At 41.5% G+C, this 64021-nt stretch overlaps 1 protein-coding gene and 3 pseudogenes across 1 annotated transcript; all 4 read right to left on the bottom strand.

Moving 5' to 3' along the window:
• Positions 1-29592: 29592 nt before the first annotated feature.
• Positions 29593-30522, bottom strand: LOC129560172 (olfactory receptor 4X2-like). The gene has a single exon (XM_055432104.2). It carries the CDS (start codon positions 30520-30522, stop codon positions 29593-29595), a length of 930 nt encoding a protein of 309 aa, XP_055288079.1.
• Positions 30523-37366: 6844 nt separating this feature from the next.
• Positions 37367-39540, bottom strand: LOC129560052 (olfactory receptor 4X2-like; annotated as a pseudogene).
• Positions 39541-46521: 6981 nt separating this feature from the next.
• Positions 46522-47470, bottom strand: LOC148775306 (olfactory receptor 4B1-like; annotated as a pseudogene).
• An 11149-nt stretch (positions 47471-58619) lies between these two features.
• On the bottom strand, positions 58620-62008 carry LOC129560051 (olfactory receptor 4B1-like; annotated as a pseudogene).
• Between the last annotated feature and the right edge of the window lie 2013 nt (positions 62009-64021).

Below are 64021 nucleotides of genomic sequence, written 5' to 3'. Positions count from 1 at the left end.
GCTGATTGCAGCCGTGAAATTAAAAGAAACTTACTGCTTAGAAGGAAAGTTATGACCAACCTAGATAGTATATTAAAAAGCAGAGACATTACTTTGCCAACAAAGGTCCGTCTAGTCAAGGCTATGGTTTTTCCCGTGGTCATGTATGGATGTGAGAGCTGGACTGTGAAGAAAGCTGATCGCAGAAGAATTGATGCTTTTGAACTGTGGTGTTGGAGAAGACTCTTGAGAGTCCCTTGGACTGCAAGGAGAAACAACCAGTCCATTCTAAAGGAGATCGATCCTGGGTGTTCATTGGAAGGACTGATGCTAAAGCTGAAACTCCAATACTTTGGCCACCTCATGCGACGAGCTGACTCACTGGAAAAGACTCTGATGCTGGGAAGGATTGGGGGCGGGAGGAGAAGGACGCGACAGAGAATGAGATGGCTGGATGGCATCACCGACTTGATGACCATGAGTTTGAGTGAACTCTGGGAGTTGATGATGAACAGGGAGGCCTGGCATGCTGTGATTCATGGGGTTGCAAAGAGTCGGTCACAACTGAGCGACTGAACTGAACTGAACCACACTGCAGACTTCCCTGGTGGCTCATATAGTAAAGAATTTGCCTGCAATGTGGGAGACCCAGATTTGATCCCTGGGTTGGAAAGATTCCCTGGAGAAGGGAATGGCTACCTACTCCAGTATTCTTGCCTGGAAAATCCATGGACATAGGAGCCTGGCGGGCTACAGTCCATGGGTTTGCAAAGGGTCAAACACAAATGCGTGATTAATACTTTCACTTCACTTTCACCATGCCCAACCATAGTTCTCAGCATTGCTGCTGCTGCTGCTAAGTCGCTTCAGTCATGTCCGACTCTGTGCGACTCTATGGACAGCAGCCCACCAGGCTCCTCCATCCACAGGATTCTCAAGGCAAGAACACTAGATTTAGACTAATTAGCAAAATAAGTTGATGGCTGCTACAATAACATCATAGCTGGTGTCTCCATCATCTTCCTCACCCAGACACCTGCTCAGTGGTCCACACGTCAATCACAATGATATTTATTAAACTTAATCATTCAGTCATGTCATTACCCAGTTTAAAATTCTTCAAAGACTCTTCTTTATATTCAAGATAGCATCTAAGCATTTTAGTCTCATTACAAGTCCCTGGACCCTGCAAACCCATCCACGTTATCCTTCAGCTATCCTCCCTATTCACTACTGTGGACCACCATAACGTTCTGACCAAGGCATGCTCATTCATACCTCATTGCTTTCCACGTGTTATTCCAGCACTCCACCTACTGCCCCATCCTACATACCCATTCCCAATTCTACTGACTGACTCTTAAACATCCTTTACATTTTCCACAAGGATATGTAATAATCTCTTCCCTCACCTTAGTCTAGATTATAAGAACTTCCACTGTACACCTATATCATCTCCATACTTGATTTTTGCACACTATGTTGTATTGGTTTTCCTCTACCCTCCTACCCTACTTTAGGAGTAGCTTGAAAGCAGGAATTTTTTGTGCTAGATATCTTCATTGCCATACCTGGAGTAATGTTAAATGAATATCTGTTGAATGACTAAAGATCTAAAATCAAAAATTATAGGAAACTTACAATATCTGGATCTAAGAAGGTTGATAGCTTCCTATTAGAATTTTTATTGCATTCTAACATGGCAGGGTCATGGCAGGGTGACAGAACCAATAGAATTCTTAACAGATCATCTGATCCATATTTCTGTATCATCTGGTCTTTCTAACATGGCAGGGTCATGGCAGGGTGACAGAACCAATAGAATTCTTAACAGATCATCTGATCCATATTTCTGTATCATCTGGTCTTTCTTCCTCCAACTTTGATGATATGTGTGTTAAATGCCTAAATAGGATTTTTAAAAGTTTCTGCTGAGAGGAAAAAAAAATGCAGTGAGAAGTTATCTATGATTTAATAATATCTTCTTTGACTTGGAAATCTCCCACAGTCCTGAGTGACCCAAGTTCCAAAACTAGATAAGGGATTTCATCTAACTATGGGCTACAGTGGACTTCTTAAATTATCACTTCCTATTTTTTCTGCTTAAAATCCTATTAAGAGTGTTTGTGACAATTTGATACACACATCTTTGGTTTTGACCTAGACATACAAAGTAAGCAGCCCAAGTCACAGAAGCTAGGTTGTGGGATACTGAACACAGCCCCCATATGCTCTTACCCTCAGCCTATATCCCCTCCTACAAAGAGAATACATCTTTGTATTCTCAGAACCCAGAATACAAAGCCCATGGAGAGGACAGAGGAACAGAAGAAAGACAAAGCTGCTCGCTCAATATAACTCTTAGTACTGACATCAAAAAGGAAAATTCTCAATTTTCTAGTGCATTTTGCTTTCACTCTTTCTTCCATATATGGGTTTTTGTTCACTTCTCACTTATACTTTTGAAATTATACCATATATTTAACATATAATCTTAATATCATAATTTAAACATTTCCCATATCATTGTAAACTCTTTAAACATTATTTTTAACAATTGCATATTATTCTTTCAAGTGGATGCATCAAATAATAAGTCATTGTTTCTAATACCATGAAAACCTCAACATGCATTAATTTATTTCTGGGTCCCTAGGATAATTTCTCAAATGAATGCACAATGTGAAAGCATGAACGTGTGATTCACTCAGTCATGTTTGACTCTTTGCAACCTCATGGACTGTTCCAGGCTCCTTTGTCCATGGAATTCTTGCCCGGAATTCTCCTGGCAAGAATACTGCAGTGGGCTGCCATTCCCTTCTCCAGAAGATCTTCCCAGCCCAGGGATTGAACCTACATTTCCTACACTGCAGGCAGATTCTTTACCATCTGAGCTATTAGGGAAGCCCCAAATATACAATAGAGAATTATAAATCTTATAAAGAATTTTGATATCTCTAACCAAAAGGGTACTACTCCCAATTTACACAGTAAATAATCTATTAGGTTATTTCTTTCTTTCACCCAGGCCAGTAATGGATATCACAATTTATTTATTTATTTATTTTTGCTAAATTTTATCTTTCTTTATTTCTTTTTGCTTGACCATTGCTGATGGTAAGCAACTTCCTGTGTTTTTCTATCCAATGTATTATCTCTTTGGAAATTGTTAAAGCTGTAAAGAGCAATCTGGAGTGAACTGAGAAGTAACTTAGTAGATTGAATTTCCCAATCTTAGTCTCTTAGGTGAAAACTCTTAAAAATTTCTTGCCAAGCCAGTTTTGGAATTGGTTGAGAAAATTTTATGTCCATATAATTGGCCTATATGAACATATAACTCATCATTTTGTTATGCACCATATCATTTTATCATTACAATCAAACTGAAAAGCAATTTTATTTTCTGCTTCATAGATGATGAAATTAAATATAAGTGAAATCTCTTCTCAAATCCCAAGGCTGCTACTGATGCTGCTGCTGCTAAGTCACTTCAGTCGTGTCCGATGCTGTGTGACCCCAAAGATGGAAGCCCACCAGGCTCCCCCATCCCTGGGATTCTCTAGACAAGAACACTGGAGTGGGTTGCCATTTCCTTCTCCAATGTGTGAAAGTGAAAAGTGAAAGTGAAGTCGCTCAGTCATGTCCGACCCTTAGCGACCCCACAGACTGCAGCCTACCAGGCTCCTCTGTCCATGGGATTTTCTAGGCAAGAGTACCAGAGTGGCTTGCCATTGCCTTCTCCGATCCCAAGGCTGCTGGTGCTGCTGCTGCTAAGTCTCTTCAGTCGTGTCCGACTCTGTGTGACCCCATAGACGGAAGCCCACCAGGCTCCCCCGTCCCTGGGATTCTCCAGGCAAGAACACTGGAGTAGGTTGCCATTTCCTTCTCCAATGTGTTGAAAGTGAAAGTGAAGTCGCTCAGTCGTGTCCGACCCTTAGCGACCCCATGGACTACAGCCTACCAGGCTCCTCCATCCATGGGATTTTCTAGGCAATAGTACTGAGTGGCTTGCCATTGCCTTCTCCGGATCCCAAGGAGAGCAAGTGGTAAAACAGAATTTGACCACAGCTGTATCTAATTGTCAAATTCACACACTCTTCATTGCATCATTCTGTTGGGTTAGAAAACTGCCCAAATTTCATAATTCTTTGTTTCCTAAGCAGCACCGTTTGGTGTGAATAGTGTCTGACCGAGTCAGGAGGGCTGAGTTCTTGTCCTAAATCAGCCAGGAGGTAACTGTGAGACTTCTGGAAATTCACTTCACCTTCCTGAGCCATAATATTCTCACTTGTAAAGTGACGGAAACTGAAGGTAAAGAAAGTGTTGTCAAGACATAGAAAATAAACATATGGAAAAGAAGGGGGTAAAGGGGGGATGGGAAAAATTGGAAGATTGGAATTGACATATATAGACTACTGTGTGTAAAATACATAACTAATGAGAACCTACTGTAGATCACGCCGTGGGGGATGGGGGGAAGGTACAATTAGTTTGTAGGACGTGTATTAAGTTAATGTTAAAAATGCATTCCAATATACACTGAGTGGAGACAAATACTGTTTGATTCCACATATATGAGATAGCCATGCTTCCTTGATGACTCGGATGGTAGAGAATCTGCCTTTAATGTGAGAGACCCAGGTTAGATACTGGGCTGGGAAGATCCCCTGGGGAAGGGAATCGAAACCACTCCAGTATCCTTGCCTGGGAAATGTCATGGACAGAGGAAGGAGTCTGGCAGGCTACAGTCCATGGGGTGCAAAGAGTTGAACACAACTGAGTGACTAACAGACACACATATGAGACACCTAAAATAGTCAGGTGTATACACTAGTAGTCAGAAAGTACATTGGTAGATGCCAGGGGCTGGGGGCAGGAGGAGGGGAAGGAAAGGGGAATTAGTGTTTAACAGAGACAGCGTTTCAGTTTAGGAAAGGGAAAAATTCAGGAAATGGATGATGGTGAGAGCTGCACAACAATGTGAATGTTCTTAGTGCCACTGAACCATAGAGTTAAATATGGTTAAAATAGCACGTTTTATATTATGTAACTTTCACCACAAATTAAAAAAAATAAAGAGTCATCAGCTATAACTAACTGTGGTGGTGTGTGGTGTTTAGTCACTCAGTCCTGTCTGACTCTTTGCCACCCCATGGACTGTGGCCCTTCAGGCTCCTCTGTTCATGGGACTTCTCAGGCAATAACTAACTGAGGCTGTTAGAAAACTGAACTTTTCCCTTGTGTTTTTTGAGCCATTGTTTTCAGTTTATAATCTCAGCACAATTTGAGACCTGAGTTTGAATCCCAGTGTTGGTACTTAATAATGATATGACTTCGAGCAGATTTTTAACCTCTTTATGCCTTGATTTCCTCTTCCTTGTATCTAAAGGGATAAAAATCTGCTTTCTTTTTTTTTTTTCCCCCTACCCTGGTTATTATCACAGAAATGAACCTCAAGGATCTCTCTAGTGCAGTTTACTCCAAGACCCTGGATACCAATCCACTGATTTTGGACCGTGCAAATCCAAAGTTAGTTACTTCAGCAGTTACAAGTCTGAAAGAAGGACTTGAAATATTCTACATGCACTTTGAAGGATGAGCAATAGGAAATTATAAGGGAAATGTTATATTCAAATTATTTGTAAGCCATGTAAAGCGGGAGTTCATTCACAGCTCCCGAGATTCACAGTAGGTTTGAAAGGGCTACCCACAATTACTAAACCCAAAAATACATTCTCTTGGAAGAAATGGACCTAGCTACAATTTAGCAATGAGAGAATTTATCTTACAAGTTCCACTCTCCTTGCAGACGTATCAACTCAAGGCACAGGGAGAAACTAACAGACTGGGCCTGGCACTCCAAACACGTGTTGTAGTCTTCTGGTTATACTGCAGGTCATGGGGAGACACATTATAGGGAACCCGTCAACTCAGGAAAACTATAACCTGTGATTGAGGTTTCAAGAAAATTTTGCCTCAATAGAAAGCCTCACTTATCCAGCCTAAGTTTAGTATCAAAGAACAGTCTGTTTCTGTGAGGGAAAAAAAAAATTTTTTTTTTCAAATTTACACACAAGAGGGAGAAGTCTTAGTAAAAGGATAGAGGGAAGAGAGGCATTTTCTACAAACAGGAGTTTCTGGGAAGGAGGAGTCAGAGAAAGAATCAAGGAATAGAGATCATTTTTGGTTTTTTTTTTTTTTTTGTTATTGTTTACAGAGACTAAGAACAAGCATGTATTGATGTTTAATTGTCACTGGTTAGAAGGAAATGGCAACCCAATCCAGTAATCTTGCCTGGAGAATTCCATGAACAGAGGAGCCTGGCAGGCTACAGTCCATGGGGTTGGAAAGAGTCAGGCATGACTGAGAAACTATCACTCACTCTGCAGTAAACTTTTTACATGCATCATCTCACTCAACGTCCACAATAATCCTTAAGATTCATGTGCCATCTTTATAAGGAAGAGTCCACGTCAAAGACAACTGGCATGCTCAAACTTACTTCTCATGACCAGCAAGTAGCCCAGTCTGGATTTTAATTGAAGCTATCTATTTGAATACACATCAAGGGTTGGAAATAGAATGACCCTGCAGTATTAAATGGTCAATTGTGATCAACTGGAAATAGCAATAGATTCTGCCAAAATGAGCAGATGCTCCCTCTGGGTAAAAAGGAGATTTACAGGCTAAAACATCATTAAACAAGAAGATTAATAGCTGGGGCCCAGAACTTAAAAACATATTACTTTGAGGAATTCAACCAGGTCCAAACACCAGCCTGTCCTCTTTTAAAAACCGGGAGAGAGAAGTATCAGCCTTTTTATGCTTTGTTATAAAAAAGACCGAGACATAGAGTCAAAAAGAACAGAATTTTAAAAGCTCAAAATTTAAAATTCAGGGCTTCCCTGGTGGCTCAATGGTGGAGAATCTGCCTGCCAATGCAGGCAGATTGGGTTGGGTTGGCAGATTGGGTTGGGTTCGATCTCCAACCCAGGAAGATCTCACGTGCCGCAGAGTGGCTATGCCCGTGCACCCCAACTATTGGGCCTGTGCTCTGGAGCCCAGGAACTGCAACTACTAAGCCTACACCCTGGAGCCTGTGCTCCGATACAGGAGAGGCCACTGCAATGGTAGGCCTGCTCACAGCAGCTAGGGATTAGCCTGTGCAGCAACAAAGACTCAGAACAGCCAAAAATAAAAAAATTATTAAAAAAAAAAAAAAAGCACATTGATTCCTTTAAAACAAACAAACAAACAAAAAAAACCTCTGGCATTCTAATGGACATTACTGAGCCAATGAATATTTTTATTCAAAAAGGAAAAAAAAATAATTACAGTATTAAGTCAGCAAAGGAGCAGTTTAGTGTATTCTAAAATCCCTGACAGTGATTGTAGCAACCACAATCCCTTTTGGATCAGCTTTCGTACCAACGGTGTTCCACATCTTAGTGGATGAACACTAACACTTCCTAGAATTCATCAAATCAAATTGAAATAGAGCTGAGACATGGGAAGAACCTTAGATTTTCTATTTATTTACTCATTCATTCATTCAACAGGTAGTATTTTAGGTATTGGGCTAATTGATCGGGAAGCAGCAGAGAAAATCAGCTTGATTCCTCTTCTCATAGATAGCGTGGTATTCAGTGCTATGACAGACATTTGCCCAAAAATTGTATGAGCATGAGGATGAGTCTCACCCCAAGCTGTAGGCAAAGAGTGGGAAAACTAATTTACTCACAAGTGCTAAACTTAGTTCCCTCAGCACTAAGCACTCTCAGCTTCTCACTGCACAGATAATACTCAACTCTCACGTGAGAACCTTGCCACTGTCATCCTATGGCCCCTGGATGACACCCCCACAAGTCTCCCCTCCATTTCTCTATTTTCCACAGTTCCTCCACCCATCCAGCTCTCCAAGTCACAGGATTCCTTTATTTCAAGTTCTGCAATGGCCTCCTCTATAACTAAGCTCCAATCTCTGACATCCAAGTTGTTGATTCAGTCAGTCAGTCAGTCAGTTCAGTCGCTCAGTCGTGTCCGACTCTCCACGACCCCATGAATCACAGCACGCCAGGCCTCCCTGTCCATCACCAACTCCCGGAGTACACTCAAACTCATGTCCACAGAGTCGGTGATGCCATCCAGCCATCTCATTCTCTGTCGTCCCCTTCTCCTCCCGCCCCCAACCTTTCCCAGCATCAGAGTCTTTTCCAGTGAGTCAGCTCGTCTCATGAGGTGGCCAAAGTATTGGAGTTTCAGCTTTAGCATCAGTCCCTCCAAAGAACACCCAGGATTGATCTCCTTTAGAATGGACTGGTTGGATCTCCTTGCAGTATAAGGGACTCTCAAAAGTCTTCTCCAACACCACAGTTCAAAAGCATCGATTCTTCGGCGATCAGCTTTCTTCACAGTCCAACTCTCACATCCATACATGACCACGGGAAAAACCATAGCCTTGACTAGACGGACCTTGGTCGGCAAAGTAATGTCTCTGCTTTTTAATATACTATCAAGGTTGGTCATAACTTTCCTTCCAAGGAGCAAGCATCTTTTAATTTCATGGCTGCAATCAGCATCTGCAGTGATTTTGGAGCCCAAAAAAATAAAGTCTGACACTGTTTCCACTGTTTTTCCATCTATTTCCCATGAAGTGATGGGACCAGATGCCATGATCTTTGTTTTCTGAATGTTGAGCTTCAAGCCAACCTTTTCACTCTCCTCTTTCACTTTCATCAAGAGGCTTTTGAGTTCCTCTTCACTTTCTGCCATAAGGGTAGTGTCATCTGCATATCTGAGGTTATTGATATTTCTCCCAGCAATCTTGATTCCAGCTTGTGCTTCTTCCAGCCCAGCGTTCCTCATGATGTACTCTGCATATAAGTTAAATAAGCAAGGTGACAATATACAACCTTGACGTACACCTTTTCCTATTTGGAACCAGTCTGTTGTTCCATGACCGGTTCTAACTGTTGCTTCCTGACCAGCATACAGGTTTCTCAAGAGGCAGGTCAGGTGGTTTGGGATTCCCATCTCTTTCAGAATGTTCCACAGTTTATTGTGATCCACACAGTCAAAGGCTTTCGCATAGTCAATGAAGCAGAAATAGATGTTTTTCTGAAACTCTCTTGCTTTCTCCATGATCCAGCGGATGTTGGCAATTTGATCTCTGGTGCCTCTGCCTTTTCTAAAACCTGCTTGAACATCTGGGAGTTCACGGTTTACATACTGCTGAAGCCTGGCTTGGAGAATTTTGAGCATGACTTTACTAGCGTGTGAGATGAGTGCAATTGTGCGGTAGTTTGAGCATTCTTTGGCATTGCCTTTCTTTGGGATTGGAATGAAGACTGACCTCTTCCAGTCCTGTGGCCACTGCTGAGTTTTCCAAATCTGCTGGCATATTGAGTGCAGCACTTTCACAGCATCATCTTTCAAAACTTGAAATAGCTCAACTGGAATTCCATCACCTCCACTAGCTTTGTTCGTAGTGATGCTTTCTAAGGCCCACTTGACTTCACATTCCAAGATGTCTGGCTCTAGGTCAGTGATCACGTTATCGTGACTATCTTGGTCGTGAAGATCTTTTTTGTACAGTTCTTCTGTGTATTCCTGCCACCTCTTCTTAATATCTTCTGCTTCTGTTAGGTCCATACCATTTCTGTCCTTTATCGAGCCCATCTTTGCATGAAAAGTTCCCTTGGAATCTCTAATTTTCTTGAAGAGGTCTCTTGTTTTTCCTATTCTGTTGTTTTCCTCTATTTCTTTGCATTGATCACTGAGGAAGGCTTTCTTATCTCTCCTTGCTATTCTTTGGAACTCTGCATTCAGATGCTTATATCTTTCCTTTTCTCCTTTGCTTTTTGCCTCTCTTCTTTTTACAGCTATTTGTAAGGCCTCCTCAGACAGCCATTTTGCTTTTTTGCATTTCTTTTCCATGGGGATGGTCTTGGTCCCTGTCTCCTGTACAATGTCACGAACCTCCGTCCAGAGTTCATCAGACACTCTATCAATCAGATCTAGTCCCTTAAATCTATTTCTCACTTCCACTGCATAATCATAAGGGATTTGATTGAGGTCATATCTGAATGGTCTAGTGGTTTTCCCTACTTTCTTCAATTTAAGTCTGAACTTCGCAATAAGGAGTTCATGATCTGAGCCACAGTCAGCTCCTGGTCTTGTTTTTGCTAACTGTATACAGCTTCTCCATCTTTGGTTGCAAAGAATATAATCAATCTGATTTCGGTGTTGACCATCTGGTGATGTCCATGTGTAGAGTCTTCTCTTGTGTTGTTGGAAGAGGGTGTTTGCTATGACCAGTGCATTCTCTTGACAAAACTCTATTAGCCTTTGCCCTGCTTCATTCCGTGTTCCAAGGCCAAATTTGCCAGTTACTCCAGGTGTTTCTTGACTTCCTACTTTTGCATTCCAGTCCCCTAGAATGAAAAGGACATCTTTTTTGGGTGTTAGTTCTAAAAGGTCTTGTAGGTCTTCATAGAACCGATTAACTTCGGCTTCTTCAGCAGTACTGGTTGGGGCATAGGCCTGGATTACTGTAATATTGAATGGTTTGCCTTGGAAACGAACAGAAATCATCCTGTCATTTTTAAGATTGCATCCAAATACTGCATTTCGGACTCTTTTGTTGACCATGATGGCTACTCCATTTCTTCTAAGGGATTCCTGCCCACAGTAGTAGATATAACGGTCATCCGAGTTAAATTCACCCATTCCAGTCCATTTTAATTCACTGATTCCTAGAATGTCGACGTTCACTCTTGCCATCTCCTGTTTGACCACTTCCAATTTGCCTTGATTCATGGACCTAACATTCCAGGTTCCTATGCAATATTGCTCTTTACAGCACTGGACCTTGTTTCTATCATTGGTCACAACCACAACTGGGTATTGGTTTTGCTTTTGCTCCATCCCTTTATTCCTTCTATAGTTATTTCTCCACTGAGCTCCAGTAGCATACTGGGCACCTACCGACCTGGGGAATTCCTCATTCAGTATCCTATCATTTTGCCCTTTGTTACTGTTCATGGGGTTCTCAAGGCAAGTATACTGAAGTGGTTTGCCATTCCCTTCTCCAGGGGACCACATTCGGCTGTGGTCCATGTGATTAGATCAGCTAGTTTCCTGTGATTATGATTTCAGTTTGTCTGCCCTCTGGTGCCCCCTAGCAATACCTACCGTCTTATTTGGGTTTCTCTTACCTTGGTCGTGGAAAATCTCTTCACAGCCGCTCCAGCAAAGTGCAGCCGCTGTACCTTACCTTGGACGAGGGGTATCTCCTCAAGGCCACCCCTCCTCACCTTGAACGCGGAGTAGCTCCTCTCGGCTCTCCAAACACTGATCGTAATTGACACTCCCAGCCTCATCCATAATTGTGAGAGTCATAAACAAAGAAAGTCAAAAGAACTTTTATTTTTACAGAATGCTGCAGAATTCCAGAAGAAGGTGATATGGAATTGCCAGGTAAACTCACTGATTCTCACAGATAATGGTAGCTGAAAATATATTTTAAAGAGAAGCTGCGTCTCTTTCAGAAAGAGCTTGAGAAATTTTTATTATCTGTCTTCTTGCATCCTGATAATGAGGTGCTGGCAGAGGAGAGGTAGAGAAATCATGCAAAAGAAATTTATAACAATTCTAAATGGGGGTGGGACTCACTACACTGTTCTACATCTGGTTCTGAGGACAAGTTCTTAATATTACTAGATCCTCAGATTCTGAAACAGCCATTAAACCATGAAGTCCCAGTTCTTCCACTCAGCCAGTTTGAGCCTCAGTTTCTTCATTTTAAAAATAGGGATGCCAATAATTATTCTCTACCTGTACTGGATAAGATCAGATGAAAAAAAAAAAGAAGGATGAACATATTGTAGACACTGCAAAGCTTTAGGAAAAGAAGTTATTGATTTCTATTACTTAGATATTATTTTGTGTTCTCAATTCAAACCCTAAAAGCAGGCATACAATAAGATTCTGAAAACTTTAATCAAAATTTAGAAAAGTGAACTTAGGTTCATTACAAACTATCAAATGAGTTATGTCATTGTCTGTTTCCATTGGAAATAATAGGAACTTTGAATTTACTAGAAAAGATATCAACAATGAAGAAAAATTATTGTACAGCAAGGTTGAAGAACTTGAATAATGTCTAGTTTATTTTCTTACTTGGATATTTCTCTAGAAAAAGTCTTGAAGATTAGAAATTTCTGAAATATGAGTTGAAATTTTGGATTCTGCCTGTAAGAGTGGGTCCCAGCATCTCTCTTGAGGCAATCACCACAGCACTGAACTCACTTAAAGCTGGTCGAGCCCTGCTGGCTCACTGGAGTCAGAGTGGGGAAGCGAGAGATGGCCACTCCATGCCTTAGATGACGCCAGTCCTAAAGTCCTGATGTCTGACCTCTTGGATGAAACCACTAAATGTATAACACCCACCAGAATGGGAACATCTTAATCTCATTTTCCGAAACAGGAACAATTGAAAGGTACTGACTCCCTCCTCCCAGTCAGCTGGAAGAAGCTGTCAATGAAACAGGAATTTAAAGACTGCAGTCCTGTGAGACCCTGTCTCAGAGGCTACCATGTCTACTGAGTGTGGACCAGGACCAGCATGTGGAAATACAGAGAAGTGGACAAAGATGGTCACAAGTTGTGAACATGTGGCCCCAGGTTTCCCAGCCTTCCATGGTCACTCTCTGTTATTAATACTATACACTCTATCTTGGATTCCTGCAGAAAATGATTCTGAGGCATCTGGGTTTCTGCTCCAGATTTCTCCCTTTAGGCAAATTATTTGACATTTAACCTTCTGTGCTTCAGTTTCCTCACCTGAAAAATGGGGCTAAAATAGTGTTTACTTGGGTACTAACAGCACAGTGACTATAGTCAATACATTTATATACTTGAAACTTGCTAAAAGAGCAGGTTTTTTTTTTAATTGGAGGCTAATTACTTTACAATATTATATTGGTTGGTTTTGCCATACATTGACATGAATCCGCCCCGGGTGTACATGTGTTCCCCTTCCTGAACCCCCCTCCAACCTCCCTCCTCCCCGTATCCTCCCTCCAGGTCATCCCCATGCACCAGCCCCGAGCATCTTGTATCATGCATCAAACCTGGACTGGTGATTCATTTCACATATGATAATACATGTGTTTCAATGCCATTCTCCCAAATCATCCCACCCTCACCCTCTCCCACAGAGTCTGAAAGACTGTTCTATACACTGTGTCTCTTTTGCTGTCTCATATAAAGAGTTATCATTACCATCTTTCTAAATTCCATATATATGCATTAGTATACTGTATTGGTGTTTTTCTTTCTGGCTTACTTCACTCTGTATAATAAGCTCCAGTTTCATCCACCTCATTAGAACTGATTCAAATGCATTCTTTTTAATGGCTGAGTAATACTCCATTGTGTATGTGTACCAAAGCTTTCTTATCCATTCTTCTGCAGATGGACATCTAGGTTGCTTCCATGTCCTCGCTATTATAAACAGTGTTGCCATGAACATTGGAGTACATGTGTCTCTTTCAATTCTGGTTTCCTCGGTGTGTATGCCCAGGAGTGCGATTGCTGGATCATATGGCAGTTCTATTTCCAGTTTTTTAAGGACTCCACACTGTTCTCCATAGTAGCTATACTAGTTTGCATTCCCACCAACAGTGTAAGAGGGTTCCCTTTTCTCCACAGCCTCTCCAGCATTTATTGCTCGTAGACTTTTGGATAGCAGCCATTCTGACTGGTGTGAAATGGTACCTCATTGTGGTTTTGATTTGCATTTCTCTGATTATGAAGGATGTTTAGCATTTTTTCATGTGTTTGTCAGCCCATCTGTATGTCTTCTTTGGAGAAAGCAAAAATAAACAAATGGACCTAATTAAAATTAAAAGCTTCTGCAGAGCAAAGGAGACTATAAACAACGTGAAAAGACAGCCTTCAGAATGGGAGAAAATAATAGCAAATGAAACAACAAACAAAAAATTAATCTCCAAAATATACAAGCAACTCATGCAGCTCAATTCCAGAAAAATAAACGACCCAATCAAAAAATGGGCCAAAGAACTAAAGAGAGGAGATTTTATTTTATTTTATTTTTTATTGGAGGCTAATTATTTTACAATATTATATTGGCTGGTTTTGCCATACATTGACATGAATCCGCCCCGGGTGTACTTGAGTCCCCCCTCCCGAACCCCCCTCCCACCTCACCACACATCAAAAAAAATGGTAAGGAAATGGAAGTGTGTATATATATATATATATAATCACATTGTACACCTTAAACTCACATATGCTACATGTCAATAATATCTTGATAAAGCTGCAAAAAATATGCCTACCTCATAGGCCTTTATGAGGATAAAATGAGAGTTTATATAAAATGCTGAGAACAATGTCTGGCACATAGTAGTTGCTATGTAAGTATTTGCTATCACTGCTACTATTATTAACACCATCATCATTATTACCTTCAGTGTTGCTATTCCCTAACCATGTGCACAGGCTTCCCTAGTGACTCAGCAGTAAAGAATCTCCCTGCCAGTGCAGGGGACACAGGTTTGATCCCTGGGTCAGGAAGATCCTCTGGAGAAGGAAATGGCAACCCACTCCACTCTTTTTGCCTGGGAAATCCCAGGGACAAAGGAGCCTAGTGGGCTACAGTCCATGGGGTCACAAACAGTTGGACATGACTGAGCAACTAAACAATAATAACAGCAACCATGTGCATCTAACCACTTCTGTGCCACTACAGCAACTTTAGCATATGGATACTTGATTGAATTATGTGACCCAAAGATGGCATAAAGAAAGTTTAGTAATATAAATGACCTAGAAGGGGTGAAACAGGGACAGGGGAAGGGAGGCTCAAGAGGGAGGGATCTATACTTATGGCTGATTCACGTTGTTCCATTGCAGAAACCAGCAGAGAATTGTAAAGAAAGTATCCTCCAATTAAAAATAAGTAGAACAAAATAAAGGAAATCCTGAGTGCTAATATCAGGCATCAGTTCTCTCAGCGGCCACCAACCACACCACGTCCACCCTAGGGAGTCTCTAGATCAGGCTGCCCCCATCTCTTGAGGCTGCTTCTTCAGGCCCCATCACATCTGCTGATCTTCTCTTCCCTCTATCCAGAGCCCCACATGTCTACCTCCAGATCTTAGGAGAGAGAGAAAAATCAGTTAGCATCCGTACAACTTCTTCACTCAAAATAATCACCCTTTTCTTTTACTACTTTATAATTTATTCTGTTACTAATATGTTTTATTAGGTATGAATAAACTAAACAGTGCAGCTTAGATACTCTCTGCTTCAACTTCTCTTTAGAGATTCAGGGACCTTGACTTTATAAAAGTCAAATGATAATTAAAATCTTTTTCTTAAAAAACAGTAGTACTCACTCCAAATATTAATTTTGCCATCGTCTTTAGTATGTTGAAAGACTTAAGGCTCAATTTTTATAGTGTGAAAATCTTCTTTTTTTTATTTCAGAAGTGGTACAAAAATTTATTAAACATTTATAGAAAGAAAGCTTCAGAAAATGCTGTGGAAGCTCTGAACATGGATTTAAAGAAGGTATCTTTCCTTCTTGTATTCTGTCAAGAGTTCAATTGATTAATTAGATAGCTGTCACAGCAGAAATTTATCTTAAATCGGAACTGCTCTTATCTGCCAATTATTTGATTAACATTAAAGTCACAAGCCTGCATTTCACTTGAATTATTTTTGCTTTGTTAATTTTCTGGAGGGGAGAAAACTAGTCAAAACAAACAAAAAAATTGTGTAAAGAGACAATTCATTGAAACTCCAAGTTCTATTTATTCCTGTCATTTATCAAGAATTCAGATTGGGCTGGCATTAATTTTACACCTCAAAACTCTAATTATCAGACTGTATCTTGACTAGTGGGCTTCCCTGGTGGCTCAGAGGTTAAAGCATCTGCCTCCAATGCGGGAGACTCGGGTTCGATCCCTTGGTCGGGAAGATCCCCTGGAGAAGGAAACGGTAACCCACTCCAGTATTCTTGCCTGGAGAATCCCATGGACGGAGAAGCCTGGTAGGCTGCAGTCCACGGGGTCGCATAGAGTCGGACACGACTGAGCGACGGAACGGAACGGATCTTGACTAATACAATAAACAATGTGAGATTTAGTTCTTATTCTCAATATGTAGTACTTTTATATATTTTAAACTCGTGTGTTGATTGCTAGTTTCTGCTACTAATGGATTTCCTTTACAAAATCTTGAGTATCTCAGTATTTTTTACAGTTATACTAAAGAACTTTCTGAAGTTCTTGCAGTAGTCAGGATTGAGGAATTCTATAGATTTGGTTTCTAGAAGGTTGACAAAACAATAAGGGTTAACAAACTCTCACTCCTCCATGGCACCAAAATTCACAGAAATTAACCCTCAAATGTCTAAAATGTTTCCTGGAAGGTGATATTATTCTTACTGAGAAATGCCAAGTTAAATAATGGCTGAAGTCCCATCTATGGTTCTATCAATATTACTTCCATGGAGGCAACAGGAATCTAAGAGGCAACACAATTCAGAGCTGACAAGTTCAAAAACAAAACATTTAGTAAGACTGCCATAGGTTATCTGCCTGGAGTTGTCTAGAATTGTGTTCAAGTGTAGATGTTGCTTTTTGGTAATTCTGAAGTGTAATTTAGCAGATAGAAGTGGAAAGGCATAAAGTGAAGCAGAAACAAATTCTAGCTCTAAATGTCATAGGTTATTTGTTGTTCTACTTCAGATTTCTCCTGAAAATCTTCTAAAATGTTCCCTTCTCCTCCCCTAGTGGCCATAGACTACCTGAGGCCCTCTTCTTTCTGTGACTTTTTCAGCATCGCCCCTCTCAAACAATGGCCTTTAGGGCTTGGCTCTAAGCTTAGCTGCTATCACACGGTGCCACCTGCTTCACTCATTTGTCTCTTTCCTCCTCCCGTTGGTCATTTTTTTACCCAGAGAGTGCATTAGGGAGCTGTAAAAATGAAGCTATAAGCAATCCATTACTTTTTCTTGAAATAGTGGGATATGAAATCTGGTAGGGACATTTGAAAGTTTATAAATCTAACTTCTCATTTTAAAGAAAAGAGACACACAGCTCAGAAAAGGTAATGAAAGTGTGAGGAAATGGTGGGAACTGAGAGCTAGGATCTATCTAGGAAAATCGACAGCCTTGTCAACATCACCAAACCACTCTGACCTTCATCCCATCTGTTCATCCTTCCATCCAAGAGGAACTGACACATGCGAGCTGGACATTGTACACAATGGGGTTTCAGGTTAAGGAGGGTCAGATAGGAAAAAAATACACAAGGCTTCTGCCGCCACAGCATGGTCAATCTAGTAGGCATAATGGCTCATTTGGGGGGATATAATTTGGGGTCAAGGCTATGGTTTTTCCAGTGGTCATGTATGGATGTGAGAGTTGGATTGTGAAGAAAGCTGATCGCCAAAGAATTCATGCTTTTGAACTGTGGTGCTGGAGAAGACTTTTGAGAGTCCCTTGGACTGCAAGGAGATCCAACCAGTCCATTCTAGAGGAGATCAATCCTGGCTGTTCATTGGAAGGACTGATGCTAAAGCTGAAACTGCAATACTTTGGCCACCTCATGCGATGAGTTGACTCACAGGAAAAGACTCTGATGCTGGGAAGGATTAGGGGCGGGAGGAGAAGGGAATGACAGAGAATGAGATGGCTGGATGGCATCACCGACTCGATGGACATGAGCTTGAGTGAACTCCGGGAGTTGGTGATGGACAGGGAGGCCTGGCGTGCTGTGATTCATGGGGTCGCAAAGAGTCGGACACGACTGAGCGACTGAACTGAACTGAACTGAATTTGGGATCAGGAAGATTTTTCAGGATTGCAACAATATAACCCAGGGGCACCCTTGAGTTAAACCCTGTTAATAGTAAGAATTGGGCTTTCTATTATTTGCGCATTCAATTTTGCAAAGCTTTTGTTATCCATTAACATGTTTGTTTATCAGAATTTAGTGTGTTAATAGAAGGCAGGACAGATGCGATTATCTGCAGTCATTTATTTTGTAAAACACTGTTTCCTTCAGTTCAGTTTATTTCAGTCACTCAGTCGTGTCCGACTCTTTGCGACCCCATGAATCACAGCATGCCAGGCCTCCCTGTCCATCACCAACTCCCAGAGTTCACTCAGACTCATGTCCATCGAGTTGGTGATGCCATCCAGCCATCTCATTCTCTGTCGTCCCCGTCTCCTCCCGTCCCCAATCCCTCCCAGCATCAGAGTCTTTTCCAGTGAGTCAACTCGTCGCATGAGGTGGCCAAAGTACTGGAGCTTCAGCTTTAGCATCAGTCCCTCCAATGAACACCCAGGATTGATCTCCTTTAGAATGGCCTGGTTGGATCTCCTTGCAGTCCAAGGGACTCTCAAGAGCCTTCTCCAGCATCACAGTTCAAAAGCATTGATTCTTCGGCGATCAGCTTTCTTCACAGTCCAACTCTCACATCCATACATGACCACGGGAAAAACCATAGCCTTTACTAGACGAACCTTGGTTGGCAAAGTAATGTCTCTGCTTTCTAATAGACTATCAAGGTTGGTCATAACTTTCCTTCCAAGGAGTAAGCGTCTTTTAATTCCATGGCTGTAATCAGCATCTGCAGTGATTTTGGAGCCCAAAAAATTAAAGTATGACACGGTTTCCACTGTTTCCCCATCTATTTGCCATGAAGTGATGGGACCAGATGCCATGATTTTTGTTTTCTGAATGTTGAGCTTCAAGCCAACCTTTTCACTCTCCTCTTTCATTTTCATCAAAAGGTTTTTTAATTCCTCTTCACTTTCTGCCATAAGGGTGGTGTCATCTGCATATCTGAAGTTATTGATATTTCTCCCAGCAATCTTGATTCCAGCCTGTGCTTTTTCCAGCCCAGCGTTCCTCATGATGTACTCTGCATATAAGTTAAATAAGCAGGGTGACACTACACAACCTTGACGTACTCCTTTTCCTATTTGTAACCAGTCCGTTATTCCATGTCCAGTTCTAACTGTTGCTTCCTAACCTGCATACAGGTTTCTCAAGAGGCAGGTCAGGTGGTCTGGTATTCTCTTTCAGAATTCTCTGGTAATCTCTTTCAGAATTTTCCACAGTTTATTGTGATCCACACAGTCAAAGGCTTTGGCATAGTCAATGAAGCAGAAATAGATGTTTTTCTGGAACTCTCTTGCTTTTTACATGATCCAGCAGATGTTGGCAATTTGAACTCTGGTTCCTCTGCCTTTTCTAAAACCAGCTTGAACATCTGGAAGTTCATGGTTCACGTATTGCTGAAGCTTGACTTGGAGAATTTTGAGTATGATTTTACTAACGTGTGAGATGAGTGCAATGGTGTGGTAGTTTGAGCATTCTTTGGCATTGCCTTTCTTTGGGATTGGGATGAAGACTAACCTTTTCCAGTCCTGTGGCCACTGCTGAGTTTTCCAAATTTGCTGTTTCCTTAGCAATCATTAATTCAGCTCAGAGGTCTAAGGTTCTTCATTTCAGAAGTTCTCCCAAGTAAGGGTGTTCCTCCACCACTAATGCGGTAGTTGTGCAGTGTTCACCCTCTGGGCACCAGGTGGCTAGTGGCATTTTTAGAGGTGTACAGAGGGTTAGAGAGATGGTGATCAGTGCTGAGCTGAGGGGCAGCACAGCAAGAGTTCTTCCCAGGACAGCTCCCAGTCCCATGAATAGAGCTCCTCAGAATGGTCCATTCATCCAGTCCTTCTTAGGTGCCCCATCCCTACCTCTTCCATTCCTCATTTTAGCAAATAAATTCATTAGCGACTCTATTATCTGTATTAATTGACATGGTCTAGAAATGCTGTTTTAGTACAAAACAGCCCAAAACTCAGTGGCCTAATCTCAGTAAAAATTTATTTCTCATTCACACTAAGTCCAATGCAGATTTGCAAATTTTAGGGGCAGCTCTCCACCAAGCTGTGACTCCCAGAAACAGGTCCATGCAATCTGTGATGCCTCTGGTCTCCTGGGGCTTCAAGACCATCTACTGGGTCATCTGAACCCAGTTAGCCCAGTCATCAAAGATAAATTGAGTATCACTGGGGACATTTTATGGACCAAGCCTAAAAGGGTACATCATTTCCACCTGTTAGTAACAAGACCCCATATGGATGTAAGGGGGCCAAGAAAGTCAGCTTGTATGCCCAGAAGAAAAAGGTGAAGCAATTTGGGAAACATATTCCTTTGTTTGGACAACAATTCCTCATTTGCGGCCCTCTATCCCTTCCCTTCAGAAAACTAAGATCATGGCAGCTGGTCCCATCACTTCTTGGCAAATAGATGGGAAAACAATGGAAACAGTGATAGACTTTATTTTCTTGGGCTCCAGAATCACTGTAGATGGTGACTGTAGCCAAGAAATTTAAAGACGCTTGCTCCCTGGAGGAAACGATATGACCAACCCAGACAGCATATTAAAAAGAAGAGACACTACTTTAACAACAAAAGTCTGTATAGTCAAAGCTATGGTTTTTGCAGTAGTTATGTATGGATGTGAGAGCTGGACTATAAAGAAAACTGAGCACAGAGGAATTGATGCTTTTGAACTGTGGTGTTTTAGAAGACTCTTGAGAGTCCCTTGGACTGCAGGCAGATAAAACCAGTCAGTCCTAAAGGAAATCAGTCCTGAATAATCATTGGAAGGACTGATGCTGAAGCTGAAACTCCAATACTTTGGCCACCTGATGCAAAGAACTGACTCACTGGAAAAATCCGGATGCTGGGAAAGACTGAAGATGGGAAGAGAAGGGAATGACAGAGAATGAGATGGTTGCATGGCATCACTGATCAATGGACATGAGTTTGAGCAAGCTCTGGTAGTTGGTGATGGACAGGTAAGCCTGGTGTGCTGCAGTCCATGGGGTCTGAAAGAGTCAGACACGACTGAGTGGCTAATCTGAATTTAACTGATCCCTATCCTTTTCCCATCAGAGTTTATTTGTTACTAAATTCAAGAAACTTTTGAAATTCAATAGACCTTGATAAACTAAGTAAAACCAGAGTCCAAATTGTTGTCTCACACACAAAAAAATTTTAACTTTCATATTAGCTGCATTCGATGTCATGAATGTTTGTCAAGTACAAACTGTTGTCAATACAGTAGATTCCATGCTCTGGACCAGGATCCACTGTTTATGGGTCTATGATCTTGGGCCAATAACCTAACTTCTCTGTGCTTCAGTCACTCATCTTTGAAATGGAGATTTTTTTTTTTTTTAATTCTTATTGGAGTATAGGTGATTTACAATGTTGCGTTAGTTTCAGGTACAACAAAAGTTAATCAGTTATACAAATACACATATCCATTCCTTTTTAGATTCTTTTCCTATATAGGTTATTACATAGTATTGAGTAGCATTCCCTTTTCTATAAAGTAGGTATGTATTAGTTTATATTTATTTTTTGATTTAATTGGAGGCTAATTACTTTACAATATCATAGTGGTTTATTAGTTTAAAATAAGATTTTTTAAAAAGAGAGAGATTGACATTAGGAAGCTGGACTTCAAAACTTCTCTTCGGATACAACCATCAATAAACCTGGAAAGCTCCAGTAGTTCTCCCATGAGCCCATCAGCAATGGAAGGATGTTGGTGGTTATCATTGGTTCATTGTCAAAGGTAGTATGGTAGACAGTGGGAACAAAGAAAGTAAAATTCCACAGTACTTTGTTTGAACCTTTCTTTTATCAACAATCTTTTTTTTATTTCAATAACAAAAAAAAAATGTTAAATGATATTTGTTAATAGCAGAAGAGGACCTCCTTGGTAGTCCAATGGTTAAGAATCCAGCTGCCAATGCAGGGGTCATGGGTTCGATCCCTGGTCCAGGAAGATCCCACATGCCACAGAGCAATTAAGCCCATTCAATACAACTAGTGAAGCCCATGGAACCTAGAGCCTGTGCTCAGCAACAAGAAGCCACAGCAATGAGAAGCCTGCTCATCCCAACTAGAGAAAGCCTGCACATAGCAACAAAGACCCAGCACAGCCAAATATATATATATAAGAACAGTAAAGACGATCTTCCCTTATGTGTTATAAGGACTTAGATAAGCTCCAGTTTCCACATCTCCCAAGGATATGAGATACTGATAAAGTGTTGACTGAAGACTGGTAGGAAGAATTGAAATGCCTTTGGCATGTACTCACTGAGGTTGGCACAAAGTGGTTGCACTTAGCTGAGCCCAATTCAGGTAGAGCTGAAAGAACAGTAAGTAATACTAATGCCAGAGCCAGGAATGAGGAAATAATTACCCTCTCCTGGGACATTCTACCCAGGCTTAATAAGTGCCTTCATTTCCAAGAAACTCCCAGCAGAAAATATATGTATTTATTTTGCAGAAAAGCTATTCTTTTACCCCTTGCTAAAATTCTGAAAATTGTTTGACCAGATGATCACATTTAGCCACAGAAGAGGAAAAATAACCCTGGAAATAATGAGCCAGGTCCTTTCATTGAAAGAGAATGCTAGAACCAAAAATAATATAATCATTGGGTATAACCTCCAAAAAGGCTGTAATAGCCAATAAATAATCTAAGCATCATTTCACATACACACACAAGTCTACCATATTTTGTTTTTACTTAGTTTGATGATGGGTGTAAAGCACGCTTCTTGCTTCTGTCTGGTTTTTGTAATACTCCAAAAAAGAAAAAATAGCTCAACGAAGACATTATGATGTTCTGATGTAAGATGCTTGAAATTGCATAGTTGGTATTTAGGCCATCAAATGAAAACTGCTTTGGGAGGCAGCATTATCTTAAGAAAACCTTGGCACTGGAGACGTATCCTGTGAAACTGATTTTCAGTTCTTCCATTCTTTAGCTAAACGACATTGGGCGAGTTACTTGACCCTTCAGAAACTCAGTTTCTTCATATTTCAGATGGAGAAAACAACACATGTCATGTAGGGTGGCCAAGTAAAACAATGTGCAAGTATTTAGCCCAGTTCTTGTCATTCAGTTCAGTTCAGTTCAGTTTAGTCGCTCAGTCCTGTCCGACTCTCTGCGACCCCATGATTCGCAGCACGCCAGGCCTCCCTGTCCATCACCAACTCCCGGAGTTCACTCAAACTCATGTCCACAGAGTCGGTGATGCCATCCAGCCATCTCATTCTCTGTGGTCCCCGTCTCCTCCTGCTCCCAATCCCTCCCAATATCAGAGTCTTTTTCAGTGAGTCAACTCTTCGCATGAGGTGGCCAAAGTATTGAAGTTTCAGCTTTAGCATCAGTCCTTCCAATGAACACCCAGGATTGATCTCCTTTAGAATGGACTGGTTGGATCTCCTTGCAGTCCAAGGGACTCTCAAGAGTCTTCTCCAGCACCATAATTCAAAAGCATCAATTCTTCAGCGATCAGCTTTCTTCACATTCCAACTCTCACATCCATACATGACCACTGGAAAAACCATAGCCTTGACTAGACGGACCTTGGTTGGCAAAATAATGTCTCTGCTTTTTAATATGCTATCTAGGTTGGTCAGAACTTTCCTTCCAAGAGTAAGTGTCTTTTAATTTCATGGCTGCAATCAGCATCCACAGTGATATTGGAGCCCAGAAAAATGAAGTCTGATACTTTTTCCACTGTTTCCCCATCTATTTCCCATGAAGTGATGGGACCAGATGCCATGATCTTTGTTTTCTGAATGTTGAGCTTCAAGCCAACCTTTTCACTCTCCTTTTTCACTTTCATCAAGAGGCTTCTTAGTCCTCTTCACTTGCTGCCATAAGGGTGGTGTCATCTCCATATCTGAAGTTATTGATATTTCTCCCAGCAATCTTGATTCCAGCTTCTACTTCTTCCAGCCCAGCGTTCCTCATGATGTACTCTGTATATAGGTGCTTAATAAATATCAAGTATTGGTATATCTCAATGATTGCATGTTAAAGTCAAGTAGGGGATTAGTTTACAAGGCCCCTGCCATGGGATTTATTTCCAAGGTTCTCTTTTACTTCTATTTATTTCAAAACATTTTTTATTAAATTTCAGCTACAGAGAATCATAAAACAGGATACCTAAAGGGCAAGTTGGTCTAGTTCTATACAGTTCACAAGATGAAAAAAATAATAGTGATAAAGTATTATGAAGATGACTGAACACTACAAGTCCCATGGCACAGTCTGCAATCATAATAGAAAGACTCAATAGTGACATGATCCTAAGAGATGAGGCAATTTCAGAGCAGTCTGAGTCAACACTGCATGTTCAGGAGAGTTCACCATGATTTGACACTCTATGTTTTCTGAGGCATGCCTTCACTCTCATTGAGGAAGTTCTTGCCCTGATTCTCTGGACTTGGACTTTAGAAGGAACAAGGACTTACTATAGAGCACAGAGATGCTCAATGTTATGGGGCAGCCTGGATAGGAATGGAGTTTGGAGGAGAATGGATAAATATATATGTATGGCTGCCTCCCTTTGGTGTCCACCGGAAACTATCATAGCAGTGTTAAGTCAGTTATATTCCAGTATAAAATAAAGTGCTTTAAAATCCTTAAAAAAAAAAAAAAGATTTAGTTTTAAAAATGAAATATTGGCTTTGCTTCCCCTGCTCAGAATTCAGGTCATTTCTTAAAGCCTGTTACGCCATAACCAAGCTGCCAAATCTGGCTATGAACAAATTAAGAAAGACGTGCAGACGTAATATTTTAGAGTGTTTTTTAAAGTTTCTTAAAGGATTTGACTATCTTGTATAAACATAAATCTTACATGTAAAGCTTAGTTTTCAAAAAGAAATAAGGTAGATAATCAGTTACTTTAATTGAAATACCACAAGGATCTGTTTGGCTGCATCTTGTCCTCTCCTGCTCTACTTCTTCACTAATCCCTGAGGTGCTTGAAGAACTCTGGATTCTGACTCATGGTTCACAAACAGCTGGTTCAGAAAAAACCACAGGGGCTTTGGAAGTTTCCTCAACTTTGCAGTTTCCTCAACTGCAAAGTGAGTATTGTCCCACCTGGGGCAGTGCCCTTCAGGTCTGCTGCTGCTGCTGCTAAGTCGCTTCAGTCATGTCCGACTCTGTGTGACCCCATGGACTGCAGCCTACCAGGTTCCTCTGTCCATGGGATTTTCCAGGCAAGAGTACTGGAGTGGGTTGCCATTGCCTTCTTGCCCTTCAGATCTAATTTTAGGAAACTGATTAGGGGATACTCAATCATATTAGTCTTTGACTTCTATTTCCCATTTTCTGAAATGTGTGTCAGTTTCAAAAATGCTACCTTTTTCAGCATTTGAAAAATTCTTCTTGGCCAACATAAGGCGTTTTGATCCTATATATTAGCTAACTCTTTCAACTCAGTGATCAGCTTTTACTTTCATGAGAACTAGAGGCTGAGCTAGAGGAGCACCATGTTTCCCTGGTTTTTTAACTCACCATTTCCAGATCTGGTATCTCAGGCCCTGGTTTCTGTGGACCCAGGAATACATGTGAACACTGTAAGGCAGTTCAGGCTGTATTTTTAAGAAACACTTTTCATTTACGTTGAAGTGATTCCATAGAAAAACACTTGACAATAACCGAGATTATGAAACCTCAGTTTTGGAATTCAGAGACTTAGATGTGTTTGTTTTCTGTGATCTTTAAAGAGAAGCAGAGGAAAATACAGAGAGAGCAATAGCTTAGAAATCAGACAATCCTGGGTTTGAATTCAGCCTTTGGGGGATAAACTCTATGACCTGGATCAAGGCACTGATCTCCCAAAGCCTCAGCCTCTTTATCTATAAAGCGGGAGACTCACACCGACATCACCAGAGCATTTTAGGATGAAATGGAGATAAAATATATGAAATATCTTGGACAATAGTAAAATACATACACAATAGATGCTCTTTTCATATATTTATATAACGTATATGTGTGCTAAGTGACTTCAGTCATGTCTGACTCTGTGACCCTATGGACCATAGCCTGTCAGGATCCTCGGTCCTTTGGATTCTCCAGCCAATGTATGTTGTTCTCAGAAAAAATTAAGCAGTGATTATTGATTCGTCTCAAGTAGTATAATACTGGTTTATTAATTAGATAGTTGAGGTGAAAATACAGATGTAACAACCACTGTTCACTTACAATCTGAAGCACTACTGACTTCTGGAAATTTAATAGACCATATATTTATTAAGTTTTACTATATATCATTAAGAGCAAGATATAAAAATGAGTAAGATTCATGCCATATACCCAAAAGTTAAAGTCTAGGGGCAGAGACAGGGTTGGAGGGGTAAGAAAAATAAACACTGAAATTTAGGTAGCAAAGGCTTGAAAATATTCTAGCTAAGTGTTGTGGGAATTCAAAGTATTGTACATTTTTCTCTCTCTTTTATCCTTCTGGGACCCCTAAAATGCGAATGTTGGTATGCTTGATGTTGTCACAGAGTTCTGAAAATTATTCTCATTTTTCTAAATTTGTCTTTGTTTTTACTGTTTTGATTGAGTGTTTCCTATTATTTTATCTACCATATCACTTATACATTCTTCTGAATCATCTAATCTGCTGTTAATTCCCTTTAGTGTAGTTTTCATTTAATTTATTGTATTCTTCAGCTGTGACTGGTTCTTTTTTATACTTCCTTATGCTGGAGAACACTCTTGAGAGTCCCTTAGACTGCAAGGAGATCCAACCAGTCCATTCTAAAGGAGATCAATCCTGGGTGTTCATTGGAAGGACTGATACTAAAGCTGAAACTCCAATACTTTGGCCACCTCATGAGACGAGTTGATTCACTGGAAAAGAGTCTGATGCTGGGAGGGATTGGGGGTGGGAGGAGAAGGGGACGACAGTGAATGAGATGGTTGGATGGCATCACCGACTCGATGGACATGAGTTTGAGTGAACTCTGGGAGTTGGTGATGGACAGGGAGGCCTGGCGTGCTGTGATTCATGAGGTTGCAAAGAGTCAGACACGACTAAGCGACTGAACTGAACTGAATCTTTGATAAAAATTCTCATTGTGTTCAACTGTTCTTTACCCAAGTTCAGTTGCGATTGATTCAAACTCTTTATCAGGTAAATTATTTCTCTGTTTCACTCAGATTTTTTATGGATTATTTTCTTGTTCTTTCATTTGAAACCTATCCCTTTGTCTTCTCATTTTGTTTAACTTTCTGTATGAAATTAAGTGAACCTGTCACCTATGTAGGTCATGAAGGCATGTCCTTTTGAGGAAGCATTCCTGTGCAGTCTGTATGTGCCCCATGGCTTGGGGGAGAGCTTTCCCTATGTGCAGTGGCCATCACCGCCCTATTGGAGATGGACTCTGGCCCAAGGAGGTGAAGTAGGAGCCCTGAGAGCATCGGGTTCCTCCCAGGTTTGATGGCAGTCTCCACCCTGGTTTGGGACCTGGCTGGGGTATGAGGTCTTGCAGCTGAACTTCCCAGGTTAGTGGTAAAGAACCCACAGGCCAATTCAACAGATAAGAGACATGGTTTCGATCCCTGGGTCAGGAAGATTCCCTTGGAGAAGGGCATGGCAACCCACTCTAGTATTCTTGCTTGGAGAATCCCATGGACAGAGAAGCCAATGGGCTACAGTCCATGGGATCACAAGGAATTGGCCACAACTGGAATGACTTAGCATGCACACACGTGTGTACCTTAGTCACAGGATGGACTGGGGTCTGAGCAGTGGGTACTACACCACTGAGCTTGTCCCACTCCCTCCCAAGTGTGCACAGGGGATGCACGCCCCAGTGGTGGAGGTCTCTATCCTACAACTTCCCTCTCTCCCTTCAGAGAGTGTGCACAGTGACAGATGTCCTGGCGGGGGCTATCTCCACTCAGGAGCTAGTCTTGCTCCCTCTCGAGTATGTGCCCCATAGCATGTACTGGCAGTGCTTGCCTCCACCCCAGTCAGACTTGGGACCAGGGTCCAAACTGACTTCGTTCTCTCAAAGTGTGCACCCCTTCATTAGCAATGGCAGCACCTGCCTTAGTGGGGAGAAGCACCAGAGCAAGAGGAGCTGGAACAGGAGCCCGGTGTGGACCTGGGGACAATGGGATGATCCTCGTAAGCCAGCAGGAGCAACCAGCAGCTTTTAATCCACTGCCTTCATGCTGTGACTGGAAGAAAGCAAATATGTGTGTGTGATGTTTTCAAGAGCAGAGACTCTCACAGTCCTCCAGTAATTCTCACTGGTTTTCCAGTTAAGAGGCTTGTCTTACCAGTATCAGAACCAAAGGGCTGGGGTACCTAAGGTGTAGGTCTAAATTCTCACTCCTGGGAGGATTCCTGACCCTATAACACTCTCTCCTCTCTTGTGTGCCCCCTGGGAAATATGGGTCCTGACAAGACTGCTTCTCCTCCTTTACTAGCAGACTCCATGTGGATCTTTCTTCACAGCTTTGGTTGTAGAAGAATTCTGCTAGTAACCCAGGTTGACTGCAGTGAAAATCACTATATATGTACTTGTAGTTTTCATATGGTCATGAAGGGGAGTGAGTCAGCATCCTTCTACTCTACCATCTTGATCTCTTTCCTTGCAAACTATTCTTTAGTGGGGGCTTAACTGATGTTTTATTATTAAAGTGAGATTATATATTTTTGATAGGAATACTACAGTAATTATTCTGTGTGCCTCTCAGTCTAAATATCATAAATGTGTCTAATTACTAAAAAGAGTGCCTTCCAGTATTCTTGATTGTAAAGTCATATTTATCCTTTTTCAATTAATAAACATCTTGTGGGGAGATGAACTGAGACTATATAGAATCTTATTTCTCATCAAGAAAAAAATTTAATTATTGTTGAGTTACAAACATTCTGAGAATTTATTTAGCATCATGCATCAAAAGTTATTACAATTTTTAACAAGTAAGTTTTCTATAGCAAATAACTTTAAAAATCAGTATCATTAAAGATTTCTGTTCAGAAAACTTAGAACATTGTTATTTATATTATAAAACTTCAGAAACAATTTAAGCATCTAACAGAAAAATGCTATGGTTTTTCCAGTGGTCATGTATGGATGTGACAGTTGGACTGTGAAGAAAGCTGATCGCCGAAGAATTGATGCTTTTGAACTGTGGTGCTGGAGAAGACTCTTGAGAGTTCCTTTGGACTGCAAGGAGATCCAACCAGTCCATTCCAAAGGAGATCAATCCTGGGTGTTCATTGGAAGGACTGATGCTAAAGCTGAAACTGCAATACTTTGGCCACCTCATGCGACGAGTTGACTCACTGGAAAAGACTCTGATGCTGGGAAGGATTGGGGGCGGGCAGAGAAGGGGACGACAGAGAGTTAGATGGCTGGATGGCATCACCGACTCGATGGACATGAGTTTGAGTGAACTCCAGGAGTTGGTGATGGACAGGGAGGCCTGGCGTGCTGTGATTCATGGGGTTGCAAAGAGTCAGACATGACTGAGTGACTGACTAACTGAACTGAACTGAAGAGACAATATATGGTAAGTGATTATAGTGAAGTTGATGAAGAGTAACTCTAAAATTAGCAAGTCCTGAGAACTGTCCTTCATCTCATTCTGCCCCTTGAGTTTGGACAGAACATCACTTAAATCCAAGGATCAAAACCAAGACTCAACCTCTATCTCTCTTCTACTTTCATTGTCCTGATCCACAGCCTCTTCATGGCCTTCTTCACTTCAGCATTTCTCAGGGAGTAGATGACAGGGTTGAGGAGTGGGGTGATCACTGTGTAGAACACAGCCACCATCTTGTCCACAGGCAAGGTGGTAGAAGGTCTCAGATAGATGAAGATGCAGGGTGCAAAGAATAAGGTGACCACAGTGATGTGGGACCCACAGGTGGACAGGGCCTTGGGCCGACCCTCGGGGGTTTGAGTCCTCACATGGAGCAAGATGGCCACATATGAGGCTAAGAGGAAAATGAAGCTGATCACAGACAGGGTCCCCCCATTCGCAATAATCAGAAGACCAATGAGGAAGGTGTCAGAGCAGGCAAGATTGAGCAGAGGAAACACGTCACAGAAATAGTGGTCGATCACATTGGGGCCACAGAAAGGCAAATGGAAGATGAGAAGGATTTGGGATAAGGAATGCACAAAGGCTCCCACCCATGCGATTCCCACCAGGAAGACACACACCTGCCAGTTCATGATGGTGGTGTAGCTGAGGGGCTTGAATATAGCCACGTAGCGGTCATAGGCCATCACAGTGAGCAGGAAAATCTCAGTGCCAGCAAAGAAGTGGAGAAAGAAAACTTGTGACATGCAGCCCCACAGAGATATGGCTTTCCTTTCAGCCAGCAGATCTGAGATGAGTTTGGGTGTTGTAGTCGAGGCATAACAGATCTCCACAAAGGACAGGTAGCTGAGGAAGAAGTACATGGGGGAGCCAAGGCTTCTGCTGGTCATGACAGTGAGGACAATGAGGAAATTCCCCAGCAAAATGGCTGTGTACAGGAGCAGAAATATTACAAAGCAGACTTTCTGCACATCCTGATTGGGAGAAAGTCCCAGGAAAATAAATTCCGTCACATTGTTTATGCTAGCCATGAAGTCACCATCAGGAAGCAATATTTTGGGTAGGGTGATCTGGAATGACACAATATAAAAGACTCCTACATAAGTGGGAAATTTACATAACAATCCCTCACATATCTGAGAAGCTTGTGAGCTAGATATTGAATGATGTAGGACTTAGGTAGAAGAGAAGAGAACCCCAAGAAAACAAAAGAGGAAGTGCAAACTATAAAAATTCAACTGAGCCTGGAGTGAAGTGGAGAATGGCAGCCATAGAGCTGGAGATAGAACCTAGTACCAGTTCATAAAATACTATCATGGACATTGGGGTTTTGCTCAACAGAAAATGGGGAATCAGGAATGCTAGTCAGCTGGAAAGTAAAATCACTTTGTGTGTAGAGGTTGGACCAGGGGACTAGAGGTTGGACTAGGAGAAACCTATTAGGACACTGATTGCCTCACTGGATGATGCAGGGCAGCAAGCATACTGTTGTTGTCTCCATGATAACTGTCTATCTACTGCCTCTGACGCTTTTGACTTCCTTCATCCTACTTCCTTTTGATCTGTTTCCTTTTTGGTTTGTAGAATAGGATTCTCACTTTCCCATATGCCCCTCAAAGCCTTCTGAAGAAATTCCCCTTGACACTCAGCACTCCCTCTGATTTCTGCTTCTCCTCCTAATTATATCCATCTACACTTGCTCCCTAGGTGACCTAGTTCCTTTCAAAAGGTCCAGTTCAATCCTCTCACAATTCTCTTTACAAGTGCCTTCACTTCCCCCAATCATAAATCCCTCAGTGACAATAAAAGTACAAACCACGTCCCTCCACTCAAACTGCTCCCTTATCCTACGACACATCCTTATCGGATGTCCAACCTTAAAATACCTCAAACTGTCACCAATATTGTGTTCACTGGCTGATTAGTAGACTGTCTTCATCCATGTTAATCTGTCCAAGGTGACAGAGATCAATGTGTTCCAGTACAGTCCCTCCTACAGTTAAAGACTCCAGAGCATCTGAGACTAGGATTTATATGACATCCATTCTTGTCACAAAGCTTCCTTCCTTGAGCAATGTGGATGGGCTCAGGTAATTAAGGACTGCCATGAGTCACCACCATGAAGAAATCACAGATAGAGTTTATGACTGCAGAGACCAACAGAAGGCAGAGACCAGCACTAAAATCTCAGATTGGCTTGGGAATTTTACCAAGGCACTTGTAGAATAAAGCACTGCTGGCAGTCTTGACTCCTGAGTTTACATCCTAGTTTCCTCAGGTGATATTTTAGTGATATCTAAAAAGTTATTTAACCTCTCAGAGACTCAATATCATGGAGATAAAACCTACCTCCCAGGAGATGCTTATGAGAGCATTATGTAAATTTCCATGGGCATCTGGCAATATTCCCTTTGCTTTTAAAGTGGAATCATAATCAACACATTGTCCAAAACCAAAACTCACCACAGGGTTTCTGTGACTTTGCTGTCTCACCACAATTCTTTTTTTCTGTTCTGACCACAGAGGGCAAATAATGCCCTGAGAACATCCACCAGATCATGCAAGTTTTCCAATTATTCAATCTGAAAACATTAAGGTCAAGCTCTCAACCAGAGCTCACATATCTCAGAAGTCACCAGATGGAGAATCTGCTTCCCTGGCAGTGTTAGGCTTGGGAATGCTGAAGCTAAGTCTGTAGGTCTATCTGACCTGATTAAAAACAAGAGCACAGTAGACTTGCCTCCCACATGTTCCATAAAGAAATAAGACTTCTGGCCACTGCACCTAAGTTCACGTTGCTGAGACACACCAGGGGGGAAGGCATGGTGATCAAATGAGAGAAGATTGGTCCCCAGAGATCCGTGCTTTTCCCCTTCCTCATCAGGTACCTGCCTCATGGGAAACAGGACCTGAATACTAACATCTCAAACTTCTTTGCAGGTAACAGAACTTCAGAAATCAATGGGAAATGATAAATTAATTTCACCCAGTGTTCACAGCGGAGAAGATAATGGCAAGCCACTCCAGTACTCTTGCCTAGAAAATCCCATGGATGGAGGAGCCTGGTAGGCTGCAGTCCGTGGGGTCGCTAAGGGTCGGACTGAGCGACTTCACTTTCAATTTTCACTTTCACACATTGGAGAAGGAAATGGCAACCCACGCCAGTGTTCTTGCCTGGAGAATCCAAGGGATGGGGAAGCCTGGTGGGCTTCCGTCTATGGGGTCACACAGAGTCGGAAACGACTGAAGTGACTTAGCAGCAGCAGCAGCAACAGTGTTCACAGGCCACTTAGGCTATAAGGTTCTATGCTGTTGAGAGGTCAGTTATATCTAGCTCTTGCATGTCATAAATTCAGTCATGTGGCTTTACATGAAATGAAACCATTTCAAGGATGGATCCAAGGAATTATGGACCACAAGTGTTTCAGAAAACTGAGCTAGCTCTTCTCCTGGCCTTTGGTGTGCATGAAGGTATAGAACAGTGGTTCTCAACTGTGGGTAGTTTTGCCCCTAAGAGGATATCTGGCAACATCTGAAGACCTTTCTTTGTCCCAATCTGGGTGTGAAGGACATGCTACTGGCATCTATTGGACAGAGGCCAGAGATGCTAAGAAATATCCTACAACACACAGGACAGCCCCCCACAGCAAAAGTTATCTGAGCCAAAAAAAACAGTACTACTGCTATTGAGATAATCTGCCCAAGAGGAAGCAAAATTTGTCCAAATCAATATTTATTAAAACTGGATTTTGGTTACATGTGATTTTATTAATCTGCTTTTACCACATCTGAATATGTACTAAGCTTTCTGTAGTGAAAATCTTTGCAAATGCCATAATGGCACTTTGTAAGACCAATGTACACCAGTGCTACTCATTAATGTCATTAATCTAGCCTAGATGAAAGTTGAAACAAGAGGCCATTTTTTAACTGACAAAGGGAAAATTATGCTGAGATACTTAACATTGTTTTTAATATTTTAATGTAATTGCTTTTGAGAGTGCAAACCCTGAATTAACCATTGCCCTTTATATTGAAATAGATACTAGGCAGAAGATTAGCAAATAAAGATTAGCTTTTATTACATAAAAGCTCCAAATATTTAAATAATAGTAATATTAAATGTGCATATATTTTGACAAATTTTAACTGTTTATATTGGATTTATGCATATTTTATTGTAGTAAATAATATACTACACTAGACTAATACATACATGTATGCATTCATGACATACTTTCTCTTAATGTTTTCAACATTTATATGCTACGTGGTTCATCTGCAAGTTTTTTCAAATTCTCACAAATCTCTGAATTTTTTTCAATATATTTATTAGAATAATCTTCATGAAAGTGGCCCTACACAGTTCAATCCATGTTGCTTGTGTCAACCATATAAGCGTATTTAGCATAAAAACTAATAGAGGTGTTATGTCAGATAAAACATTCATTGAAAAGCTACATTTTGACAAATACCGTGTCTGAACAACAAAAGTGTAAGCAACAGAGGCCAAAGAAGAAGCCTCAAAACAGAACGGCTGACTTGCTTCAAATATCTGAAAATGGATAGTGACTGCAGTATCATGGTGGGATAAGCCACCTTCACTTTCGTTCCCCCATTTTGCAGTAAATATTCATCATCCACCTGTGAATATAAGCACATCTATGGAAGATGTGGGATACAGCTCCATATACCAAGGAACTCACCAAGAATGTCATCCACAGGTGTATGGGGCAAGAGGCAGACAGATGTCAAGACCAGTTGTGGGACCTACAGAAGACTGTGAAGGAGTTCTGGCCCCTCTTGGCCTTGTTTTGGGAAGGACCTGTGGAACACTGACTGGGAATATCACCTACATGCAAAGGAATCTTTGTGAAGTTTCTCAAGAAGTTCCACACTCCATTGAAACAATATATATGCGTGTCTGTGTGTGTTTATATGTAAACACATGCATATATATATGCATATACATATATATATATGATTTTGAATGCATTAGGGTGTGAAGAATGAACATCTTGACTTTGCCGCATCTTAAATCCCCCAAGATGGCACAGCGTAAGGGTAGCCTAAGTTGCCGTAATTTCCTGTGAGGGAAAGAAGACCTGGTGAGTGAACATGTGGCTTCACCAGCTCTGCAGGACACTGCTCAAGAGGCTTGTTTCTCTCTCACAACTTCCAGAGTGTTAACTGGGAATTTCATGACTAGTGGGGAACCAGATAGGTACAGAGAAATTTTGGATTCCTAGATTTATTAAAGAGATTATGTTCCTACTCATTGAATTATAGACTCCAACAGGAAGAATTCAAAATCCCTTTTAAGGAAGTTCAATGAGCTACAAAAAGAAATAGCAAGACAGTTCAATGAGAAAATTAACTAGCATTATAGATCATACAAAAGAATCAAACAAATTCTGGAGCTAAATTTCTGAAGAATTCAATGGATAGAAAATACAATAGAGATCATCATCAGCAGAGCAAACTGAAGAAAAGAATTAGTAGACAGAGAAGAGAAACATTGAAATAACAATACTGAATAGAAAATTATTAATGAAAAAGAATGAAGAAATCCTATGTGATCTTTGGGAGAACATCTAAAGAATATCAAAATCACTGTCATTCCAGAGGAGAAGAGACAGAGAAGGGATCAGACAGTTTATTTTAAAAAATTATAGCAGACTCTCCAAACACAGGGAGAGATTTGGGCAATCAAGTCATGAAGGTAAAAGGTTACTCATTGTATTAATTAAAAATGATCTTCTCAAGACACATTATAATAAAACTGTAAAAGTCAAACACAAAGAGAATCTTTAAAGCAGAAAAGGGGAGAAGTTTGAAACCTGCAAAGAAACTTCCACTAGATTAAAAGGAAATTTCTCAGCAGAAACTTTACAGACCTGGAGAAACTGAAATGATATTTGCAAATTATAGAAAGAAAGAAATTGCTGACACAAAATACTCTATCAAGAAAATCTATCATTCAGAATTAAAGCAGAAAAAAAGACATTCAGAGAAACTGTTAAGGAACTTCAATACCATTAGACCTACATTTAGGCTTCTCAGGTGGTAAAGAATCTCAGTGGTAAAGAAATCCACCTGCCCAGAAGGAGATGCAAGTTCAATCCCTGGTTCAGGAATATCCCCTGGAGAAGGAAATGGCAACCCAGTCCAGTATTCTTGCCTGGGAAATTCCATGTGCAGAGGAGCCTGATGGGCTACAGTCCTTGGGGTTGCAAGTGTCGGACACAACTTAATGTCTAAACAACAGACCCACCCGACAAGAAGTGCTGAAATTTCTTTACGCTAAAATAAAGAAACATAGACTAGTAACATGAAAATACATGGAAACTACTGTTGTTCAGTCACTAAATCATGTCTGATGCTAAGTGAAACCATGGACTGCAGCAGGCCAAGCTTCATCATCCTTCACTAACTCCCAGAATTTGCTCAAACTCATGCTCATTGAGTTGGTAATGTCATCCAACCATCTCATCCTCTGTCACTCACTTTTCCTCCTTCCCTCAATCTTTCCCAGAATCAGGGCCTTTTCCAATGAGGCAGCTCTTCACATTATGTAGCCAAAGTATTGGAGCTCCAGCTTTAGCATCAGGCCTTCCAATGAATATTCAGGATTGATTTCCTTTAGGGTTGACTGGTTTGACCCCCTTGCAGTCCAAGGGACTCTCAAGACTCTTCTCCAGCACAATTCAAAAACATCAGTTCTTTGGTGCTTAACCTTCTTTATGGTCCAACTCTCACATCCATACATGACTACTGGAAAAACCATACCTTTGATTATATGGACTACTGTGGGCAAAGTGATGTCTCTACTTTTTAATATGCTTTCTAGGTTTGTCATAGGTTTTCTTCCAAGGAGCAAGCATCCTGTAATTTCATGGCGGCAGTCACTGTCTGCAATGATTTTAGAGCCCAAGAAAATAAAATCTGCCACTGTTTCCTATACCACACATTGAACTGAAAAAAGAAAATGTATAGTCAAATTCTGAAAATGTAATGCTACAATAGTTGGTATGCTAACTACTTAACTGTAGTATAAAAGTTAAAAAAATGAGTATCAAAATAGCCAAACAACTATAATTTATGAAAGAATATACAACATAAGAAAAGGCATATTGTAACATTAAAGACATGTAGGGGATATAAGAGGGTAGAATTATGAAACAGAATTAAGTTGCTATCAGTATCAGTATAAAGCAGATTGTGTCACTATGTTTTAGGTAAGCCTCATTGTAACTACAAGCCCAACCAACAGTAGATTCACAAAGGATAAAGGCAAGGAAATCAGAGCATAAAACCAAGCAAGGTCACCAATTCACAAATGTAGGCAACAAAAAGGATGAACTATCAATACGAAACCAACAGAAAACAGTCAAATCTGAATAGTAAGTCTTTACATTTTAGTGATTCCTGTGTGCTTCCCTGGTGGCTCAGAGGTTAAAGCGTCTGCCCCCAATGCGGGAGACCCGGGTTCGATCCCTGGGTCGGGAAGCTCCCCTGGAGAAGGAAACGGTAACCCACTCCAGTATTCTTGCCTGGAGAATCCCATGGAGGGAGAAGCCTGGTAGGCTACAGTCCACGGGGTCGCAAAGAGTCGGACACGACTGAGCGACGGAACGAACGAACGATAAGGGTAAATGAATTGAATTCTCCAATCAAAAGGTACAGAGTTGCTGGCTGTATTTTAACAAAATAAGAGGAATTTCCTGACTGTCCTTTAGTTAGGGCTCCTAGTTTTCCTTCCAAGGATGTGAGTTCAGTCCCTGGTCCAGGAATTAAGATCCTACAAGTGGATTTCCACAAGATTAATATATGTAACTATGTGTGGTGATGGATATTAATTCCAAGACTCAATCTCTATTTCTCTTCTAGTTTCACTGTCCTGATCCACAGCCTCTTCATGGCCTTCCTCACTTCAGCATTTCTCAGGGAGTAGATGACAGGGTTGAGGAGTTGGGTGATCACCGTGTAGAACACAGCCACCATCTTGTCCACAGGTAAGGTGGTAGAAGGTCTCAGATAGATGAAGATGCAGGGTGCAAAGAACAAGGTGACCACAGTGATGTGGGACCCACAGGTGGACAGGGCCTTGCACCGACCCTCAGAACTTCGAGTCCACACATGGAGCAATATGACCACATAGGAGGCTAAGTGGACGATGAAGCTGATCCCAGACAGCGTCCCCCAATTGGCAATGATCAGAAGACCAATGAGGAAGGTGTCAGAGCAGGAAAGATTGAGCAGAGGAAACACGTCACAGAAATAGTGGTTGATCACATTGGGGCCACAGAAAGGCAAATGGAAGATGAGAAGGATTTGGGCCAAGGAATGAACAAATCCCCATATCCATACTGCTCTCACCAGGAAGGCACACTATCGGGGTCCAGCCCCGAAATGACCCAGGGTATCCTCGGGATGAACGGCGTCGGCGTCAGAGAGAGAGAGAGAAAGAGAGAGAGAGACAGGGGCTGATGATTCCTTGGTTTATGCTGGAAACCAATAAAACCCCAGCACGGGGCTTGCTCTGTTTACGTAGGCCGCAGGCGCCCTCTCGAATCACTTGAGGCACCCCACCAGGGCACCCCCTCGAGTGGGTCTTAGAAGCCCAGGCAGATAAGTAAACTCAGAGGGCCCAGTGCTCCAAGGATCTCAACCAGAAAAAGGAGAATAGAGAAAAGGATGGAAAAAGAGAAAGAACGACACGGGGAGACCAAGCTTCAGTGAGCAAGGCCCAAAACTTTATTTTCCAGTGCTGCTTTTATACCCTAAGTTATGCGCATAAGAAACAGAGAAAGGGAGGTATAGATTCACACCAAAATCACGTGGGGTCAGCAGTCTTGACCCTTATCAGGATCAGGGCTTATTTTTGTGTGATAAAAGTTTTAGGTGATTTACATCATCTTCTGGCCAGGGGGCCTGCTAAGAGTTTTATGGCCCTCTCTCCTGACAATAGGTTAGTTAGCAAGTAAAAGACTTTTCTTTTAAGGTGACTTTCCTAAAGTTAGGTGGTAGACACATAACAAAGTTACATTCCTATAAGGCACCGGTGTAGTGAGCTGCAAGAAAGGAATTTATTAACTTAAGATCTGATGTGGTTAAATCAAAGGATTAATATATTTCCAAGGATACAATAGAGGAAACTGCAGCAAGCATTGATTCAACAATGAAATCTTTTCTAGTACTATTCTAATGATTTTAACTTCTTCAACAGATTCCTGTATTTTAAAATATTAGGCTTTCTGTCCTTGCATGGCTGGGAGGCTATAAACAGTCACACTCATAGTTGTAAGAGCCCGGACAAACTTGTCATGCAAGTTAGAAAGCTATCAGAGGGGCTTGGATTGGAACACTCCTATTAAGCCGAGGAGAACTTTTAAACTACAGCTCTGAATTAATGTTTTCAGAGAAAGGTGGTTGGGGGGAAGCCCCTGTAAGTATTAGAGGACTTAGTAAGAGGTGTAAGATAGTAAAGCAGTCAGATTCCAGTTTTCTTTGGGGTAGATGCTCAGGTAAGTCCAGGGGGTTCCTCGAGCCCTGATTAGCCTTTGCCCATCAGGCCTCTTCCCCAGTTGACCTTTGCCACAGGTAGGATTTCCCTCGCTGGCTCCCGGCAGCACACACCTGCCAGTTCATGATGGTGGTGTATCTGAGGGGCTTTAGATGGCCACGTAGTAGTCACAGGCCATCACAGTGAGCAGGAAAATCTCAGTGCCAGCAAAGAAGTGGAGAAAGGAAAGCTGTGTCATGCAGCCCCACAGAGATATGGCTTTTCTTTCAGCCAGCACATCTGAGATGAGTTTGGGTATTGTAGTCGGGTCGTAGCAGATCTCCACAAAGGACAGGTAGCTAAGGAAGAAGTACATGGGGGAGCCAAGGCTTCTGCTGGTCATGACAGTGAGGACAATGAGGAAATTCCCCAGCAAAATGGCTGTGTATAGGAGCAGAAATATCACAAAGCAAACTTTTTGCACCTCTGGATTGGAAGAAAGTCCCAGGAAAATAAATTCTGTCACATTGTGTGTTTTAGCCATGACGCAGCCACCAGGAGACAGTAATTTGGGTGTGTGATCTGAAATAACACAAAAGACTTCTTCCTTTAACAGCTGAATTATATTATAGTCACTTGCATATCTGAAATGCTACCGTTCAAACGCTGCAACATAAAAGTATCCTCAGAAATAGGAAATCCATCTCTACAATACATAGGCCATTACAGTCAATGACCCTCTTCTCCTATGACATTTTGGAAAAATAGCACTTTACACATTGAATTGTATTTGTTCTATGTGACCATCTGGCCCACCAAACCGAACTTTCTAGAGTAGAGATTATTTCTTGCTACCACTCTATCTCCAGTGCTAACTGCAGCACCTGCACAAAATTACACTCAGTGAATGTACACAGGATGGAGGAACAGTGCATATAGATCATCCTAGTCTTCTTAGCACAGTATTTGGTATATCACAGAAGTTCAGCAGATACTGAAAGAACAAAGGTCACCAAGGACCAAGACCACGTCTTTCCACCCCTGAATCCCATGTCTAGCACAGTGCTTATTTCAGGCAAAGACCAGACCAGTGTGAGAGCACTTTGTGAAATACCACAGGCTTGCTGGTAGGGTTCCCTTTACTTTCAAAGTGAAACTACAATCATCACATGCTCACAAAACAAAACTCACCCTACCATTTCTGTGCCTTTGCTGTCTCACTACTGTTCCTTTTATCTGTTCTGATCCTAGAGAGGTCAGTAGTGCTCTGAGCACATCCAGTTTTCAATCTCCAAGCATTAAGGTCAAGTTATGCACCAGAGCTCATGCATTTTAGGCGTTGCCAGATGGAGGATCTGCTCTCCGTGAAACCTTAGGAATGCTGAGACTAAGCCAGTGAGTCTATTCCACCTGACTAAAAACAAGAACACAGTAGACTTGCCTCTCAGATGTTTCACAGAGAAGCAAGAATTCTGTCAGCTAAGCTTTGAGTTCACTCTGCTGAGAGATACTGGAGGTGGAGGGTGTATATAATGATTAAAGGAGAAAAGATTGGTCCCCAGAGAGCCATGTCTTTCCCCTTCCTAATCAGGCACCTACCTCTTGGGAAGAAGGACCTGGATACAAACCTCTCAAATGTTCTTGTAGGTAACAACTTCAGAAACCAATAGGTAATATATTAAATTAATTTCACCCATTGTTCACAGAGCACTTAGGCTACAGGGCTCTATGCTGTTCTGAGGCAAATATATCCAGCTCTTGCTTATCATGAACTCAGTCATGGTTCTACATGAAATGACGCCATCCCAATGATCAGTTCAGTTCAATCTCTCAGTCATGTCTGACACTTTGTGACCCCATGGACTGCAGCATGCCAGGCTTCCCAGTCCATCACTAACTGCCGGAGCTTACTCAAATTCATGTCCATCATGTCAGTGATGCCATCCAACAGGCTCATCCTCTGTCGTCCCCTTCTTCTCCTGCCTTCAATCTTTCCCAGCATCAGGGTCTTTTCCAATGAGTTGGTTCTTCACATTAGGTAGCCAAAGTATTGGAGTTTCAGCTTCAGCATCAGTCTTTCCAATGAATACTCAGGACTGAATTCCTTTAGGATTGACTGGTTGGATCTTCTTGCTGTCCAAGAGACTCTCAAGAGTCTTCTCCAACACCACAGTTCAAAAGAATCAATTCTTTGGTGCTCAGCCTTCTTTATGGTCCAACTCTCACATCCATACATATGGAAAAACCATAGCTTTGACTAGACAGACCTTTGTTGACCTTTGTTGGTAAAGTAATGTCTCTCCTGTCTGGATTGGCCATAGCTTTTCTTCCAAGGAGCACGCATCTTTTAAATTCACGCCTGCAGTCACCATCTGTAGTGATTTTCGAGCCCCCCAAAATAAAACCTGTAACTGTTTCCATTGTTTCCTCATCTATTTGAAATGAAGTGATGCCACTAGATGCCATGATCTTAGCTTTATGAATGTTGAGTTTTAAGCCAACATTTTCACTCTCCTCTTTCACTTTCATCAAGAGGCTCTTTAGTTCTTCTTTGCTTTCTGCCATAAGGGTGGCATCATCTGCATACCTGAGGTTATTGATATTTCTCCCAACAATCTTGATTCTAGCTTGTGCTTCATCCAGCCCAGCATTTCTTATGAGGTACTCTACATATAAGTTAAATAAGCAGGGTGACAATAGACAGTCTTTACAATGCTTTTGAACTGTGGTGTTGGAGAAGATTCTTGAGAGTCCCTTATACTGCAAGGAGATCCAACCAGTCCATTCTAAAGGAGAGCAATCCTGGATGTTCATTGGAGGGACTGATGCTAAAGCTGAAACTGAAATACTTTGGCCACCTCATGCGACAAGTTGACTCACTGGAAAAGACTCTTATGCTGGGAAAGGTTGGGGGCGGGAGGAGAAGGGGACGACAGAGAATGAGATGGCTGGATGGTATCACCGACTCTGTGGACATGAGTTTGAGTGTACTCCGGGAGTTGGTGATGAACAGGGAGGCCTGCCGTGCTGTGATTCATGGGGTCGTGGAGAGTCGGACACGACTGAGCGACTGAACTGAACTGAACTCATTTTCTAATTTGGAACCAGTCTGCTGTTCATGTCCAGTTCTAACTGATGCTTCTTGACCTGCATACAGATTTCTCAGGAAGCAAATCAGGTGGTCTGGTATTTCCATCTCTTTCAGAATTTACCACAGTTTGCTGTGATCCATAGAGTCAAAGCTTGGGCTCAAGGAATTATGGGCCACAAATGTCTGAAACTGAGACAGCAGTTCTCCTGGCCTTTGATGTGGATAAGGGTGAGGCTACAGAACAGTGGTTCTCAACCATGGGAATTTTGCCCCCAAGAGGATATGTGGCAACATCTGGAGACATGTTTTTTCATTTCCTAACTGTGTGGGAAGGAGGTGTTCCTGGCATTTAGTGGGCAGAGGCCAGAGATGCTAAGAAACATCCTACAATGCAGAAGACATCCCCCTACCACCACAACAAAGGTTATCTGAGCCAAAATCACAATACTACTGCTATTGAGACACTCTTCTCAAAAGGAAACAAAATTTTTCCAAATTGATATTTATCAGTATTAAACTGGATGTTGCTTTGAAAACACTACATGTCAGTTTATTACTCTGTTTGACCTCATCTGTATTAAATTTTCTTCCATGAATAGTTTTCCAATAGGATAATAGCACTTTGTAAGACCAATGTGCTCTCTCCCAGTCCTAAACATAATTGTCATTAATTTAGCCTGATTAAAATTAAAGTTGAAACAAAAATGACAAGTGTCAACTAGTGATTAAGAGACTATTATGATCATAAATTTTTAATTATTTTACAGGTTTTAACATAAGATGTCAGGTAAAAAGCCCAAACAAACTTTTTGGCCAACCCAATAAATGCTTTTGAAAGTGTCAAAGTCTGAGTTAACCATTATCATTTTTTTCATTATCCGTTATATTTTTTTAAAATACTAGGAAGAAGATTATCAAATAATTAAATAAAAGCTACAAATATTTAAGAAAATCTATATTTATTCTGTACATCTCATCACTGAGCTTCTGTGGAAGTCTGTAACTCAAAATATTTTCTCTGTTGAAGGATTCAATTTAATACATCTAAGGAAAATGAGTTTTTAATGTTAGTCTATGAATGCTCATTACAGGAAAATACATTTGTTACAACATTTGTGGTATGAGACTATTTGCTAACTGAAAGTTATAAATTTTCAGGAAAGGATAATACTGTTTGCTTTACTTTTCTTTTTTCTTTTTTTCCTTTTTACTTTACAATATTGTATTGGTTTTGCCATACATTGACATGAATCCACCACAGGTGTACATGTGTTCCACATCCTGAACCCCCTCCCACCTCCCTACCCATACCACCCCTCCGTGTCATCCCAGTGCAGCAGCCCCGAGCACCCTGTATCATGCATCAAACCTGGACTGGTGATTCGTTTCACACATGATAATATACATGTTTCAATGCCATTCTCCCAGATCACCCTACCCTCATGCTCTCCCACAGAGTCCAAAGACTGTTCTATATATCCGTGTCTCTTTTGCTGTCTCGTATACAGAGTTATCCCAAAGAAAGGCAATGTCAAAGAATGCTCAAACTACCGCACAATTGCACTCATCTCACACGCTAGTAAAGTCATGCTCAAAATTCTCCAAGCCAGGCTTCAGCAATATGTGAACCGTGAACTCCCAGATGTTCAAGCAGGTTTTTAAAAAGGCAGAGGAACCAGAGATCAAATTGCCAACATCCTCTGGATCATGGAGAAAGCAAGAGAGTTCCAGAAAAACATCTGTTTCTGCTTCATTGACTATACCAAAGCCTTTGATTGTGTGGATCACAATAAACTGTGGAAAATTCTGAAAGAGATGGGAATACCAGACCACCTGACCTGCCTCTTGAGAAACCTGTATACAGGTCAGGAAGCAACAGTCAGAACTGTACATGGAACAACAGACTGGTTCCAAATAGGAAAAGGAGTACGTCAAGGTTGTATATTGTCACCCTGCTTATTTAACTCATATGCCGAATACATCATGAGGAACGCTGGGCTGGAAGAAGCACAAGCTGGAATCAAGATTGCCGGGAGAAATATCAATAACCTCAGATATGCAGATGACACTACCCTTATGGCAGAAAGTGAAGAGGAACTCAAAAGCCTCTTGATGAAAGTGAAAGAGGAGAGTGAAAAGGTTGGCTTGAAGCTCAATATTCAGAAAACAAAGATCATGGCATCTGGTTCCATCACTTCATGGGAAATAGATGGAAAAACAGTGGAAACGGTGTCAGACTTTATTTTTCTGGGCTCCAAAATCACTGCAGATGCTGATTGCAACCATGAAATAAAAAGACGCTTACTCCTTTGAAGGAAAGTTATGACCAACCTTGATAGTATATTAAAAAGCAGAGACATTACTTTGCCAACCAAGGTCCGTCTAGTCAAGGCTATGGTTTTTCCCGTGGTCATGTATGGATGTGAGAGTTGGACTGTGAAGTAAGCTGATCGCCGAAGTATTGATGCTTTTGATCTGTGGTGTTGGAGAAGACTCTTGAGAGTCCCTTGGACTGCAAGGAGATCCAACCAGTCCATTCTAAAGGAGATCAATCCTGGATGTTCATTGGAAGGACTGATGCTAAAGCTGAAGCTGCAATACTTTGGCCACCTCCTGCGACGAGTTGACTCACTGGAAAAGACTCTGATGCTGGGAAAGGTTGGGGGCGGGAGGAGAAGGGGACGACAGAGAATGAGATGGCTGGATGGCATCACCGACTCTGTGGACATGAGTTTGAGTGAACTCCGGGAGTTGGTGATGGATAGGGATGCCTGGCGTGCTGTGATTCATGGGGTCGCAGAGAGTCGGACACGACTGAGCGACTGAACTGAACTAGCAATGGTTTTTAAGTTTTTAACATTATTAAAATTTTTATTTTGTATTAGGGTATAGGTGATTAACAAACCATGCTGTAATAATTTCCAGTAAACAGTGCAGGGACTCAGCCACACGTATACATATATCCATTCTTCCCCAAATGCCCCTCCCATCCAGGCTGCCACATCACATTGAGCAGAGTTCCATGTGTTATACAGTAAGACCTTGTTGATTATCCATTTTAAATATAGCAGTGGGTACATGCCCATCCCAAACTCCCTGTGCACACTAAATAGCTTCAGTCATGTCCGAATCTTTGGGGTACTATCAACTGCAGCCCACAAGGCCCCTCTGTCCATTGGATTCTCCAGGCAAGAATACTGGAGTGGGTTGTCATTTCCTTCTCCCCCAAACTCCCTAACTATACCTAAAATGAAATATTGATAGAAAAGCCTTCTAGGGATCCCACAATAGCACATTGATAGAGGGAAAAAACAAAACAGTACCACAGTCTTTTCCCAGTACCACAATCTTTTCACACACCACAGCATGTTAACACTGAGAAGGAAAGCAAATTAACCAAGGGTTAGCAGGTAGAAGGTGACAGATTGGGAATTAAATCCAGGTGATCCCTCCCTAAAGTCTACACTCTGTATACTATAGACCATGAAGAAAAACAACAATGCAGCTCAATTTTCAACTTTCCCCAAAATAGAAGGCTATGAAAGACATCTGATTTATTTTATGGAATGTAAGCCTCTTGATGAAAGTAAAAGAGGAGAGTGAAAAGGTTGGCTTGAAACTCAACATTCAGAAAACAAAGATCATGGCATCTGGTCCCATCACTTCATGGGGAATAGATGGAAAAACAGTGGAAACAGTGTCAGACTTTATTTTTTGGGCTCCAAAATCACTGCAGATGCTGATTGCAGCCATGAAATAAAAAGACGTTTACTCCTTGGAAGGAAAGTTATGACCAACCTTGATAATATATTGAAAAGCAGAGACATTACTTTGCCAACAAAGGTCCGTCTAGTCAAGGCTATGGTTTTTCCCGTGGTCATGTATGGATGTGAGAGTTGGACTGTGAAGAAAGCTGATCACCGAAGAATTAATGCTTTTGAACTGTGGTGCTGGAGAAGACTCTTGAGAGTCCCTTGTACCGCAAGGAGATCCAACCAGTCCATTCTAAGGGAGATCGATCCTGGGTGTTCATTGGAAGGACTGATGCTAAAGCTGAAACTCCAATACTTTGGCCACCTCCTGCGACTAGTTGACTCACTGGAAAAGACTCTGATGCTGGGAAGGGTTGGGGGCGGGAGGAGAAGGGGACGACTGAGAATGAGATGGCTGGATGGCATCACCGACTCTGTGGACATGAGTTTGAGTGTACTCCGGGAATTGGTGATGGACAGGGAGGCCTGGCGTGCTGTGATTCATGGGGTCGCGGAGAGTCTGACACGACTGAGCGACTGAACTGGACTGACTGAAAGTCCTCACCTAAAATACAACAACAAGCTTGAATAGGTGAACTTTCGCTCTGTTCCTCATAGTTCACTAAAATCAAACTTTTCTTTAGTCACCATATGCATGCTCAGTTTTTTAAAGTTTTCATTGTTATTCTACCCCTGAGTTAACTTTCTTGCCCCACAGCTTCTTCAAGGTGATTTTCACCTCTGCATTTCTGAGTGTGTAGATGATAGGGTTCAGCATGGGGGTGACCACCGTGTAGAACACGGCCACCAGTTTGTTCTCAGTGAAGGTGGAGTGGGGTCGCATGTAGAGGAAGATGGCAGGTCCAAAGGACAAGATGACTACCGTGATGTGAGAGGCACAGGTGGAGAGGGCTTTGCGTCTTCCCTCTGCTGAATGGTTCCTCAAGTTGACCAGGATGGCAACATAGGAAGAAACCAAGATAAGGAGGGAAAATACAGACAATAATCCACTATTGGCCATCACAATAACCCCCTCCACAGAGGTGTCAGTGCAGGCAAGCTTGAATAAGGGATGGAGGTCACAGAAGTAGTGGCCAATCACGTTGGGGCCACAGAAGGGCAACTGGACAGTGACAAGGATCTGCATAATAATTCACCATGGAGTGAATTATGCCCCCCAGCCAGGAACCAGCCACCAGTAGGTGGCACACAGTCTGACTCATAATGGTTGTGTAGTGAAGGGGTTTGCAGATGGCCACATAGCGGTCATAGGGCATTACTGTGAGCAGGAAGGTCTCAGCAACTCCAAACAAGTGAAAGAAGAATATCTGAGCCACACAGCCCTCCAGGGAGATGGTTTTAATCTTGGAAAGTAAGTCTGTGAGAAATTTAGGGACAACAGTGGAGGAGTAACTGATCTCCACCAGGGACAGGTGACTAAGGAAGAAGTACATGGGGGAATGCAGACTCTTACTGAAATTAACCATGAGAAATATGAGGCCATTGCCTACCACTGTAGCTAGATACACAGGAAGAAACATCACAAAGCAAGCTCTCTGCACCTCTGGATCCTGGAAAAGACCGGTGACAACTAGCTCAGTCACATTATTTGTACTCGCCGTGGAATCCATTCAGGTGTGCTGGATAAGAGTTACTGAGAGCTCTGTAATAAAAAGAAATACTGATTGTAATTAATTCACCCCACAAACACAGCATGTTAGACAGTGTAAACCACTGTACAATGCACACTTACCACAAGCTCTTTATTTAGCCAGTAAGTACCCATTCAGCATTAAATATTAAAATCTACAATTTACATATTAGAAAATTCAGGCTCAGAGAAGTAGTTATTTACTCAAGATCACAGACAAAGTGGTGGAGTCTCAAGCTCAGACCAGGCTTTCTGACTTCATTCCAGGGTTCCTTCTAATTCACAACAAGGTATTCTGATTTGGGTTCCATTCAAGTTAATAGTCTACATTTTCACTAACATCATTGCACCTTTGTCATAAGATCTCTTTTCTTTTCTCTTTCTTATTTTCCTTTATTTTCAGCTTATTTGGTATAATTGATAAAATTGGATCATATTCAAAGTGTACATGCTGGTGATTTCTTACACACATACACTGTGAAAGTTATTTCCAACTTCTAATTACTAATACATTCAGCATCTCATATGTTTATCTTTTTTATCTTTTTTGTGAGAACACAAGTTCTACTGTCTTTCCAACTTTCAGTTATATAATACAATAATATAATAAATATATATATATATATATATATATATATATATATATATATATATATATAAAATTAAACTCTCACAAGAAAACAAATGGAAGAAAAAATTACCTGGTCATTCCCAAATGGTATCCTACAGAATCCCAAAATTGTAAAGGCCTTTAATTCATCAAATTGTATGTTATATATTTTTGCCACAATGTAAATAAATAAATAGAACTGATGCATCCCTTCTCAAAAAACCATCAAACCCAGCCTCCTTAATTTGTCAATGAATACTTGTGGCTCAAAGATAGAAATTGGCTTGCCCAGTGTCCTATGGCTGCTTAGAAAATCTGTGTTTTATTTCTAGTCACACCTCTATCTTTAGGACAGAAAATCTGCTGTGGTTCATTCTTCCTTGGAACAGGAAATCAGATCAGACAGAGTTCAAATGCACTCAGTGCCTCCCATTCAGCATGAAGTTAGCCATTCTGCTGGTTTCTATTGATCGTTACTCAAGGAGGTGATCTAGTTTGCAGAAAATGAGACGAAATGGAACATTGAACTCCTCTCTGGGGATTCTGGTCCTTGACAAGCAAGATGCTTTGACCAGTATTACACACCCACCTGATATTTCAGTGAAGGCCTCCAATGAGTAAAATCCAGGACAAAATAAGCTAAGCCACACTGAGAATGGTGTTGAAAAATAAATAATTTTTGGTTAAAAAAATAATTTAGAGGCTTTACATTGAGTCCCTCTGTTATGTATCTTATGAAAAGGACTGAAAGAGGTGAACTACGTTACCAAAAGCACACAGTAATTTGCTAGTACTAACTTAGAAATCATTCTTCTTTTAATGACACTAGGCTGCCCTTTGATCAAAGGTACTAGTGGTAGTTTCTACTCGATTCAGTGGTCAGACCTTGTCCCCAGTAACAAATCATCAAGATGTAAGATGTCTTTAGATGACAAAATAAACATCTAAGATAAATCGCTATGAAACATAAAGAAAATTCAGGAGATCTGGATCTGGTTGGATATTTGGATTTGTAATATCTGAAAAATAATATCCCAAGAAGAAGCAGTACCAGAGAGATTTTTAAAAGTCTGGTTTTCATTGTAGAAAACCTATCACCTACCCACCCACTAAAAGTCCAAATGTTGTGATTAACTGATTTGATCCTTGAACTATTTAAAAAAACTTAAGCCACACATATAATCAAGGGAACAATTTCCCCATGGAATTACATTTCTCTAGGGTGAAATTTTCTATTTGGAACCAGTCTGCTGTTACATGTACAGTTCTGACTGTTGCTTCCTGACCTGCATACAGGTTTCTCAAGAGACAGGTCAGGTGGTCTGGTATTCCCATCTCTTTCAGAATGTTCCACAGTTTATTGTGATCCACACAGTCAAAGGCTTTGGCATAGTCAATGAAGCAGAAATAGATGTTTTTCTGGAACTCTCTTGCTTTCTCCATGATCCAGCGGATGTTGGCAATTTGATCTCTGGTGCCTCTGCCTTTTCTAAAACCTGCTTGAACATCTGGGAGTTCACGGTTCACATATTGCTGAAGCCTGTCTTGGAGAATTTTGAGCATGACTTTACTAGCGTGTGAGATGAGTGCAATTGTGCTGTAGTTTGAGCATTCGTTGGCAGTCCCTTTCTTTGAGATTGGAATGAAGACTGACCTTTTCCAGTCCTGTGGCCACTGCTGAGTTTTCCAAATTTGCTGGCATATTGAATGGAGCACTTTCACAACATCATCTTTCAAGATTTGAAATAGCTCAACTGGAATTCCATCACCTCCCCTAGCTTTGTTCGTAGTGATGCTTTCTAAGGCCCACTTGACTTCACATTCCAAGATGTCTGGCTCTAGGTCAGTGATCACGTTATCCTGACTATCTTCTTCGTGAAGATCTTTTTTGTACAGTTCTTCTGTGTATTCTTGCCACCTCTTCTTAATATCTTCTGCTTCTGTTAGGTCCCTACAATTTCTGTCCTTTATCGAGCCCATCTTTGCATGAAACGTTCCCTTGGAATTTCTCATTTTCTTGAAGAGATCTCTTGTTTTTTCTATTCTGTTGTTTTCCTCTATTTCTTTGCATTGATCACCGAGGAAGGCTTTCTTATCTCTCCTTGCTATTCTTTGGAACTCTGCATTCAGATGCTTATATCTTTCCTTTTCTCCTTTGCTTTTTGCTTCTCTTCTTTTCACAGCTATTTGTAAGGCCTCCTCAGAGAGCCATTTTGCTTTTTTGCATTTCTTTTCCATGGGGATGGTCTTGGTCCCTGTCTCCTGTACAATGTCACGAACCTCCATCCAGAGTTCATCAGGCACTCTATCTATCAGATCTACTCCCTTAAATGTATTCCTCACTTCCACTGTATAATCATAAGGGATTTGAGTGAGGTCATATCTGAATGGTCTACTGGTTTTCCCTACTTTCTTCAATTTAAGTCTGAATTTGGCAATAAGGAGTTCATGATGTGAGCCACAGTCAGCTCCTGGTCTTGTTTTTGCTAACTGTATATAGCTTCTCCATCTTTGTTTGCAAAGAATATAATCAATCTGATTTCGGTGTTGACCATCTGGTGATGTCCATGTGTAGTCTTCTCTTGTGTTGTTGGAAGAAGGTGTTTGCTATGACCAGTGCATTCTCTTGGCAAAACTCTATTAACCTTTGCCCTGCTTCATTTCATGCTCCAAGGCCAAATTTGCCTGTTACTCCAGGTGTTTCTTGACTTCGTACTTTTGCATTCCAGTCCCGTATAATGAAAAGGACATCTTTTTGGGGTGTTAGTTCTGAAAGGTCTTGTAGGTCTTCATAGAACCATTCAACTTCGGCTTCTTCAGCATTACTGGTTGGGGCATAGGCCTGGATTACTGTAATATTGAATGGTTTGCCTTGGAAACGAACAGAAATTATTATAGGAAAAAGAGTACGTCAAGGCTGTATATTGTCACCTTGCTTATTTAACTTATATGCAGAATACATCATGAGGAACGCTGGGCTGGAAGAAGCAGAACCTTGAATCAAGATTGCCGGGAGAAATATCAATAACCTCAGATATGCAGATGACACTACCCTTATGGCAGTAAGTGAAGAGTCACTCAAAAGCCTCTTGATGAAAGTGAAAGAGGAGAGTGAAAAGGTTGGCTTGAAGCTCAACATTCAGGAAACAAAAATCATGGCATCTGGTCCCATCATTTCATGGGAAATGGGGAAACAGTGGAAACAGTGTCAGACTTTATTTTTTTGGGCTCCAAAATCACTGAAGATGTTGATTGCAGCCATGAAATTCAAAGACGCTTACTCCTTGGAAGGAAAGTTATGACCAACCTTGATAGCATATTAAAAAGCAGAGACATTACTTTGCCAACCAAGGTCTGTCTAATCAAGGCTATAGTTTTTCCTGTGGTCATGTATGGATGTGAGAGCTGGACTGTGAAGAAAGCTAATCGCCGAAGAATTGATGCTTTTGAACTGTGGTGTTGGAGAAGACTCTTGAGAGTCCCTTGGACTGCAAGGAAATCCAACCAGTCCATTCTAAAGGAGATCAATCCTGGGTGTTCATTGGAAGGACTGATGCTAAAGCTGAAACTACAATACTTTGGCCATCTCATGCGACGAGTTGCCTCACTGGAAAAGAGTCTGATGCTAGGAGGGATTGGGGGTGGGAGGAGAAGGGGACGACTGAGAATGAGATGGCTGGATGGCATCACCGACTCTGTGGACATGAGTTTGTGTGAACTCAGGGAGTTGGTGATGGACAGGGAAGCCTGAGGTGCTGTGATTCATGGGGTGGCAAAGAGTCAGACATGACTGAGCAACTGAACTGAACTGAATTGAACTGAAAGGAAAGACCATCTCAAGCCAAGATCTGTGTGCTGTCCTGAGATCAAGGAAAAGGGAGAGGAAATAGTAGAGGCAAATATAAGGAAACAAGTTAGATGACCATCACAATAATCCAGTCAAGAGATGATTGTGACTTTTGCTAAAATTTTAGCACTGAATATTCTAGAAAAGTATCAGAGTCTCGATATTTTGAAAGTAGAGCTTATAAGATTTGCTAATGTTTTGACTGAAAGGAGAGAGAGGAAAGAATTAAGGAACCTTCAAACAGACTTAAATTTCAGAAAAGAGTTGCCACTTACTGAGGTTGGAATGATTGAAAAAGAGGGAGGGAGCAGGCAAAATTGGGAGCTCAGTTTTGGACATGTTAAGTGAAGTTGCATTTCAAAATTCCCAGTAGAGATGTTGAGTAGATAGTTGCATATATAAATCAAATCTCAGGGAGAACGTCCATCTGAGAGCTTTAAATCTTAGAGACGTCTGAAAGATTAAAGCAATGAGACTCAGCAGGATTTCCTTAGAGACCAATAGGAAGCAGTTTGAGAACCAAGCATGTTGATGCTTAGAAATTGAAGAAATGAGAAGAAACCAGTAAAGGAAACTGAGGAGTAGCCAGTGTGCTAGGAAAGGAACCAAGAGAGAATGGTGTCATGCAAATGAAGATATCTATTGTTTCAAGGAGAGAGTGGTCAACTGTGTCCCATACTTTAAAAAGTCCATTCTTAGAAGTAGCTCATCACAGGGCAGGAAAAGGCACACACACAGTTCATTCCTGAAGCACATGGTTGGTGGGGTGCCCTATCCCTCCAGTCATCCAGGCACTTCTCCGCAGGCACGGGGCAGCGAGCAGCCATGTGAGGATGAGTTAGAAGAGCTGGAGAGTGAGAGCTGAGATTAAAGTAGTCAGCCACAGAAACATCATGATACTATTCAGTTCAGTTCAGTCACTCATTTGCGTCTGACTCTTTGTGACTCAACGGACTGCAGAACGCCAGGCTTCCCTGTCCATCACCAACTCCAGGAGCCTACTCAAGCTCATGTCCATTGAGTCGGTGATGCCATCAAACCATCTCATCCTCTGTTGCCCCCTTCTCCTCCTATCCTCAATCTTTCCGGTATCAGGGTCTTTTCAAATGAGTCAGCTCTTCACATCAGGTGGCCAAAGTATTGGAGCTTCAGCTTCAGCACCAGTCCTTCCAAAGTATATTCAGGACTGATTTCCTTTACGATTGACAGGCTTGATCTCCTTGCAGTTATGTATTCATGGTACTTTGCTGGAAAATGGGAGCAATCTCACCCCTGATCTACAGTAATAATGATAATTTTGTAGCACAAACAAACAATAAAGTGTTATGGATCCATGATATCCAATTTGATTGTTGTTCAGTCACGAAGTCATGTCTGACTCTTTGAGACCCCGTGAACTGCAGCATGCCTGGCTCCCGTGTCCTCCACCACCTCCCAGAGTATGCTCAAATTCATGTCCATTGAATCGATAATGCTGTCTAACCATCTCATCCTCTGCTGCCCCATTGTCTTTTGTCTTCAGTCTTTACCAGCATCAGGGTCTTTTTTCCAATGGACTGGCTCTTCACATCAGGTGGCCAAAGTACTGGAGCTTCAGCATCAGTCTTTCTAATGAATATTCAGGGTACATAAATTTAATTAAAATTAAATAATAGTAAAAAGCCAATTATTCAGTCTCCAAGGCCTATTTTCATACGCTAATTAGTCACATGGCTGTGGCCACTATGCACAAACACAGATACAGAAGATCTCCTTCACTCAGAGTTCTCAACAGCTTCAGAAAACAGATTGCTTTCTTAGAATATAACTCCATGTAGGCAAGGACCTTCTCTGTCCTGTGTACTGCTGTACAGCCCGATCCCTTAGAACAATCCCTGGCACATAACACATGCTCAGGAAATCTTGCCAAATCAACTATGAAATTAAAGCCTTGAAATTGTTAAACAATTAAGTAAATTATTTATGGGAGAAATATCAATAACCTTAGATATGCAGTAGACACCACCCTTATGGAAGAAAGTGAAGAAGAACTAAAGAGCCTCTTTATAAAAGTGAAAGAGGAGCGTGAAAAAGTTGGCTTGAAGCTCAACATTCAGAAAACTAAGATCATGGCATCTGGTCCCATCACTTCATGGGAAATAGATGGAAAAACAGTGGAAACAGTGTCAGGCTTTATTTTGGGGGACTCCAAAATCACTGCAGATGGTGATTGCAGCCATGAAATTGAAAGATGCTTACTCCTTGCAAGGAAAGTTATGACCAACCTAGATAGCATATTAAAAAGCAGACATTACTTTGCCAATCAAGGTCCGTCTAGTCAAGGCTATGGTTTTTCCCATGGTCATGTATGGATGTGAGATTTGGACTGTGAAGATAATTGATCGCTGAAGAATTGATGCTTTTGAACTGTGGTGCTGGAGAAGACTCTTGAGAGTCCCTTGGACTGCAAGGAGATCCGACAAGTCCATTCTAAAGGAGATCGATCCACGGTGTTCATTGGAAGGATTGATGCTAAAGCTGAAACTCCAATACTTTGCCCACCTCATGTGAAGTGTTGATTCATTGGAAAAGACTGTGGTGCTGGGAGGGATTGGGGGCAAGAGGAGACGGGGACAACAGAGAATGAGATAGCTGGATGGCATCACCGACTCGATGGAGGTGAGTTTGAGTGAACTCCGGGAGTTGGTGATAGACAGGGAGGCTTGGCGTGCTGTGATTCATGGGGTCGCAAGGAGTCAGACACGACTGAGCGGCTGAACTGAACTGAACTGAACTGGTGTCACTATTAGACTCTGTGATAGTACCAAGCCATTACAATTCATGTTTATGAAAAATGTTAACTGCGTTTGGAATTATCCAGAGAATATGTGCCAATCCTTACATCCATTCACCCCTTCTTATTTAGAAACAGAAAAGAACCATGACTTTTAACTAACAACAATTTCACACAACATTAAAAAATATATAGTTTCCAGCCCTCCTTGTAATTAAAGGTGGTCAATGACTAATTTCCATCAAATAAGATGAAAGCAAAAGTGCTGTGTGACAGTTTTGGAAAATCTCCTGAAAAGGTGGGTCACTTCATAAAGAATCTGTCTGCAATGCAGGAGGATTGAATTCGATCCCTGGGTCAAAAGGAACTCTTGAAGAAGGAAATGGCAACCCACTCCAGTATTCTTGCCTGGGAAATCCTATGACAGAGGAGAGTGCTGGGCTACAGTCTGTGGAGTCACAAAGAGTCAGACATGACTTAGCAACTAAACCACCATCACCACCACCACCTAAGAGGGAAAGAGCTGAGTTTATCTTTGCCCTTTCCTTTTCGTCTGCCTTCTGGAGTATAAATGAAATGCTAGAGCTGTGCTGCTCAATATGGCATCCAACAGCCATAAGTAACTTGTTAACTTTAAGCTTATTAAAATTAAATAAAATTTAAAATGCTGTTGATTTCCCTAAACACAGGGCAAATTCTCTATGACCACTACAATACTGGACAATACCAATAGAGATCCTCCGCAGCATGGAATTATGTACTACTAGATGGCATGGGATAGAGCACTAATGGGCCTCTGAGGTCATAAAACTGAAGCTGAAAATTGAAACTCTAGAGGTGATCAGTTCAGTTCAGTCACTCAGTTGTGTCCAGCTCTTTGTGACCCCATGGACTGCAGCACACCAGACTTCCCTGTCCATCACCAACACCTGGAACTTGCTCAAACTCATGTCCATTGGCTCAGTGATTCCATCCAACCATCTCATCCTCTGTTGTCCCCTTCTTCTCCTGCCTTCAATCTTTCCCAGCATCAGGGTCTTTTCAAATGTGCATCAGGTAGCCAAAGTATTGGAGCCTCAGCTTCAGCATCAGTCCTTCCAATGAATATTCAGGACTGCTTTCTTTTAGGATTAATTTGTTAGATCTCCTCGCTGTCCAAGGGACTCTCAAAAGTCGTCTGCAACACAATTCAAAAGCGTCAATTCTTCAGTGCTCAATTTTCTTTATAGTCCAATTCTCACATCCATACATGACTGCTGGAAAAACCATAGCTTTGACTAGATGGACCTTTGTTGGCAAAGCAATGTCTCTGCTTTTTAATATGTTGTCTAGTTTGGTCAAGACTTTTCTTCCAAAGATCAAGTGTCTTTTTATTTCATGGCTGCAGTCACCATCTGCAGTGATTTCGGAGCCCAAGAAAATAAAGTCTGTGTCACTGTTTCCATTGTTTCCCCATCTATTTTCCATGAAGTGATGGGACCAGATGCCATGATCTTTGTTTTTTTAATGTTGAGTTTTAAGCCAGTTTTTTCGCTCTCCTCTTTCACTTTCATCAAGAGGCTCTTTAGTTCCTCTTCACTTTCTTCCGTAAGAGTGGTGTCATCTGCATATCTGAAGTTATTGATATTTCTCCCAGCAGTCTTAATTCCAACTTGTGCTTCATCCAGCCAGCCATTTTGCATGATGTACTCTGCATAGAAGATAAATAACTAGGGTGACAATATGCAGCTTTGACATACTCCTTTCCCAATTTGGAACCAGTCCCTTGATCCATGTCCAGTTCTAACTGTTGCTTCTTGACCTGCATACAGATTTCTCAAGAGGCAGGTCAGGTGGTCTGTTATTCCCATCTCTTTCAGAGTTTTCCACAGTTTGTTGTGGTTCACACAGTCAAAGGCTTTCACTTCCAGCTTATTTAGTTGCACCTCCGCAATACTTCTACCTCTGCTATTTGCAAAAAACTGGCCCAGAACTATGGTTGTATGGATACGTATGAAAATAAGATTCAGTCCTTGCCTTCAAGGACTCCAGTGATGGTTTGGTTCCTGCTTACAACTCCCAGGCAGTCACATCACAGGGTCCTCTCCTTTACTTTTCAGAGTAAAATTAAAGCAGGGTACACTCTTGGGAAAACAGTGACATAAAGAAAACGGTTCTTGCGCTTAACTCTAACTTCCATGCCAAGGAAACTGTGTCACAGAGTTTTAATCACTTGTCTGAGGATACACAGTCACTGTTGAGTGTGGGGTTTCAGCCAGTCAGTCAGTCTGGCACCAGAGTCACTATGCCCAAGTGTACTAGCCTCTGTCGAAACTCCTGTGGAGGAACTCCTTCCTTAAGGTCAGAGCTCTGGCCGTGTTCAAGCACCAGTGTGCCCAGCCCAAGGGAAACACAGTGTCTGGTGTAAGCTAATTGTATCACCTCATTCCTCTTTGCCACTACTCACTCTCCCAGCCTCCTTTGCATCTAAGTAGAGACACATGCTGCAGTCCGTGGGGTTGCTAAGGGTCGGACACGACTGAGCGACTTCACTTTCCCTTTTCACTTTCACACATTGGAGATGGGAATGGCAACCCACTCCAGTGTTCTTGCCTGGAGAATCCCAGGGACGGGGGAGCCTTGTGGGCTACCATCTATGGGGTCACACAGATTCGGACATGACTGAAGTGACTTAGCAGCAGCAGCAGAGACACATAACTCAGTTCTGAGTCAGTGACAAAATAAAAAGAATTCTCTTTGAAAATTTCAGGGGACTATTTCCCAAAATAAAAGGACAGCCTCTCTCTTCCCACATAAAAATATGATACCTATAGCTATTATTGACATTATAGGCAATAAGGGGACACCAAGAGAATTAAAGAGTCACCAACCAGGTGCCTTAGCATCACAGAACCAACAGAACAACCCCAGAACCATTAACATCTAATTTTCTTATTGAGAAACCAACTAACATTGTTAAAGCTTAAGGCAGAGATTGAAAATCTCTGTCAGGGTTACTTATGAAATAGTTAAACTTTGCAAACTGTATAGTCTGTCACAACTACTCAATTTCATCACTGTGGCACAAAAGCAACCAGAGATAACACATATAATAATGGACATGGAGACAGTCAAATACACTTTTATTTATGGCCACTAGATTTGAATTTCCTATGACTTTTATGCATCACAAATTGCTATTATACTTTTTTTTCAGTCATTTAAACATGTGCAAATCATTCTTAACTCACAGCCTGTACATAAACAGACAACAGGCTAGATTCAGCTATGTCGTATCTCAGTGCCCAGAAAACATATATAGAAGGGAGACATTGTGTAAAATTATTCAGAATACTATATTAGCCTTACTGTATTTCACCTCCTAAAGGCTTTTCCATTCTAACCCTTTTCCATGCCCCCTAACCCTATAAAATAAAGCTCCTACTACAGAATTTCAGATTTGTAATCATATTAAAGCTGTTATGGAACCAAATAAAGTAGGAAGGACTTTCAAGGACTCGCACAAGATAACGCTAATAGGAATGAAAAAGAAAAACATAATATTGTCTCCAAGTGCCACAGTCTTTCTGCATACCACAGAATGAAAGTGAACAAACCACAGGTGGCCAACATAGAAGATAGTAGGTAGAGATTCCAGTCAGGTGATTCTTTCCCTAGGTCTATTCACTTTGCATGATAGACTACTGAAAAAAGAGGAGGAAGAAAGCTTAAATTTTAACATTTTCCAAAATACAGACAGGTACATATGCATGTATGGTTGTGATTGATCCCATGGAACATAAGGAGCTCATCTAAAATACAACAGAAAATAAAAATGTTAAATTTTGCTGTTCCTTATAGTTGACCAAAATCAGGATGAAAATTTTGTCAACGTATTCTTACTAATTGTTATCAGATCTTTATTTTGATCCCACCCCTGAGTTCACTTTCCTGCCCCTCAACCTCTTCATGGCTACTTTCACCTCTGCATTTCTGAGTATGTAGATGATGGGGTTCAGCATGGGGGTGACCACCGTGTAGAACACGGCCACCAGCTTGTTCTCAGTGAAGGTGGAGGGGGGTCACATGTAGAAGAAGATGGCGGGTCCAAAGAACAAGATGACTACCGTGATGTGAGAGGCACAGGTCGAGAGGGCTTTGCGTCTTCCCTCTGCTGAATGGTTCTTCAAGTTGACCAGGATGACAATATAGGAGGAAACCAAGATAAGGAGGGAAAATACAGACAATAATCCACTATTGGCCATCACAATAACCCCCTCCACAGAGGTGTCAGTGCAGGCAAGTTTGAATAAGGGATGGAGGTCACAGAAGTAGTGGTCAACCACGTTTGGGCTACAGAAGGGCAACTGGACAGTGACAAGGATCTGCACCATGGAGTAAGCTATGCCCCCCCACCAGGAGCCAGCCACCAACAGGTGGCACACAGTCCAACTCATGATGGTTGTATAATGGTCATAGGCCATTACTGTGAGCAGAAAGTTCTCAGCAACTCCAAACAAGTGAAAGAAGAATATCTGAGACACACAGTCCTCCAGGGAGATGGTTTTAATCTTGGAAAGTAAGTCTGAGAGGAATTTAGGGACAATAGTGGAGGAGTAACTGATCTCCACCAGGGACAGGTGACTAAGGAAGAAGTATGTGGGGGAATGCAGTCTCTTACTGACTTTGACTGTCAGAAATATGAGGCCATGGCTCACCATCGTGGCCAAGTACATGGGAAGAAACACCACAAAGCAAGCTCTCTGCACCTCTGGATCCTGGAAAAGACCAGTGATAATTAATTCAGTCACATTATTTGTACTCGCTGTGGAATCTGTTCAGGTGTGCTGGATAAGAGCTACTGAGAGACTTGCAAAAAATGGAACACTGATCATAATGAATTCACTCTATATATAGCATGTTGAGCAGTGCAAACATTATAATACACTTACTATGATATCATTCATTTAGCCAGTGTGAATTTATTCAGCATTAAATGCCACCAATCTAACAACAGTTTATATATCAGAAAATTAAGGCTCAGAGAATTGGTTCTTTACCCAAGATCACACAGAAAGTAGTGAATTATGAGACTCAGAACCAGATTTTCTGACTTTTGCCACAATTCATTTTAGTCCATTATAAGATATTCTGAATTTAGGGAATAATTTAAGTTCAGAGCTTATAGTTTTATTATCCTTGTTGCATTTTTCAGTGTTCTTTACTTCATTGCATTTTGAATGCTCTCTCCTATTGGGGAATTTTCATGAGACATTTCTGTTCCTAACTTCCTTATTTTCTTCATCTCTGCCTCAGGGAATCATCTTTCCACTGATATTTCTGCCCTTTTCCAAAAGGTCTTCTGTCCTGATTTCTTCACTCCTTTCTACCAGTCCTCCTACTATTCAGGTCAGATTCCTTCAACAGTCTTGCATCTTCAATAACTATGTTCCTATGACAAATGCTCAAACACATTGGAGATAACTCAATTCACTAGCTTGTACCACCATTACCCTATTACTTTCAAAACACTTGTCCCTCTGCTCAAATTACTGACAGATCATGAACACACAGAGCTTGTCCTTAGATAGCATTGTTATGGGTGGCCAGTCTGCTTGTTCTTTTCCAAGGTTGGCAGCCAACAGCAAAGTATGTAACAAGAGTGAGATTTCTCTATGAGTTACATCCCTGGAACATACTTACTGACACCCCTTACACATCTATACAACCCCAGACTAGAGAGAAAAACTATAGATCATGATACCACCTTAAGCTAACACTGTCATGTAATTCAAAAAAATATCCTCCAGATTAAGCTAACCAACTAGGACTTTTTTCACCACATGTAGTCCATGAGACATAAGAATGAAATAGTATTAATACTTTGAATTTCTAAGTTTGAGCCTATTCTCTTTCCCCTTATCTTCACAAATTGGTGATGGACAGGAAAGCCTAGTGTGCTGCAGTCCATGGGGTTGCAAAGAGTCAGACATGACTGAGAGACTGTACTGAATTGAACTATCCCTGATTTTATACTAAAACTTTAAAAATATATAGCTTTGGAAATGATACAAATGAACTTATTTATAAAATAGAAAAAGAAATAAAAACAGGAAAAAAAAAGAATAAAAGATGGAAAAGATGGAAAGGCTTCAACCCCGGGGATGTAAGCGATCATGGAAATGTTTCCAGTCATCATGATTCCATACTTTTCCTATACAGGACTTTGTTTCTTAGGCTGCCGTGTTAGGTTTGAACAGCTTTTCCATTTCCTGAGGTCTGTTCATTTAGCTAGCAATTCAATACTGTCGTGTCTACTCTAATGTTGGGGGTGTGGGGAATATTATTTTTGTAAAGTGTTTAGGAACATATGGTTCTGTTGCCTCAACGACTTAGGGACCACGCCTCTAAACAGCAGGAAGTAGTTATGGAACAAAAACAATACCCCTTTCCCTTGGTGACATCAACCTCCTAAAAGAAAAGGGGGGAATGAGAGAGTCAATTCCTAGGCAGGTTGATGAGAAATCCGGGGGTCCCCAAGGAGAGAGGGTTCTGGAATTCTCAAGGAGGAGGAATGGACAAACTTTTTTTCCTCTACATTCCTTCGGATTATATAACAATAATGTATCCTCCTTGAGGACAGTTTCTGGAAAAAACCTTCTGGCTAATCCTGTTATCCTAAGATGTAAATTATGGGTCTAGTAAGTTCTTTACAACCAGACATTCTATTGATTCATTGTAATAGCTAATTAAAAGTATATAACTCCCTTGCTAACACTAGCAAGGGGGCACTCTCTGTCTCCCTTCTGATGTCTGTGTTGGAAGCTTTCTCTATCTCTTTTATACTTTAATAAAACTTTATTAAGCAAAAGATCTGATTGACCAAGCCTCGTCTCTGGCCCCAGATTGAATTTTTCTCCTTTAAAAGCCAAGAATCTTGGCATCTTTTGTGGTTCAGCAACAATCTTTCATCTTGGGAGCTCATCCGGGATCCTTCAGTACAAGGTAAGAATGCTTGGAGCTCTAATTCTTTTTTCTCCTAGCAAACACGTGTTCTGCTGTACTTTACTAACTCTACAACGTGCTTGTGTGATTGAATGACATGCCCTCCGTGAAGCAAGTGAGGAGCCCTGCTCTGCGGTTCTGTGGTGACCTCATACAGCTTATGGCAGAAACCTGTAGGGGGTTTATACTGACCTGCCAATGCCAAGAGGCACCCAGTGTCTCCTTCAGGGATCAACCAGAAATGAGTAAAGCCTGTGGAATGAACTCTCTTTTCTTGGTCAAACTTTCTGGTCTCTTTGACCATTTCACATATTCTTGGGAATTAGAACTACTAACCTATGTGTTGGATCATAGACTTTCAAGGGACTTGTGATCTATGCTGTTACTGTGTACTGTTACTTAGGTCCCAAAATTGGATTGGTAATCAGGAAGTGCCTAGCCTCCCCAGGAGTCTAAAGTTTGGAAGCTAGATAGAATTCTAGTTCCAAGAGCATCTCTGAGGTTAAAGGTTACTCAGATTGGAGGTACAATGAGTTTCTCCCTTTGGTAAACCTAGCTATTGGTGGACCAGTGGAGGCTTTCCAGGGGCTTTTGTCCCAACTCCTTAGATATTCTTTCTGTGGAATCTGTGAGAATGAAATGGAGGGCCTGTTCCTAATAACTTGGGGACAAAAATCACTTTTTCCTCACTGACCAGCCCTTCAACATCTCTTTTGCTGTCACTTATGCTGGTGTGGTGACGCTTGGAAGGAACATCTCAGTTTCATGTTCGTACTGGTGTTACTGTGGTCAGGAATACACTCAGGGTCCTGCACTCAGGTGACAAATGTTTCCCTCAACAGTCTTAACTTGGGCGGCATTGCTGCTGCTGCTAAGTCACTTCAGTCGTGTCCGATCCTGTGTGACCCCACAGACGGAAGCCCACCTGGCTCCCCCGTCCCTGGGATTCTCCAGGCAAGAACACTGGAGTGGGTTGCCATTTCCTTCTCCAATGTGTGGAAGTGAAAAGTGAAAGTGAAGTCGCTCAGTCGTGTCCGACCCTTAGCGACCCCACAGACTGCAGCCTACCAGGCTCCTCCATCCATGGGATTTTCTAGGCAAGGGTACTGGAGTGGCTTGCCATTGCCTTCTCCATGGGCAGCATTACGTAAGGTTATTCTGATTGCCCTCCAGGTGGCATTAGAGGCAAGCCAGGTTTTAATAATGAGGAACTGGACATCAGTCTGGGATACCATCAGGTCTACCCCAGTGCATCTCCATCCCATCTCAGTAGTAGAACAGGGAGGTGCGAGTACGGCTCCTGTGTTGGTAAGGGACAGACTAAGTCTGAACAGGGAAGGAATTTTCAGTGTAAAGTCTGTCTACACCCCCATCTAGAGCACGGAGGAGCGCCTCCAGTAGAAAGATGGCGCTGATCGCTTTTTTTCTCTCTTACAGACGGGAGCTAACAATTCCAGCTTCACTCCTTTGAACTGTATCCTGAAAAACTCGAATAGATTTGATCCCTGGAGCTTAAAGAAGACACTCCTGATCTTCTTCTGTGATACTAAATGGCAACAGTATCATTTAGAAGACGGAGAATGCTGACCTGTTGAAGGATCTCAATTATTGTTTTACAATTAGGCTGGTTCTGTAGAAAACAAGGGAAATGGGTAGAAATAGCATATGTGTTGCCCTTTTTATCTCTGCGAGGTATGCCAGACTTATGTCCTAAGGGTATAGATTTGGGTGTGAATCCTTCAGCTTCCTCCTGTCCTCCTACTTTGCCCCCATACCTGGGACTCCAAACTGAGCAAACTAAAAGTCAGGAAACCCCCATAGGTAGGGTTGCCTTGCTCTCAGTAAAGATCCAAACTGACATTCAAACTGCCCATGGGGAGGTCCAAACAACCCCAGGCTCAGTACGACCTCAGACTACTCTGGCTTCAATAGAAACTCAGACAATCAAAGTAAGAGAAGCCCAGACAGTAAAAACTAAGGGTGAAATACAGGATGAGATGGAGGACATGAAACAAAGAGATAAAGAAAAGCAGGTTTCTCCAATCTATCCCTGGGATCATATGCACAGAGCAGCCAGAGACGCTGAGGAACAGCCAAACAAGCTGTTGTTGCCTCTTTATGAAGCACCCACCAGGAGAAATAATCAGTATATGAAAGTTGATAAGCCCTTTTCTTATCAAGAAATACAAAGAATCAAGAAGGATATGTGAGACTATTTACAGGACCCAGAAAAAATATATTAGAGCTTCTAAAGGTGTTACACTGCTATATGACCTGACTTGGAAGGATGTGATATATATCTTGGGACAAACGCTGA

This window comes from Moschus berezovskii, chromosome 16, assembly GCF_049115385.1.
Source record: "Moschus berezovskii isolate FMDL1 chromosome 16, NW_MosBer_1.0, whole genome shotgun sequence".
Taxonomy (NCBI): Eukaryota; Metazoa; Chordata; class Mammalia; order Artiodactyla; family Moschidae; genus Moschus; species Moschus berezovskii.
Note: the sequence above shows the minus strand (reverse complement) of the source record. Positions and strands in the feature narration are given on the sequence as shown.

Excerpts from the sequence above, each read along its gene's own strand:
- LOC129560172 (XM_055432104.2), bottom strand. The coding sequence starts at position 30,522 with ATGGCTAGCATAAACAATGTGACGGAATTTATTTTCCTGGGACTTTCT.